The sequence below is a fragment of the Python bivittatus genome, unplaced genomic scaffold, assembly GCF_059951505.1.
Source record: "Python bivittatus isolate LINGU-HERP-01145 unplaced genomic scaffold, Pbiv_v1 ctg000880_np1212, whole genome shotgun sequence".
In the NCBI taxonomy this organism is placed as follows: domain Eukaryota; kingdom Metazoa; phylum Chordata; class Lepidosauria; order Squamata; family Pythonidae; genus Python; species Python bivittatus.
In genome coordinates this window covers 18,957-91,045 of record NW_028277117.1, presented here as the reverse complement: position 1 = coordinate 91,045, position 72,089 = coordinate 18,957, and the positions used below count along the sequence as shown (strand labels likewise).

General features: G+C 42.3%; 2 long non-coding RNA genes across 2 annotated transcripts; both read left to right on the top strand.

Annotated features, from left to right (window-relative positions):
- Window positions 1-24,995: 24,995 nt before the first annotated feature.
- LOC148213674 (uncharacterized) lies at window positions 24,996-63,526 on the top strand. The gene is made up of 3 exons (XR_015794162.1): window positions 24,996-25,223; window positions 26,006-26,103; window positions 63,001-63,526. It is a non-coding gene; the product is annotated as an uncharacterized LOC148213674 (long non-coding RNA).
- On the top strand, window positions 27,708-35,513 carry LOC148213675 (uncharacterized). Its single transcript, XR_015794163.1, has 5 exons — window positions 27,708-27,949; window positions 30,036-30,126; window positions 31,728-31,791; window positions 31,894-31,919; window positions 34,834-35,513. It is a non-coding gene; the product is annotated as an uncharacterized LOC148213675 (long non-coding RNA).
- Window positions 63,527-72,089: the final 8,563 nt, after the last annotated feature.

The following is a 72,089-nucleotide window of genomic DNA, read 5'->3' as shown; positions in this document are numbered from 1 at the left end:
GTGTATTTTGAGACAGAGGCGTCCTCAGTATGGGGAACGAAGAAAGCCAAAATGGTGGGCTCAACCGCAGTTCAAAGCGATGCTTTCTTGTGTACATGCATACAGCATGAACAGATGTGGAACGGAGCAGGGCTTCAATCCACAGCCATGCCTGCCCTTTTGGCCCCCTTAGCACTGTCCCTTGCAGGTGGCCCTGATTTGAATTGGTTTTCTAATAGATTCTATATCTGGGAAAAATATATCTCCAACTCTGTCTCTATCTCTACATGATCACTGGCCGTTGAAAACAACTTGATGGTACATAATCAATCAATCAATCAATCAATCAATCAATCAGTCAGTCAGTCAGTCAGTCAGTCAGTCAATCAATATCTGTGGAATTAAGTAGACAGTCCCCAGTCCTCATAATTTCAGTATTGGGGCTCTTTCATTGTATATGTGCCATTTCATCTGAAATGAATCATTTAGTTTCAATAACTCTTCAAGTTAAAAGAAATAGAAAAGCGGACTGAATATTAGGAAGTGGCTGCGGATTTCACAGAAAATGGTTCAATAGTGCAACAGTTTGCCCAGAAGAGTGAGGAATCAGAAATAGCACTTTTTGAGATTGACTCTTTTAGGTGAACGCATATGCTTTCATGAGCAACAGCTCACTGCATCAGGCACATAAAGTGGCCTGACTGAGGTGGGAAGAAAATAGGTAGGGATCAGGCTGGGGTAAGGGGACGGCAGAGTAGTAATGCAGATGAAGATCAATCACATCTTCCTTTATTATGGTCAAATTATTACTTCTTTGCAGTTAGTGAAACTAAACATGAATATAATTACAGGCGCCATATGTCTACAGGCAGGACACTGACCATCCTTCTGAACAGAAACTTCATCCTCCAGAAGGTAAGCTTGCCACAGGAGGCGAGATCAAGCGCAGATATTCTTTATCTTTAAAAATTATAAGAGAATTTATATAAGTAAAGCTAACCTTGTGGTCTTTTGCAGGTGTGGCTACATGCAGACTGCCCAAGGTAAGAGCAAAATATTAAGTCCTTTCATAATTTTCATAGCAGCCTGTGCTCAATTGCCACTGTTCTTCTTTCAAGAGAAGTACTGCATACATTATTCAGGTGTGAGCTGACTTCACTTCAGTGTAACTCTGAAATCGTTCTATCTTGTTTTTCCACTCCAACCACCAAATGGAGCTTTGTCTGACTACCACTGCTGAAAATTACTGGCAGTTTCACACCATTCTTAGTCAAGGAACACACAATACGAGTGTAAGCCTAAAACAGGTTTAACACAGTTTTTTAAAAAAGGAATTTCCCCAAACTTAAATCCAAAACTGGGAAAACACACAGAACCTCCTTGCCCCACTTATGTTTGTGTCATGGCCCCAACCACACACTTGACTGTGATGCCAAGAGTGGCCCTTACCCCTGCAACGCGGATTAGGGCGGCCTCTGCCAAACTTGGCCCGCCTCTTCTTTATAGATTTCTAGCATTTCACATCACATTAAGAAATCAGTGCAGAAAAAGCAATTCAATCGTTCAAATGTTAAAAGAACGATGAGATAAAAGCAACAGGTTTCTTTGTCAAAGGCCCACCAAAAACAGAAGACCTTCACCACCTTCTGCCACAATATTTCAGAGAAACTGGGATGAGATCCCTGGACAGTCATCCTTCCTCTTTGATTCTTACGTGTGTCTCCTTTCGGATATAATCTGCCTCAAGTCTTGCCACAAAGGTTATTTAACATGTGGAACTGCGTGTAGCTTTGAGGTCAAACACGGAGCTCCAGATAGTGGCTGAATTTTATAGTGCATCTCTTGCTTCAGAAATATTACAGGGGCTCGGCTCTCTTACAGGGCCGCTGTACATCTGCAGTGGAACAGCTGGCAGAGGTTAACATGCCAACAACCTCTAGGCCAGCACAGGTAGTCTAACCCTTTGCCAAACCCTTTTTCTTTTACAATTTAGTTATGCGTGAATTTCCGTGATTTTTCCAAGCTGCATATCAGTAGTATTTTGGTTAAAACTGTTTTGCATCTTTCAGGTCAATTCAAATACCAGCAAACCAGGGCAATTCCATTCTTCAATCTATCCACGTAGTCAAGGCAGTAATCCTGTCAGCAGGTAAAGAAATTTATTGGGGTTTTTTGAAAAAAGGAAATTAAACAGAAGAAGAGCCCAAGCCAGCCACTGGCACCTCTCAGTGTCTTCATTAGTAAAAATGAAGTGACCAGAACCAACTTAGGGTAACACTGTTCTCTCCCGGCACTGTTGCACTTCTTGCTTGTCAGCTTCTTTGCAGTTCTTTGCACTTTCTCTGGGCATGAAAGAAATGCATTTCCTGCTTTGCTTGGTTAAAAGCATTGAGCTCATTTAAAACACCCTTTGGAAAGTATCTTGCTCGGTGCACTGGCACGTGCAGAAGTGCAAAGCACCAACATATAAGTCGGTGTTTAAAAAAACATTTGAAAAACTAATTGTGGAAGAGGAAAAGTATTGGAGACATTGAGATGCGTCTGCTTGCCGAGGAAAATATCTGTGGAAATGGCTTCATATGTAGTTTTTTATACAGAGTCGCTGATGCCTTTTCCTAAGAGGTACAATGTCCTGATCGCAATTTACAATTTTAGCTTCTTTCATTTTCTTTTCAGAGACTTCAGGAAAGGTAGTGCAGCAAGACCCTCTGGCTCAAGCAAAGTTCCTGGAAACCCACCACTTAATGCTTCGCTTGACAACCTAGTCCCTCGTCTCGTGGAGATGGAAAGGCTACAGCAGCTAGCCATCTTAAGAGTACGGACGAGGGCGGCTGTTTCTTCCACTCTGTCTGCTACCGATCGCATTACACCTAGCAAAGATCGGCAGCAGACAAAACAGCCGAGGCCACTCGATCGCTCAGCGTGTTGTCAAGCGAAGATCACTGCAGAGTTCCGCAATTCAAGACGTGGTGGGGAAGAAACGAATTCGAAATCTGCGAAATCTCCAGGAATGTTAAGCTTGAGCGAGATACGTGCACTACCATCTCTGCCATACCCATCCGTACCCAAAATACGTGGAATTTTGAAGAATGAAGAAAAAAGGGGGGAGAAGAACATCCCAAAAAAAAAGGTTACTTTTAAAGAGTAACCTCCCTCCAAAAATTGAAGGAAGGAATAGTTAAGATAAGGACACATAGTGATAAGATAGGAGTCAGAAGAAAGAAAGAGAACCTAGAGATAGAAATGGATAATTTAAATAAGGATAGAAACAGAATAGTAGTAAACCTAGAGGAATAAGAAGATAGCAGTATAAGATAGAAGTCGAAATTTGTCCAATAAAACAGTTTTATATGTCATTTTAATTGCACTAGCGCTCAGTGAACTACTTGTACAGAATTACATCTTAACGTCAGTGTTCTTGTTCCGTCTCCTTTCCCAAACGGGCTTTTACATTTAAAAATGTTGCATGTCCTCCAGCCCAGATGCTCTCAGTGCTCCCACGGCAGGGGGCTTCGAGTCTCTCCTTCCAATTTTTATTCCGGAGCAGCAAATGTCTGCCAATCGTCCATGAACATATTTTATTTCAAAATTAGGTGCATTTGTATCATGACTCAGAATCTCGCACTCAGATTCTTAACCATCTGGTTTATGTCTTCCAGAAACTAAGCCATAAGTCACTTTGTCATATGGTTGGGTTCTTGGTGTTCTCTGACCTTGGCTCTTTTCCTGCAGATGTTTCATGAGCAGGCTAGTAATATCACCAGGGCATGGGAGAGTGAGGTTTGCTGGTGGCTTACATATAACAGCTGGCCCTGCCAGTCTTGGGTCCTTCTTCATAGTCCCTTCATTAGTTCATTGGTTCTTTCCTCACTGTTTCCCTGCCTACCCATGTTAGATGAAACCCCTAATCAGTCGTTCAGCTGGATGGAAAATAACGGAGTGGCCAAAACATTGGAAAGTCTGAGGATAATGGATGCTCACCTTAGGCTGCATAAAGAGCAGCATGCCAGCAATGGCTTTGAGGAGAAATTATGACCCCAGAACACATCAAAATACTCACAAAGTCCATCAAGGCCACCTCACAAAGACAGGCTGAAAAAATAAAATCAAAACAACACACCAAACTACTAAAGCTCAATCGTATAGGAAAAGATGAATCTGGACCTGAATAAGTGGTGAGGATTTCTGTCCACTATCCACCCCAGAACATAGTATTCTCAGAAAGGACTTGACCTCAACACAGAGAACGCGGACCAAATTAAAATCCTCTCCAGCCTTAGAAGCATCATTCAGAACAACCTGACTGACGTGTGAGACCGAGAAAACATGAGGAACCATCACACCTCAGACAAAAGGATACAGAACCTCCTGAGAGCAGGACAAAAGGCAGCCCTCGAAGCTTTAAAGAAAGAGAAGAAGAACCATTGCTATCTTCCGAGCAGACAAAAGCCAAACCACAGTTATCATGGGGAGAACACAATACCTACCGAAAGCTAAGGAACCCCTGACGGACAAAGGAACCTACAACCCCATAGACACCAACCCTATACAGAAATTGAACGAATCAAGAAAACCCACAATGATCTAGCCAAGAAACAACAAAGCATAAGAGAAGGACAATGGTGGCCACCAAGCTGTGGACCTCTCTTCTCACGCTTCTCTGGATGCCCCAAAATACACAAGCCCACCATAGAACTCTGCCCAGATCTCTCACCGCAAAACCTGGAACCTCATTGATAGGAATGGACGCTCTATCAATCCCTCCCTACAATGCCTTTCGAAAATCGAAAACTTTACTTCAGGTTTCATTGGATCTTCCAGCACCCAACACAACACAAGCATCCCACCTTCTGAAACACGTAATTGTCCCATCCATCAAAACGATCCCTGAGACAATCCACAGATTACCACCACTTCTTGGGATCGTTGCAGTGTGCAGACTAATAAAACCCCTCCAAAACGTCTCCAGCGGCACCTGCGGCACTCCGCATAGTAGGGGCCCAGCACAGGATCTCTGTCCGGTGAAGCCCAACGTCTCAACAGCAGGTGCAGAATCTGCAGCACGCGCCAAACGCAGTACGCGGGCAGTTCTCTGCACTCCTGGCTGAGGAGGGTCTTTCAGAGCATGTTAAGGCACAGAATCAAGACAGAGAAAAAGGGCCACTGAGGCTGAAGAGACTATCATATAGCAGATGCTACTGAGCCCACAAATAATGATTATATATCTTACCTTGCCGTTCTACTTGCTAATGGAATGTCTCGTCTGTACCGTCCCAAAGCTCTGCACTCACTGGCAGCCTTGCTAGAAACCCGTCTTTTGGTTAGGGGCAGGTGATCCGGCCGTGGGGAACACGATGCCTCTTTGGGTGCCAGATTCAGCGAGAACTTGTCAAAGTAGGAAACCTTATAACCTGAAGAGAAGGTGCTTTGCCAGTTCTCTAGGCAGTGATCTGGTGCCCGGGCAAGGGGTTCTTTTAGTTCTTTCAGATGCAGAGACCCCGAACACACCAGCAGGTCAGGAGGTGTTAAGCTTTATTGTTAACTCCAGTGAACAGATTTCAACAGGAATCCATGAGTGTTTGGGCTGTTCCCACAGCCACAGGTTGTAAAAAAAACCAAAACCAAAAACATTCAGATAGACTATACCGGTCCTGGCAGGTTCTATCAAACATTGTTCTAAATCATGTTTTTCTCTTATATGCTTTTCTTGTTCATCATGTGCCATGTTGAGGAACAAATGAAATTCAATCCCCTTTCCTTTATAATTTAATTTTAATTTTAATTTAATTTTAATTGTCTCCCCAGGGGGACTTTGGCCACCCCTTCCTTCCGTCTGTAGGACAGGGATGTTTCCATGTCCTCAGAGACAGGGACATGTCGCTACCCTCATCCTAAGCTGGTGGAGCAGTTGAGGTTTGCTACTTCACAACTCCGATTTTGAGGACTGCGGCTTTCCCACTTCTTACGCAACTGTGTTGCTTTGTTTGTCAATTGTTTCTTTGGGAGCATTTACAGCTAACAAGTCCTGCCACGTTTATAAAGGGCTTACTTTCACGGGTTCTTGCCTGTATCCTTGTGCAGTCGGCACTCTCTCAGACTTTCTCTGCCGCTCAGGAAACGAAAGCCTCCAAAGTCATAAGAAGGGGAGGGGGGAGCCTTCTGAGGCCTTTTTCTGTCCTTGAAAGACTGGGGGAAATCCCCTAATCTCGCCTGTGTTTTTGAGTCCGTCTTGACTCTTGGCACCTCTTTCGGAAGCTGCTTGCCGGTGCCTCCTTCCTGGGGCTAAGGGACAATAACTGGCGCAAAGTCACCCAGCTGGATGCCGCGCAAGAAAGGCAGGACTGCTGCTTTAACCACGACACCAAACTGGCTCTCCACAGAAAATGCTTTGCCCTTCCTCTCCTTGCCTTCAAAAGAAAAGAAAGGAAGGAAAAACACACATTTGACAACAACAACCTGCCACTCTCTTTGCAGTGGCAAGGAGTTCCAAATGCACACACTCAATTAGATCCTAAATTTTACAAAGCAAAAGCATATCAAACTTCATCGCTTTTGTTCCTTTGTTCTCAAAGGCATTCCTAAAGACAAAAAGTACAATCGTCAAGCAGATTTTTACACACAACATACACTCACGAACATCAAACCACGTGAACTGAACTCCTGAATCTCCTTTTCGGCTCCAACTCTTCCTGCAGTTTCTCACTTTCTCTCAAACTCTCTTTTTCATCACCTGCCCCTCTAAGGGCTTCCAGCAAAAGCCATCAAGGGACTCTGGATAAAACCGGCTCTGGATGAAACTACAGCAGACAAAACAGCCAAGGCCACTTGACGGCTCAGCTCGTTGTCAAACGATGATCAATGCAGATTTCTGCAATTCTAGACATGGTGGGCAAGAAAGGAACTCTAAAGCCACCAAATCTCCGGGAATTAGAAGCGTGACCGACAGACATGCACTACCATCTCTGCCAGACCCTTCCTTACCCAAAATCCGTGGAATTTTGAGGAATACAGAAAAAAGGATGGAGAAGAACGTCCTTAAAAAAAAGGTGACTTTTACAGAGTAACCTCCCTCCATCTCAAAAACTAAAATCTCTCTCCGATTTCAAAGCAGAAGTCCCAGAGTGTTGATCTCCAATGCTCTCTACAATGAAGCCATCATTTATCAGCGTTGCCTGTGCAAAACAATTGAGCAAGAACATTTTGCACAGCTCCATCTAGTTCTTAATTTGCATTTATGTGGAAGAGGGAACTCAGCACCTGGAGTGAGCAGGCAGCTCTTTTTCCTGGCATCCAGAGTTTTGGTGCTGCCTGGGAAGGAGAGTTAAAACAGCCCCCTGCTCCTTTGTTGGAAGCCCCTCCCCCTCCAACCCGGAGAGCTGGGAAAGAGAAACTCCAACCCAAAGGCAAGCACCTCAGCGGTAGCCTTCGGACAGCAAGAGAAAACATCCCTTCTTGCCCTTGCGAGACTGCTGAGAGGCAGAGCTGAGAGAGGAGGAGGAATAGGGTCCGATCAGACTCTGCAAACCCAAGCAGGCCTGCGAACCTAGCCAAGCCCGCTGCGTGCAGCAGCCCAAGTGCAGAGCTGTACAACCAACTCCAGAAACAGAGGACTGCAAGTGCTGGGGACGGGTGGGGAGAGAGAGAGAGAGATGCCATTCACAAGTCTATAAAGCAGCGAAAAGGGTCTTCACATGCAAATGGACGGAGAGCTGAAGACCTGAGGGAAAAGAAAAATTGAAAGAAGAAATCGCTCAGATAAGAAAACATAGTGATAACATAGGAGTCGGAGCATAGAAAGAGAACCTCGAGATAGAACTGGACAGATTACATAAGGATAGAAACAGAATAGCAGTAAACTTATAGTAATAAGGAGATAGCAGTATAAGATGGGAGTTTAATTTTCTACCATAAAAGAGTTTTATATATATTTTTTATTGAAAATGTTTACAGCAGTAATAATACAGACTAAAATGGAACAGGGAAAACAAACAAATGTGGTTTCTAGTCATTCGTTTTTAATATTGCAATTCAATTATTTAAATCCAAAAAGGTAATTAACAAATAAAACACTTGATCGTTACAATCTTTGGTTCTGGGGAATTATTTGATGAATGGAATAAGTCAGAAATCCTGTATATAGTATTAAACAGTACAAGAGATATGATCAATCACAGCCTACTTGGAATGATCGTAGGGTCATCTAATTCAGGGACTAGTATAAAGTTCTTATAATCCCTTTCCAGTTTTAAGAATGTTCAAAATTGGGAAGGACTCTATTGAAATACAGATTGGATAGGAATATATTGACATATATGCACCTCACTGAAAATGACTTTTACTACTTTCAGGACATTATTCTGGGGGTCCAGTATTACAAAAAAAGTTGTATAATAAGATTGCTCTTGAAATCTCATTTTTGAAAAAACATTTTAGCACAGTGCAGAAATACCAGGTGAAATAATACCAAAAGTGCAGAATCAGTTGGGTCTCTACAGACTGATAGCAGATAGAAGGATTTTACCTCTCCCACTTAGGAGAGTGGGAAGTGCTTAGATGCTGCTTGGCAAGAAGAATAGCATGAAGCTCTTGGGGATGAAATGAATGGGTGAGATATAATCCATGAAAGGTACCCATCAGGAGGTGTTGGTGTTATGAGTTCTGGCTGGCTGGGAAAGACTAATGTGCCCATGTGCTCCTCACCCATGGAAACTTTGTGCCAAGTGAGAGGGTTTCAGGGCAGGCGACAGCCGCATCTGGCCCTGGGCTACAAATGCTCCTAAGCCCTGGAGGTCCACCCATTGTTTCTGATGGCCAATGGATGGGTGGCCTCCAAGGAATAAGGAAACCCTGCTTGCCTTCTGGAAGGTTCTAAAGACATGACTGTGTCAACCGGCCTGGGGATCTGGTGATGGTGTAGAGCCTGCTAGATGGTTATACTGGTTGATCCATGACTTGCACTTGTCTGCTGTTTATATTTTTTGGTTCTAATTTTGGTTTTAATTGGGTTGTTTGTTTGATTTTAAGGGACTGTGATGTTTTTACAGTTTTCCTGTATTTTCTTTATTGGTTGTTTATTTATTTATTTTGAACGATGTGAGCTGCCCAGAGTCACAAGTGTGAGACAGGCAGCTATACAAATTGAAGAAAAGGAAGGAAGGAAGGAAGGAAGGAAGGAAGGAAGGAAGGAAGGAAGGAAGGAAGGAAGGAAGGAAGGAAGGAAGGAAGGAAGGAAGGAAGGAAGGAAGGAAGGAAGGAAGGATAACTTCAATCAGAATTCCAACTGGGAAACTCCTGACATTTAGATCCAGCAAATTCAGTAATACAAGGAATTCCTGGAAGCTAGGCATTCTAACAAATCAGCCATCAACAGACACATAAAGATAAATCCCATGTACCTACCATTTAAAAGATGTAATCAAAAGTCAAGGAAGGAAACAAACAGCCCAAACAACATTGTCCCTAAGGACTAGCAGCTAGTTAAGCTGAAAACAGTCCAGATAAACTGTGAGGAATGAAACAATGCCGTAATCAAGGAACTTTCACGGAAGAGGCTACCAGGACCGGCAGGGCAAGCTACTACTGTATGTATAAACAGCCATCAAACTTCACTTTTCCATGCACTGATGAGGTTACTTAGCCTGGTAATGAAATGCTGCGGGAAAACAACCAAGCTCGAAGAATACCCCAGACACAACAGTTCAACCCTGAGCTACACATATTCGCTACTTTTGTCATATTATTATATTTTGTAGAGGTTAGTAAATTCTCTGCCTCTAATATTGCATGGGTATTAGAAACAAAACTGGCTATGTACCAAAATAATCCAGGAATAACTTTGCTGGGATTGGGAGAGGGATGTCTTTCAAAGCATATTAAGGTGACAGAAGCAAGACAGAGACAAAGAACCACAGAGGCTGAATAGACTATTATATAGTACATGCTACTGAGGCTAAAAATAATTATTATATATCTTACCTTACAAGTATAGTTGCTAATGGAATATCTCATCTGTACAGTCCCAAAGCTCTGCAGCCACTGGCAGCCTTGCTAGAAACCCTTCTTTTGGTTAGGGGCAGGTGATCCGGCCGTGGTGAACAAGATGCCTCTTTGGGTACCAGATTCAGTGAGAACTTGTCAAAGTAGGAAACCGTATAACCTGAAGAGAAGGTGTTTTGCCACTTGTCTAGGCAGTGATCGGGTGCCCAGGCAATGAGTTCTTTCACTTCTTTCAGATGCAGAGACAATGAACACACCAGCAGGTGAGGAGATGTTAAGCTTTATTGTTAACTCTAGCAAACAGTTTTAAACAGGAAGACAAGAGCACAGTTTGAAAGCATCACAGACCAAAGAAGATGATAAAACTCTTCCCCCACCGTCGGGAGCTACTATAATGCAACAGTGGAGAGACCCCACGATGGCTAAGATAACACAGCGCCAAGTCCCAAGCCCTGAGTCCACGCTCCAAGTTCCAGGGGCAATGCCAGGGTTTTTCCCCAAAGCCTGGCACTGCAATCCCATGCCTCTGTTTTGGAGTGAGGGGCTTTGAAAGTGTCCTTGACCAGATGTTAAATCTGCTCCTCAAAGGATTCCAGAGCCTGAGAATTGTAGAGATAAGCTAGTGCTTGATTGAAACAATCCTGAGGGTTTTGCTCCCTGCCCCCATTTCTAAGTAAAAGTGAAAAAGAAGCCAGCTAAACATTATTATGATTCAAAGTGTGTTTTCTTAATGTGTGCAAGAGAAATCAAACGATGTCACCTAAACTCCTCGAAATAACAATGGTCTTCCGCATTGCCTCTACACTCCACCCGTTGACATATTTTGATTTCCCTTCACACTCATGGTTCATAAACCCCAAATCTCCAAGTAATAAATTCCACATTTGCATACAATCGTTTGACTTCAATCTACAAAATACTTATCAGTATTAACAAAGTAAGAATGCCTATTACAAAAATAACAACTGGGTGCCATGCTCAATTTGAAATGTTGGTCATAGCTGCTTTAATAGCCATCCTGAAAAAATATCCTACCCATGATGAGTGGTTAAACCCCCAGTATCTTGAATAAGTCTAACTAATCCAGCATGTTCATGCCTAATTTTTAATAAGATCCCGTTATCATTGTTAGATAGGGCTTGCCACTGGGATTGAACGTGATTACTTTTCCATATTAATTGAGCTATTGAGCTGATATTAAATCTCACGGGAAGTGTAAAGGTCCATTCTTCAGTTTCCCAACCAAACGTTTTTGTTTCATATTCAACTGCTATATAATATCCAGTGGGGGTGCAAATTTGGGATACATTACATCAACATTCTCTAACAGGTGGGTGAGAGAAACCTCCATCCTTCCAATTAACTTCTCCATTAGACCAACCTTGAGTGTCATGTTCTACTTTCATAATGTTCCCTAACTGCAATAAAGATGATTTTGTCGTCATGGAAAACATATGTTGTATGTATATGTTTGCTTACTACAGAATTGAGTACAAAAAAATATATGCACATACATAATAAAGGTGAATATATAATAATCATACAAACAGACACCAAAACTTTTTCTATCACACTCCCCATCCTGGAAACACTTTATTAAGCTCCCCCAGCAACTTCTAGGGGTGCGATGGCATTCCTCTGCTTTCTTACGCTGTGGATGCACATGAACGCGTAGCATTCTTGTTTAATGGCACCTGTCCTTCCCTGAGCAGCCCTTAGCAGAACAAGGGCCCCAATTTACTGCTACTAGGACATCAGTGGTAGCGTTCAAGGACTCCAAAATCAATTTAAGAATTCATTAGCTAATATGTCCCCCTCTAACAAAGGGTGTGAAACATAGCCCGTAGTTCCAGTTTCCAAAAACACTGCTTTTTTGCCATCTATTCTTTCGGTCATAAAAATCCTTATGGCTATCGCAAAAAACTTATCATTGGTTAAATAAGATAAACTCTTTTCTCAAAAAGTCTAACTGATGATCATCTTTAATGAAATTTTAAAGATACATATTTAAAAGTTAGAAATAGAAAAGAAATTTTGAAATACAAAATATAAAGAAAAGGAAAAGGTGAAGTAAAGTAAAAGGAAAAATGTTTGAAAAATAGATAACTTCCAATCTATCTCTGGTCTTAGAAATAATAAGGCTATCGTAAGTGCTAGTTTTTAATACATTAAATAAGAATAATTCTTTGTCTAATATATCCCATTACATTTGTAATCTAATCTTCAAATCCCCATGTGAGCTTCACCCCACCTGCAATTTGCAAATAGTCCATCAATGGTTTCCATTCTTTAACGTAATAATTGTTTGAGTTTTCTTTTCATAAGCAAGTCAGTTTATCATTTTCTGCCACATCCATCAGTTTTCACAACCATTCTTGTATTGTTGGTAGTGTCTGGGTTTTCCAAAATTGTGCATAAAGAAGTCTTGCTGCGGTAATCATGTATTGAGTAATTCTAATAAGATGTTTTCCTATTTGAAAGTGCATTATCCCCAACAGGAATAATTCTGGTTTAAACGGAATCTGTATTTCTAGTATGCTCTGCATCAACATTTGTATTTGAATCCAACATTTCTTTGCAAGTTTGCATGTCCACCACATATGGTAGAATGACCCCTCTTGTTGATTACATTTCCAAGAAATGTTGGAAATTGTCCCATCCATCTTTGATAGTCTTTGGGGCCACAGTAGATAAAGAGAGAGCAAACCTCATCCCATTTTAGCACTGAAGATGTTACCTAGCCAGGTAATGAAATGTTTGCAAGAAAAGAACCAGCTCAGAGAACCCAAGAACTCCACATACATCATTTTATAGAAATTGATAGAAAAAGTCTAACTGATGATAATCATACCTTAATAAAGACTCTATATGCAATAGAAATCCACCACGCCCATCTACTGGTAAAGCAGAACAAATCCAACAATTATAAGGATCATCTATTGAGGCATACTTATCTTAGATGACTTTGTAACCCCGACAATCTACTGCAACTGAAATACATGGTAGGCTCAAAAAAGATGCTTATCTAGGAAATGAAAAACAGAAACAATAACAGGTTTACTGCTAGCACTTCTGCCTTTGCTAGCTTGCCATCTGCTTTTCTGTACCAGACTCTCCTTCCTGTGGATGTAAAGGCACCCTGAGCCTTCACGGTATTATCTTCTGGCTCATCTCTCTCTTTTACTGGGAAATCATCCTTCTTTCCAGAATTAGCTGGGCAATCCAGTCCCTTCTCTCAATAGACACACTGTTGTCCCATCTACTACACAGGACAGCTTGAAGTTCTCCTCTGGAATCTGAGTCTCTTACACACTGCTTAACACCAGGATTCCCTGCACAGCCAAACGAGACCTGGGGGCAATCCGGCCATCAACATTTGGTGCAGCTATGACCACAAATCTGCAAGTACAGAGATCTGATCCAGCTGCTTTTTGAGTGCCCCAATTTGCACACTGAGTGCACATTAAGGCCAAAGTGGGGGCTTCAGGGGACATTTAAATCATTTGCAAAGAGGAGGGCAAACATCCCCCAATGCGGTGACTTAGTTTACCAACTGCCTCCCCCAACCAGTTCATGTTTTCCAGAGGGGCTGTTGGAACAATGAGCTCCTTATTAACTTCTTCCAGGAGCATGACCAGTCCCCAAATTACCATTTGTTCAGTACTTAATGGCAATACATTTGGGTCACTTCTCTGTTGTAAACAAACTTTCCGTTTTGCTTTGGAGTTATTTATCCACCCCTTTATTGGGTGGCTGTTTTACCTGTGACTGGGTTGATTCCCTCCACGTGTTGTGGTGTGGAGCAACCTGCCGGCAACTGCTTCAGCCAGTTTGCCACGGACCACACGTGCATCCGTCCTCTGTGACTCCCCCTGCCAATTCCAAAGGATTCTCTCAATCTGGAACTCAAAGAACCAACTTGTGGAACTCAAAGCTTCTCTGGACTGAAAGCACCTTCCTTCCAATCCCATGCCACCCCTTTATTTATGAGCTTGTAGAAGGGGTGAAGTGTTTGTGCCCAGTGTGGGAGGACCCTGGCATTCCGCAAAATTGCTGCAACTCCTTCACCGTCCAGGGAAGGGGAAACGCTGCATCTTGTCAACCATGGTATGAGGCAAAACCTGTGTCCTTCCTGACCATAGGACTCCTAAAAGCTTTTCATCAGTGTCTGGTCCTTGGGTTTCATTAGGACTAACTGCCCACCCTCAGGTGTGCAACGGTGTTTGCAGGTCAGCTGAATACTTCTGCAGTAAAAATAAATCATCAAAGATTAACATAAGCACAACAGTGCATGCCCTCATACCCTGACAGAGAGGGCTGAATGCAAACAACCTTGAAGCAAAACTTGAATGGCCCGTTGCATTTTCTGTTTAGGTAAAAACAGTGAGGGGGGGGTGCCTTTGCAGCCACGCTAGGAAAACACCATTAGCTCAAAGCGAGACGGACACGTACGCAGGATATCTTGAGGGTATTCAGGAAAGGGTCTACAGCCACCCTGAGGGTATCCAGGAAACCTTCAGGGTCTCCAGGAAATGGTCTACAGCCAAACCAGTTCAAACTGCAGTTCAAACTGCCTTGTCCCTGTAAACTATAAAAACTGAGCTTGTATTTCCGGTGGTGTGGCAAAACCCTGGCATATTTGCTGCCTGTGCTTTGGGTTATTGACCGCCCAGCTTCCTTTACTCGGGCGAATAAAAAGCTGTTTCTTTCTAAGAGCCTCCTCCTGAATTCTTGGCATTGGATTTCTCTGGGATTCGGGGTTGCAGACCTTACATTTTCTGGTGCCCAATGTGGGGCATGAAGGCGTCGTTTCTTCGCGTAGCTAACTCTGGGCTCCCCAGGAGCGAGCTCCCTTGCGGCTCGACGACCTTCGACGCGGCTTCCAGGAGAAACTGGCGCGGACCAGTGATGACGTCAAAGAGCGCTCCTGGATATTTTTTTCCAGTGACCTCGCACTGATCTGCGGCCAGCAGACCCTGCTGTAAGACAGACCCGAACGTCTATTTCGGAGGCTCTCTTCTAGTACTGGGGACTAATCAAGTCGGGGAAAAACGTAAGTAGGAAAATTGGGGTTCTGGAATGGGCAGTTTGGGAAGTGCCGTGTGCGAGTTTGTGTGTGTGTGAGACGCGGAAAATTCTCATTAGGAATTTGTCTGCGAAGCGAGTGAGACGGCTAGAGACGACCGAAGCGAAAGGGAGCGAGTGATAAGAGGCACGGAAAACCAGTAGGTTCTTCCAAAAAGGAGAGGGTGCCTGCTCAGACCCCAAACCGAAGGAAAGGTCCGAGAAATCTCCTAGGAAGTCAGACCTGTGGATTCCGGTGTCCTGTCCCCTGTCCCTCGAACGATCCCTTAAACGGCCAGCGTCGGCTGGTGGGAGGCGAGGGTTGATCCCACCACCTTTAAATTCTCTGAGGCCAGCGATTGCTGGGTGGTGGCACTGGGTGGGTGGGTGGATGGGGCCGCTGAGACCGGGAATCCAGGGTCAAAAAGGGAAAGATACCACAAGGAAAGGTATAAAAAGGAAAAGGTACCACAAGGAAAGGTATAAAAAAAGGGAGGGGGGAACCAAAAAAGTAGTTTGCCCATGGCAAATGAAAAACAAGATGGGAAGGCAGCTGATCTAAAAGAAAAAGGGGGGGGGGGAAAGGGAAGGAAAAAAAAAAAGCAGCTATACCAGAAAAGCTACCAAGAATTGGCCCACCAAGAAATGAAGGAGTGCATGTTCTTCTGTGTTTTGTTTTGTTTTGTTTTTCCTGATCCAGGAAAACATTTGGCCAGAAGTGAAGGTAGGAGTAAAAGTCTGAAGGCTCAAATGCTACTGTAATGGCTAACATCTTTGCAACGTGCTCCAGTATTTTGTAGTCAGAGAAGGGGCAGGGGGGTACATTTTTTGCCCTATTGCTTAATTGCTGTGCTGCATCTGAGAGTGCTTTGCATTTCAACTTTTATCAGCAATCTCATTTTCTGCTTTGCAACAAGAATCCAACACTGGCCCTAAAGGGGGCCTTCCTATGTTTTACTTTTAAACTAAATGGGTTATGAGGAGAGGTTTACTAGGTTTCATCTTTGACCCTCAATATGGATATGATGAACAAAAGGGAAATAATGTTTAGGACAATATTTGGTAGAGGTTCCATGAACTGGTATGGTCTATCTGAAAAAAATTTTTTTAACAACTTTTGGCTCTGGAAGCAATCAAGGCACTCTATAAATTCGTATGTCAATGTAGATTCCTTCTTTCCATCTTTCCAAGTTCTCCTTCTAGGAAATTATTAAGAATGAGAAGGTATTACAGTTCTTAGCAGTTGAAGTATATAATGATGTCTTCATCTAAGTAGAAATGTGATAAACAGTCCAAGTTTTGTCTCAGGGTTGCTTGCAGTCCCCCATACCCTTTCACAGTATGAAGGCCTACTATCTGGGTATGCATTTCTACAATTATGCTAGCCTCTCATGATTTGTCTTCCCTATGGTAGTAAGAATCAGCCTAGCAGCTTCATCCTACACTGCATGATCAGGTAATTAATCCTAACAAGGCTCAAGGATCCCTATAGAGGTGATCAACTGGATCTGGGACTCAGCCACTCTGCACTATGAGGCAAAGCCAATCTTTTGGAGATCTCTTGGGATATTGGCACTGGGTTTTCACAGGTAAGGCTTCCCAAAGCAGCAATTCCACGTCCTATCTGGCCACAAATCATTGAAGGGGTGGAGACCACCATTGGATCAAGCCATCCTGAAGTTCGATCAATGATTTGTTGGCCTCCACCTAGTCTATGCCCAATATCAAAACCTCCCCCAGGAGAGAAGGTTTGCACGCTCCATGTGTGGAAGTTAGAATCTGATGCTTTCCTGCTGGCGGTTGCAACTGAGGAAGCTGCAGGAGCAGACTCAAGAGTGCCCAGTGACATCAATGTCAATAAAAAAAAAAAACTGACTTGGCACTACTGGGCATAGATGTACGGGGGAGGATGTAATAGACCCTGGCTACCAAGGAATGCTTCTCCACCTAGACCCAGAGAGCCCTGAAATGATCCTCACAGCAGGAGAGAGAGTGGTGCAACTGATCCTGCACAAAATCACCTTCCCTCTGTGACAAAAGGGAACCCCCCTGTACAGAGTATATCGCCAGAGACAGGCTGGTAGTCAGTGTCCACGGGCTGCTCCGACTCTAAGCTCCTACTAGTGTTGGTCACACACGATGATGGATGATCAACAGCAAGTGGGGTGTCTTCTTGCTGGATAAAGTCAATATTAGAGTCCATATTATGGTGCACTTGCAGGAGTGTTTCCAGAGCTTGCCTAGGGTGCCTCTCGGGGGGCCACGGTTTTAAATCACCCCCTAAGGGTCCGTTCCCAGAATAGTTATTTAGGTGTTGTATTACATTGACGGGTTGGTTAGCCTTTTCTGTTTTACAACCCTGCCCTGAGCTGTTACGACTTCTTTTGTTTTTTTGTTGTTGGAAATTTTATACTCTCGGGGCTAGGCCTTAACAGCGTTTCTACAGAGGTGCAGGTAGTGGGGAATAAGGAGCCTAGGGTCTCAGTTGCCTCCATGGCCGATAGGAGCATTGCTTTAACTATTTCCAGTTTATTCAGAATCGATTGCTGTTCCTCAGAGGTGAGGGTGGCAAACAATTGGATCATCTCTTCCTCATCTTTCATTAAATTATCCAGCACCTGAGGTTTTGAGGTTGATTCTTCCCTTTGTGTGTCATGTTCTGGCCTAGGTGGAGGAGGAGTTTTTCTCTCTGCAGATAAGGGCTCGCTATCATTAGTGACTCCAAGGCTTATGCTTGCCTTCCTCTCATACTTGGTTCTCCTCCTGGTGTTTAACAGAGGCTGAATACAGTTATTATGGAACACACATACCGGGAAGATATGATATTGCCATAGCTGCTTCTTGAGCCTGAAGAGCATTGCTGGTAAAGTGGGTTGCACGAAAGTTAGAAGTATTTTTTTTACTCTATATCTACTAGGCAGCCAAGAAATTTCCGTAAGCTCATTTGAATATACCCTGCAATGGATTAATTGAGCAAGTGACTTTAATATTGCTCCTCTATTGTGCCACCTATCTCTGTTCAGAGGCGTGTCAGTAGCCTGCAGCAAGATTTTATACCTCTGCAGAACCAGCCTGTTCTTTGCCTCATCTTCGCCAGAGTTTCTCTGCTCCATCTGCAGCTGCCTAGACTGCATGTCAGGGATAAACTTTAAGGTATCCAATTCCTTAACTGGTTTGGAGATAAGGTTTTCCATTAAGCTTTTTAGTTCATCTATTTTTTGTTAGCATCTAGGAGGTGGTCAAATATTGCGACTACTGTTTGTGCTGTTAGGAGGCAGTTCTTAGCAGCCAAATCAAAATCACCGTTAAAGTTTGTTCTAGTATGGACAATATCCTCCCCTCTGTCACTTTTGACTGCCTTGTTTTCGGAATTAGAGCACTCTTCCACATCCCAATCTAATGAAGAGGAGAGGTTGTTATCAGGGGATACAGGAGTCGAAGGTGAAGGAAAATAGGACTTACGTTTAGCACCCTTAAGCTGTAATAAATCACTTATCTTTGGCTGTCTGGTGGTCATCTCTGCTTTGCCTTGCTTGTGATGTTTTCCTAGATGAGTGTCTTGTGAGTACCATGTTTTGATTTTTTTTCTCAAGGTCCTTTTCATTTCTAATTTATGTTTCCGTTTAATGATCCTTGTTTATCATTAAAATTATGCTGATACCCCCGAGAAGTAGAATAAACTGTGAGAGAGCTGTTCACAGCAGCTGCTACTCTAATGCCATCTTGGACTGCCCTCTCCCCTGTACAGAGTAAGAAAAGGGGAAAAGAATTTGGGGCCACAAGAGCAAGTGTGGGTGAAGGGGGGCACTGAGTAATTGAAAACAGGCAAAGTATTCTGTCCTGGGGGGGGGGCAGAAAGATGCTTGACATCTCCAAATAGAAAAAGACTCCCTATAAGAGTGGTTAATGGTTGTCTTTTTGTTCAGTAGACTTCAGTAGGAACTCACGAGTATGGCAGTCATCTCAGGAGGAGTTTTCCAAGCTCTTGAGTTGGGGCATGAATCTGTTTAAATCATGGATGCCTACGCTTACTGAAAATGCTTGCCTCTTCCTCTCGCTGACCGCTGCATATACTGACATTTCAACTACCAGATTGACATCGCTGAACAGCAGTATAACCATTGGGTCTACACATCTATGCCTCATCACTGGCAAGGAAGATTCCCTGTCTACATAAAGCCACTGGGTGACTCTTGTGACTATCTTGACTTTGTGAGAGAGTGGGCATGCAATCAGCACTCTCTAATTCTCATCTAAAACTCTAAATGTACTTTTTATTGTTGATATACCATGTGTCTACAGTACGTACAATGGGCAAGCAAAACCCCTCAAGTGAAACTCAGGGCATCCTGCGGAAGACTGGGCATGTAGATTGTAAGAGATAGCTTGCAGGGGTGGATTGCCCTGTATTCAACCGCCTAAGCCATTTTCTTTCTCCATCCTGAAGGCATGGGATCTTTCTAATACCTTCCTTGAGCTGAACTGTGCAAGTTAAGGACCAATTCTAAGCCTCTCCCGAATTGAATTGAATTGAATTGAATTGCTTGTCAGAACTATGTCAAATATTTCTCATATGCAACTGGGGGGGCTGGGGATTGGATTTCAGCACAAGAAAGTGTTCAGGCTCTCCTGTCTACATTTTGGGCTCTCTTGTATTCAGAGATATTCGGGCAATTGTGAATTCCTCTGACCCATGCGACCCCAACTTCACATACCCCCTTACATTTTCTTTTCTCCCCTGCCCTCGGCACACTTAATCAGAATGGTTTGCACAATATTTCAGTTCCTACAACAACTGGATCTAGAAGGTGAGGGTATATTTACAGCAGGAGAGTAATTTTTCTAGGTAACAGAAAGCATTCTGTTACAAAACTAAAAGGAGGAATGAATGGGGGGGGGGGTTGCCTTTGCAGCCGCGCTAGGAAAACACCATTAGCTCAAAGCGAGACGGACACGTACGCAGGATACCTTGAGGGTATTCGGGAAAGGGTCTACAGCCACCCTGAGGGTATACAGGAAACCTTGAGGGTCTCGAGGAAAGGGTCTGCAGCCAAACCAGTTCAAACTGCAGTTCAAACTGCCTTGTCCCTGTAAACTATAAAAACTGAGCTTGTATTTCCAGTGGTATGGCAAGCCCTGGCATATGCTTTGGGTTATTGACCACCCAGCTTCCTTACTCGGCCGAATAAAAAGCTGTTTCTTTCTAAGAGCCTCCTCCTGAATTCTTGGCATTGGATTTCTCTGGGATTCGGGGTTGCAAACCTTACAAACATCATTATACAATTTAACTGCAAAGAACTTTAATACCCTTTAATTTCCCAATAACTTCCCAAAAATAAAACTTGCAAGGCTGGGAAGGAAAAATCTATGGGTTGGCATAGGAGTTAATTCAGTCTCATAGGCAAAAGTCGGAAAAACAAAAAAACCCCAAAAACATTCAGATAGACCATACCAGTCCATGGAGGTTATATCAAACACTGTTTTAAATATTTTTTCTCTTATTTTGTTTTCTTACTAATGTGCCATGTTGAAGAACAAATGAAACTCAGTCCACTTTCCTTTATAATGCCTGTAGAGTTTAAAAGCTAGAACACATGAAGCCACCCCTCCCCCCCCTTTTTCCTTTCTCTCCTCATAGAGCTAATGTTGGACTCCTGTTGCAAGACAGGGTGAGGCTGCTGGCAGAAACCGAAATGCAAAGCGCTCTTGGGGCACCCCAACAAATATGCAATAAAGCCCAAAGGATTGCTTCTCCAAAACTGCCTAGATCTCCTCAAGAAGAGCAATCACTTTTTCCTGTTGATAACAGCTGTACAGAAAGACATTTACGAAAAAACCTTAAAATTCAAATCATTATTTGGATAAGGGGCTTGAAAGTCCATTCCGCCAACTGCCATCACTTTTACACTAGAGGAAGGAGCAAGCCTCTCCCCACCCCTCCATGTTGAACACATTGAAAAAGATGATCTTCAGGGCTCCCCCAGGGCCATCAATCTAAGCTGTGTGTCCCTGAAAGTTTACTGGATCTTGATGCAGAAGGTTATTCTCAGCTTCTGTGTCTACTAAAGCCATTATCATTATTATGATGATCTGTTTCTTTGTCCAATAAATGTCTAATTTAATATACAGCCTCTGGCCCCCTGGGGTAATAGCCCTAATTTTAATTGTCTCCCCAGGGGGACTTTGGCCACCCCTTCCATCTGTAGGAGAGGGATCTTTCCATGTTCTCAGAGACAGGGACACGTTGCTATCCTCATCCTAAGCTGGTGGAGCAGCTGAGGTTTGCTGCTTCACAACTCCGATTTTGAGGACTGTTCCTTTCCCAATTTTTACAAAAGTGTGTTGCTTTGTTTGCCAATTTTTTCTTTGGGAGCGTTTACAGCTAACAAGTCCTGCCACGTTTATAAACAGCTTACTTTCACGGGTTCTTGCCTTTATCCTTGTGCAGTCGGCACTCTCTCAGACTTTCTCTGCTGCTCAGGAAACGAAAGCCTCCAAAGTCATAAGAAGGGGGGGGGAGCCTTTTAAGGCTTTTTTCTGTCTTTGAAAGACTGGGGGAAATCCCCTAATCTCTCTTGTGTTTTTGAGTCAGTCTTGACTCTTGGCACCTCTTTCGGAAGCCGCTTGCCGGTGCCTCCTTCCTGGGGCTAAGGGACAATAACTGGGGCAAAGTCACCCAGATGGATGCTGCGCAAGAAAGGCAGGACTGGTGCTTTAACTACGACACCAAACTGGCTCTCCACAAAAAATACTTTGCCCTTCCTCTCCTTGCCTTCAAAAGAAAAGAAAGGAAGGAAAAACACACATTTGACAACAACAACCTGCCACTCTCTTTGCAGTGGCAAGGAGTTCCAAATGCACACACTCAATTAGATCCTAAATTTTACAAAGCAAAAGCATATCAAACTTCATCGCTTTTGTTCCTTTGTTCTCAAAGGCATTCCTAAAGACAAAAAGTACAATCATCAAGCAGATTTTTACACACAACATACACTCATGCACATGAAACCTAAGGAACTGAACTCCTGAACCTCCTTTTCTGCTCCAACTCCTCCTGCAGTTTCTCACTTTCTCTCAAACTCTCTTTTTCATCACCTGCCCCTCTAAGGGCTTCCAGCAAAAGCCATCCGGTCAGAGCAGCTAGCATTCAGCCACCAGCTTTTGCTGCTGACAGTTTTACAGCGTCCAGGCAATGGGCATTCAGGTATTTACACCAACCAACCAGTCACCCCTTCTTCCCAAAAGACACTCCGTCTCCTTGCTTTCCTTGCCACCAGTTAAGTTCAGTCAGGATTCTCTCTCTCTGCCTGAAATGCTTTCACTTTTTAAAAAAAATCTTTATTGTCATTGTACAACTTGTAGAATGAAATTAATGCCACCCCAGTGCAGCTTTAAAAATATAAAAACCATAGAACACACATAACACACATAAAACACATATAACACAACCTTCACATTCCATATTGCACAACCCCTGATGCTCCATTAATACTGCACTATACGATAGAATTCAGTATAGTTGCAGCTCTAAGATAGAAGGTATTCTTCAGCCTATTGGTCCTTGTTTTCATTATCCTGTACTGTCTGCCAGATGGTAATAGTTCAAAAAAAGAATGTCCTGGGTGGGATGGATCCTTAAGAATATTTTGAACCTTCTTAAGGCAGCGGGAACTATAAAGTTCTTCTAAAGAGGGGAGAGGGCAACCAGTGATCCTCTGGGCAGTGGTGGTAACCCTCTGGAGTGCTTTCCTATGTGCCACTGTGCAGTTAGCAAACCATACACAGGTGCAGTAGGTTAAAATGCTCTCAGTGCTACAGCGGTAGAAGGCCACCAGCAGTTTTTCATTCAATTGGTGTTTCCTGAGAAGTCTCAGGTAGTATAATCTCTGCTGGGCCCTCTTAACCAAGGCTGCAATATGAGCGCCCCAGGTCAAGTCCTCCTTTATAATAACACCCAGAAACTTAAAGCTGGCCACCCGCTCCACTTGGTCTCCATGCTCGGTCTTCCTGCCAACACTCCCTGTCCCCAACTCTTCTGATGACTGCCACAGGGAAAAATGCCTGCAACGTCACTTTCTTTCTTTGCCTATAATCCTTTCTTTACCCCACTTGAGACATTATTGTAAGCTTCTGCCAACTAGCATTAAAACAGTAGCTGTCCTTTGTGATAACCAATATTTTAAAACAGATACAAATTTTCAGGTTCTACTTAATAAGAAGTTATGACTCAAGGCACTCATTATCGCAGAATTCAAAGGAGCCAAATAAAAACTACAACAGTGTAATATGGAAATAGTATTGTTTTGCATTAGGCACATTACAGTAGGTATCAACTCTTGACTCACACCTGCATCTGCTCTATCCCCAAACTCAGCAAGAGTACCAATCTTCATGTTCCATTTACAAGTTCTCTCACACCCGGGTCACTGCCCACTTAGGCTACTGGGACAAGTTTCCAGTTGTGTGTGCTGAGCCAAGGTTGTTTCTCGATCACGGGCATTGCAGAAACACTGCAGTGGTCAGGAGGGGGCTGCTTCCCCACTCTGATTGTGGGCAAATGCCTTGCCCCTGCTGCCTCCTTTCGGCGCTTATTTCAGGGAAATTGGGGAGCACATAGCAATTCTTTAAATAAAAACAAATCAAATAAATATGGCCACGGGAAACACCCATGTTTTGTAGGACTGGTAGATGGAGGCTACATGGATCTTTTCTTTTCTGGTCCTTAGGTTAGAGCACTCCCACATGGGAAGGGACGTCATTTCCTTCTGGCTGAAACAAACACTTGCCCTGGGCAACTCCTATATAAGGAGTGATTTGATTATCTCATGTTTCTTGTTAGTCAAATGGAGCCACGGCCCTCTCTCAAAATTAGCCTGACTTATTTTCATGTATTTTCTGATCACGCAATTATTTGTTTTACACTTACAGCACTAAATATTACCATCAGCAGTAGAGTTAAAATTTTCTATAACTGGTAAACATTCAGTCACAACAGTATAGTTTCCAAGTCACAAAAATTACTAATTTCACTTTAGTCTGCTTTGCTCAGCCCACATCTCAAGTACTATGTCCAGTTCTGAACAACAGATTTGAAGAATAATTCAGAGAAATTGGAATACATTCACAGAAGGGTAATGAGGATGACTGATGGACTAGGAACCAAGGTCTAAGAAAACAGATTGAGGAGAATGGCATGTTTAGGTTTGAGGAGAAAAGATGCAGGGAGATGCAATAACCCTCTTCAAATACCTGAAGGAATGTCACATAGGAGACTGGCAGGTTCTCTTTCATTCTAGAATTCAGGACACAAAAGAATTGATTTAAGTTACAGGAAGGCTGATTCTGATTAAAAGTTAGAAAAAACTTTAGCAGTAAGAGCAACTCAGCATTGGAATCCGTTACCCAGACTACTGATCTCTCCTTCACTAGGCGGGTTCAAGCAGAAGTCAGAAAGGCATCCACTCAGGATGCTTTAATTTCATTTCTTGCACTGAACCCTTTATACTTTTATGGTCTGTGAATGGAAATATTATTATAACAATAACAACAATAATAAAGCCCTTTACTTAAACATGAATGTTAAAAAACTAAAGCCCTTCATGGCGTGGGGCCGGGTTATCTGAGCGGCCGTCCCACCCGGTCTGGCACAGAAGGCATGCTGTGGGTGCCGTCTGCCAGGGAATTACATTTGGTGGGTCCCAGGAGATGGGCCTTCTCTGCTGTGGGGCCCACCTGGTGGAATCTTTTCCCTCTAGAAGTGGGATTAGCTCCATCTGTATCTTACTAAAAATCTCCTGTCTGTAAGTGTTAACTGGGCAAAACAGTGTGTGTCCCAACAAAGGTATCTGAAATGGGCTAGCTTACAGAATATAGCGACCCATGACTCCTTTGGGATTGAAATTTGGGGGATTTGTGGCTGATTCAGCGCTGCACTGCAGCAGTCGGTCCAGGTCACGTGGTTGTCCTGGGCGTATTCCTGACCTCTTTCCCGCCTCCCTCTGTCCCCTGCGCCCAATCGGCTGGCAGCAAGGCCTGACGGGCGAGCGGCAATTGGCTGCTCTGGAACCAAGGCAGAAATCTGAAATCTTTTAGCGGCAGTTGGTGGTGAGGGAAACACAAGGGAGCAACTTGGATGACTCCCGGTGAAGTGGGGCTGGCTGGGGCTTGCCGTTGGTGGTCGATGGGTGAGCCCTCTTCTTCCCTCGAGGGAGGGGACACACCAGAATGTGGAGCGGGGGTGCAGTTTTCCTCATTGACTGCGGCTCCCTCTGTTCCCCCTCCCCTCAGCAAAGTGGCAGGCTGAGGAGGAGGGGGAGGCAGAGGAGGAAGAGGAGGCAGCTTCACCGGGGCTCTCCTGAGGGTTATGAGGGAGGGCAAATGGCAGAAGTGTATATTATATGTGGAAATGAAAGAAGGGAGGAAGGATGGATAGAAGGCAGGCAGGCAGGAAGGAAGGAAGCAAGGAGGAAAGGAAGCAAGGAAGTTAGAGGGAGGCAGGGAGGCAGGCAGGCAGGCAGGCAGGCAGGCAGGCTGGCTTCCTTCCTTCTGCCAGCTTTCCACTTACAAAATCAACGGGGAAGCCAGCAGCAAGTTGCAAGTTGCTCACACTTCCCCCCAGGCAGGAAGTGGGGGGGGGGGGAAAGGAGTGAGAAAAGGAGGGAGGGAGGAAGGAAGGAAGGGAGAAGAGGGGAGGGGAGGGAGTGAGGGGAGGGAGTGAAGGGAGGGATGGAGGAAAGGAAGGGAGGGGAGGGAAGAAAGGAAGGAAGTGAGAGGAGGGAGGGAAGGGAGAGGGAGGAGAGAATAAAGGAAGGAAGGAAATTAGAAGAGGGAGGGAGGAAGGAAGGAAAGAAGCCTTCCTTCTTCCAGCTTTCCACTAGCAAAATCAATGGGGAAGCCAGCAGCAAGTTGCAAGTTGCTCACACTCCCACTGCTTTTCTATTGTTGATCATTTTGTTTCTCTCCTTAGGTAAAGAAATATCTGCGAAATGATGACCCAACAGGTCACTCGTTGTCTAGTCCCTCTTAACATTCCGCAAGTCCCTCAAGACCTGGCTCCAAGCCTAAGTACAAACTTTTTACTTTATAAAGAATATGATAATATTATGACATATAAAAACAATTTTACATTCAAGGTTGCATGACAATTGGACTTAATCAAATGCCAGTCTTTCTGAATTCATTGCTACATGAATATTCACGTAAAGCAAATACACTTTTAAGCCTCACTCTACAATCCATTTAGAAAAAGGCCCACAATTTCAAACAAAATAGGTAATACAAATACAAGGATACTGTGAAATCAATATTAGATTGTACATACAGTAAAACCTTGGTCTAGGGGGCCCCCATTTAACATATTTTGGATGCCACAGACAAAATTTCTGTCCAGACATTCCTCCCAAAATCAGCAAGTTTACTGCATCCAAAGTAGTCCAGATGAGACTCCTAAGTTCACATTAAATTATGGTATATTTATTGGGCCAATTTATGTCATTTACAACAACAGCATGACACAAGTGGTGCACTAAATCAAATTATGCAATTCATGTGATTTGCATAATGATATGAGTACAAACGACATACTTTCTTATTGAGCAGATATTTGGAAACAATGGACAAGTTTACCCTCCATTCTACCTGTTAAATTCAGGTTTACTGAATATGCCTTTGCAATACCATATGGGTTCTTGAGATGGAAATGCTAGTTTACTCTACTGATGGCAATAGGTAGTCCTGATACCTGTACAACTGAGAAGTCTATCAACTGAAGGCAGGTTGAAATATGGCTCATGTGAAGAACAGGGAATGTGCACTGAGAGTCAGTGCAATGTAGTGGGGAAAGGGTGGGACTCAGACTGGGGAGCTTGTGACCTCCCTTCACATCACCATGAGGTCCAGGGAAAAGATGGGATAAATACAGCAATAAATATCTACTTTCAAAAGGCTAAGTTTAGGAATTTGCTTCCAAAAACAGTCCGGTACAAAAAATCCTGCCCTCCTCCAAGTCTTTCATTTATCTTTATCTCAAGAGTTTATTTTAGAAGGTGGGCAGAGTCTTTCCACTGTTACTGATTTAAAGCAATTGGAAGTCCAAAACTGTTGCGCATTGCTCAAAAATGGAATGAGGGTCCTGCTACTTTCCATCCAGCTGAGTTATTAGTGACTATATTCCAGTATGATCAGTTTGATTTTTCTAATCTTTAAGGAACAGCATAGGCACAAGCCTATGCAATGTATCTTCCTGGTACACTGACGTATGTATCTATTTTATACTGGCTCAGCACCTAACCCTTTAATCAGATCATACCTACAGAACCAGTCTTCTATACAGACGTTTAATAGGCAACACTTTTCACGTTTCAGAAACACATTTTGGAAGTGATAGAAACATTTTCACTCAATGTTTCATTGGATTTGTATGCCATCATATCAAGCTGAATCATATAAGCTTTTGGGTAGGTGGAGAGAGTCTAAAAAAAAGTGTTCAGCTATATATTATAAATGCAAAGCTCTTACAGATACTCAGTGGGCTGAGTATCACACTCAGTTCATTGAACTAGGCTGAGGAGGCAGGGCAGTGTATGTGTATGCAGGTGGTTTCTCAGTACTGATCATTTTCCCTGTTTCCTTTTTTTTTTTTTTTTGCTGCTTTTTTCCAGGCTTTTTCCAAATATCAGCTTCTTAGAGATATTACAAAAGATTACTACAATGCCAGCAAAGCAGAAACCTCTTTCTCTAGCAACTCTGGTATTTTTTCCACAAACTGACAAATGTGCGGGTAATAAGTTCAACTGGACCGCAGATGAAAGAGACCAGAAGAAGAATGAATGTGGACTACCCTTGGCTCCTGCTTTCAGGACAGCCTATTATACTGAAGAGAAAGCTAGTGAGCAAACGTCATGCTAAAAAGGTTCAGCTATGTTGTACCAGCACTATTTTGTACATTTTAAATATGCTGAATAGTAACACTATTACGTAAGTTTTAAATGTACTGCATAGTAACACTAGTATGTAAGTTAAATATGGTGAAAAAAACTTTTAAGAGCGATGTATTAAAATTAACTGGCATAGGAATTTTGTGGCAAGATTTCATTGACCAGACGCTGAACATCCAGTTAATTTAGACACTATTTATGGCTAAATTCCACATATTACTGGATCTGCTGTAACTTATATAGGGCCCTCCCTCATGGTTCATGTGCATTTCTTCTGGATATAAATTGGTAGAAAAGTATACCAGCATACACTGCCCTGCCTTTAGTGTTTTGCACGGGTGCATGGAACAACTCTGTTGCTCCCTCTGCCACCTCTCTTGCCACACCGTGTCCAGCTCTGGCCATCTTGTGATCAACTCTAAATGCTGGATAAGGCAGTCAGAGAAGTTGGGGGTGGCATAAACTGCCAGGTCTCCGGAGAAGCTCTGTGTGATCTGAGATCTAGTGAGGAATCAGCTCCACCATTGCTTCTCTTCTCACCTTGCCTAACACTTGCAGCATGGAGATTTGTTAGCAGAAATAGCAGGATTGGCCAGAAAGTGGGGAGAGATGTCTCTTTGGTAAAGTCCAGTTCAGGAAAAAACAACAACCCACAAGTCCATTCCGAAAAGAATAATGGCCATACAAAACAGTGCCGAAGGAGCTGGGGTCAGTGGGGGTGGGTATTACCCATAGTCTCCTAAAATGGCCAACTGGAGCTTGGCAAATTATCAATAAAGCAGCATGGATCACTTAAATTATCGATGAAGTGTATTGGGAGAAGAGAGAAAATTAAAACTGTAAGAGGTACAGCTGCATATAAGTTGCATCCCTGTAATGTTATGAGAATATGTCTTTATGGTTAGTGGGGATGGGCCTTTAGACCTCAAAATCTAACCTCAGAGTAAGCTCCACTGAACAAAATAGTGCTTATTTCTGAGTAGATAAGTGTGCTACTAATCTTAAAAATAAAAGCTTGTGGCTCTAGGATACCTCAGAATTGCCACTAATCCCCTGAAGAGGATAGGAATACAAGTACAATATATTCTTGTATATCTACAGACAGCTCATATATTTGCTGTCTGAAGTATTTATGTTATATCATGCTGTGTCTTTGTTACACAAGCAGAACTGAAAGCGAAATATTAGCAGCAGTGGAGGATAACATTCAAATCAAGCTGCATTCACAATGTCTATTTTGGCCTACGTAGACATGACAAGCAGCGATCTGAAATTTTGCCCTTTTTGTCTTAACAAGTATTAAGAGCTCTCCTGGTGTCAGCCCCTCCCTTCTCCTGAGCTGGAATGGGATACAGAAAAGAGTACAGGCACCCAGTCCAAACTGCTTTGGGACACATCCTTGGATGACTATTTCATTTGTAAAATAAAAATAAACAGGAAGCACCTTTAAGGACAAACATGAAGATCTAGGCTTCTTTGTCTCCCCAAAATGACCTCAACTATTTGACAACCATTTAAAAATGCCCTCTTCCCTCTGGAATGATGACTTTCTCCTCTGTTGTGTTGAAGCACAGAATCTGCCAGGTTTTTCTGCACATTTTGAAGAAACGTGAGCTATGCCTGTGGAGATTATGTCCCTTTCTTAGGGCTAAAGTAAGGAGTCTCTTAATTTTAGAAAAAACAAATCCTTCAATTCTGTCTTTTTTCCCTATGGTCTTCCTTTAACATCTGCTCTAAGGGATTCTTTGTCATCCTGTCCCTCCTTTATTTTGAGAACAGAAGCCAACGTAGGTGAATATTGTAATATGTTCCGGAGAGTTAGCTGATAACTATACTTCAAGCATGGACAATTAGATAGATCTTTCTTTTTAACCTAGTGCCATCTCCATGGTGATGTTTAAATATCCATCTTGGGCACCCTAAGCCTAGTGGAAGATGATTTGGCAGAGCTCTGTCCTTTGTTTCTATATGAACTCTCTATTATCATCTCATATATTGTCATTTCTTGCTCATCCTGATCTACATCCTTTTTGTGTCTTCCTAATTCTTATCTGCACACAGGCTCGGTGACGAAAACAAGAACAACCCTGCCAATTTAAAGGAGAAAAAAGAAGCTATCCTTGGTGTTTATGGGACTAGCTTCTCTCACCAGGTACGCCAATCTTTTATCCAATGAATCCAGTCTTATGTACAGTGCCCATTCATTCTGTACTATATTCGTGGTTTCGTGATAAACTGGATAGTCTGTCATATTGATTAGTGCTATAGTGCTTCGGGGTTTCTCAGAGCACACGGGAGCAGGAACATGCCACCGGTTTCCAAGTCCTCAAAGCAATTGTGCCTTTTCCTAGGATCATGCAGTGCCCACCACAACTGCCACACGATCCCAGGAAACAACATCGTAACATTGTGTTTTATTTCTTTCATACAACGTTAAGGGTAGGAATGTTTGTGTATTTTGAGACGGAGGCATCCTTAGTATGGGGAACGAAGAAAGCCAAAATGGTGGGCTCAACTGCAGTTCACAGCGATGCTTCCTTCTGTACGTGCGTACAACATGAACAGATGTGGAACGGAGCAGGGCTTCAATCCACAGCCATGCCTGCCATTTTGGCCCCCTTACCACTGTCCCTCACAGGTGGCCCTGATTTGAGTTGATTTTCTAATAGATTCTATATCTGGAAAAAATATATCTCGAACTCTGTCTCTATCACTGGCCGTTGAATACACTTAATGGCACATAATCAATCAATCAATCAATCAGTCAATGAATATCTGCAAAATTACGTAGACAGTCCCCAGGCCTCATAAGATCATCACTGGCCATTGAATACAACTTAATGGCACATAATCAATCAATCAATCAGCCAGTCAATGAATATCTGAAATTACGTAGAGAGTCCCCAGGCCTCATAATTTCAATCATTGGGCTATTTCATTGTGTATCTGTCATTCAAAGAAGTCTAAGGCTGGAAAAAACACAGACCCAGTGCAGCTGGTGTGTTTTCTTTTCTTTCTTGTACCCAATTTGACACAAAAGAATAATAGCCATATTTATCATGAGCAAACAATCCAGATACAGCATCTTTATTAGGTCGACAGGTTTCAACACCTTTTCATCTGAAATGAATCATTTAGTTTCAATAACTCTTCAAGTTAAAAGAAATAAAAAAGAGGACTGAATATTAGGAATTTACTGTGGATTTGACAAAAAATGGTTCAATAGTGGAACAGAGTGCCCAGAACAGCGAGGAATCAGAACTAGCACTTTTTGAGATTGACTCTTTTAGGTGAAGGCATATGCTTTCATGAGCAACAGCTCACTGCATCAGGCATATAAAGTGGCCTGACTGAGGTGGGATGAAAATAGGTAGGGATCAGGCTGGGGTAAGGGGATGGCAGAGTAGTAATGCAGATGAAGATCAATCACATCTTCCTTTATTATGGTCAAAGAGCAGCATGAGGATTCAGTGCAAGAAGAGTAGTGAATTTCCCCTCCCGGGATGTTCCAAAAAGGGTGGATGGCCGCATGTCAGTCTGGAATGAGTGGGTGAATTCTTGCACTCAATAGGAAGGTGGACTAGATGACCTCTAAAGAGCCTTCCAACTCCTACAGGCTATGACAGGCGTCCTGAACTCCATGACAGCTCTGGATGGCGTTCAGGAATAAAAATATTACTAAAAGGATTCAAGTAAAATTGTTCAGTTTTATTTCTTTGCAGTTAGTGAAACTAAACATTAATATAATCACAGGTGCCATATGTCTACAGGCAGGACACTGACCATCCTTCTGAACAGAAACTTCATCCACCAGAAGGTAAGCTTGCCACAGGAGGCGAGATCAAGCACAGATATTCTTTATGTTTAGAAATTATACAACAATTTATATAAGTAAAGCTAACCTTGTGGTCTTTTGCAGGTGTGGCTACACATACACTGTACAAGGTAAGAAGAAAATATAACTCCTTTCATAATTTTCATAGCAGCCTATGCTAAATGGTCATTGTTCCTATTTCAAAAGAAGTATTGCGTACTTTATTAAGGTGTGAGCTGACATCACTTCAGTGTCTTTCTGTCTTGTTTTTCCAGTCCAACCACAACATGGATTAGACTTTTACTTCTCCACCATACAGTATAGTCCCATGCAGGTTTATTTGGAAGCCGACGTCTTCTTCTTGGGTCCCAGGAGCCATGGAGTGTCTCAGTTCCCCCTTTGAAGGACTCCCATATTATATGGCCCCTTTGGCCTGTGTGCCAGCCTTTGAGGCCAACTCTTGGAAAGGCTGGAAAACTCCCAAGAGGCAGGGTGAGGGTGGCGGTAGGCAGGAGGAAGTCCGAGTTCAATGTAATCTAAGCCTTTGCATGCCCCCCAGTCCTGTTTGGAATTTAGAGCAAAGGGCAGCTTTGGAAGAGGATGGAAGGACTCACCCTTCTTTTTATCCTAATACTGGCCAGCTGGCTAGAAACCATACTTGGGAACAATCAAAACATTCTTTGGTTGGAACCTACTGCTTCACGGATAGGATTACTTTAGTATTTGGTAGTAAGGTTCTGCTAAGCTCTTCTAGATCTTATATTGCACTTCAATATTCTAGTAAGAAACTTCTGTTGGGACAGCAGTTAGGGTGACTGGTATGTTGATTTAGGACCAGCATCTACAAGACTATACAGGACTATGTGGTCCCCTGTAGTTTTAGTGGTAAATAGGTAATTATTGTAATTTGCACCGCTAGCAAACTCCAACAATTTCAGCAACAATTCTTATGCTAAGCCCACTATAGTATTTTCTTTTTCTTCATTTCTGCTTTTTTTTATTGAAATACAGCACAGCTTAACCATCATTAGAGTGTTCTCTGAATGCCACCCAATGATTACACTTAGGACTTTTCACTGAGTATTTCTCTTAGGCCAAACTGGTTAAATGAGATCTGTAGTCATGGGATGCTAATGTGTGCCTGAAGGACATAAAGCTGAAAACTACAGATATCAAGAGTGATTTAGCAAATGGGGTCAGCGATATGTACCTAAGCTCACTGTCCCCAGGGAATTTCATACATAACCTATTAAAGTCAATCTTCTCCATAGATGTTCTAGAAGAGGAATTTCAAAAGTTAGTAGCCAGTGAACACCACATATATTAGTAATTAGTCTTGAGTCTTAGCTAAATGGATCACTAGTTGCATTCAACTTCTGTACTCTATCAGATTTAATTCTGGCTTGATTTTAGCAAGATGCTTTGGTTCAAAGTTTAATAGGGTTCATGAAGACTTCAGGAGGCTCAAAATAATGTAACCTTTTTAGAATAAATAGTTTAAACACTAAATGATTTAGCAATATTCGATCCTGTTGAGCCTGAGGAAGTGGAGAGGGTTCTTGCAGCTGTTTAGATCGGCTGCTGCCATATTAGATGCATTTCCCTCCTGGTTGATCGAGGCTGTCCGGGAGGGGGTGTGCAATTGGGTTCAGGTGGTGATTAATTCTTCCTGAAGGAAGAGGGTGGTCCTGCCAGTATCTTGGAAAGTATCTTGCTCGCTGGACTGGCATATGCAGAAGTGCAAAGCACCAACATATAAGTTGGTGTTTAAAAAAATACATTTGAAAAACTAATTGTGGAAGAGGAAAGTATTGTAGACACTGAGATACATCTGCTTGCCAAGGAAACTATCTGTGGGAATGGCTTCATATGGATTTTTATAAGCTCTGTTTATTAATGTGAATTCACTATGAATAGCAAGAGTTCATAATTAATAGCAACCTTCAAAGTCCCCATGTGGAGTGATTTAAAATTCTATGCTCTCAGGGCCACTTTAAGCAGAATTTGAGAGTTCAGGGTCTCCTTTGGTGACAGTGGACACAACCCACATTTTGGCCTAATTCTAGTTGCAGGGCACCTAGGTGGGTAGTGAGCTGAATATGGGGGGCCTTTCTATATGCTCTTTGCTGAGGTCAGATCACTTCCTAGTCCCAATGAAATTGGCCCCCCAAGATCTCCACAGGGAAAATAGCCTGATTAGGATGATGCAGCCCAGGTGGTTTCTGTATCTAGGTGGTTTCCTATGGGCCCTTAGGATTTTCTGGGCAAAGTTGCAGCGATTCCCTTTGTGCTGGTGACATGCTCTCACCAGGAAGTGACCCGGGTGTTTCATGCAATTCCTCCCAAGTGGTCTCCGCCTCTTAGTTGATCCCAGTTGGCTCAATGCTTTACCAAAGACCTGCAGGAGATGAAGTGGTAGAAAAGATGCTAGAGCACTGGCGGAGGAAGAGAAAAGGTATATCTAACTGAGAGTTTTTCTGACCTGTGAACTCCGATAAAGGAGATGAGGTGCTCTGCATTTGCTGTCAGTTACTTGTGTGCTTGATTCTCACCCCTCCTGGCCGAGGACCTGGGGAAAGTGTTCCTGATTGAATCTAGCTGATCAATTTCTGACTTGGGAAGAATAGTGGCAGCAGTTGTGAAACAGGCCATGCCAACTGCCTCCTAAAGAGGCCCTTCCCGAATTTGTCTATATTGAATAACCATACAACCTGTCTCTAACGTCCCCTTTTTAGGGAAGGTTATTGAAACGTGGTTGAGACACACCCTGGTCCTTCTTCAGATCAGGGCATGGGCCAGAGACTGCCTTGGTTATCCTTGCTGAAGGATGCTTGCTATAATCTGGATGGGGGCAATGCATCGCCATCCTTGCAATATTTGCATCAAGCATTAATTTGATGGAAATATAACTCTTATTTCAGAGTATTTCACATGGACCTCACTTGCAAATGTAGTTTTTTATACAGAGTTGCTGATGCCTTTTCTTAAGAGGTACAATGTAATGATCACAAATTACAATTTTAGCTTCTTTCATTTTCTTTTCAGAGACTTCAGGAAAGGTGGTGCAGAAAGATCCTCTGGCTCAAGCAAAGTTCCTGGAAACCCACTACTTAATGCTTCGCTTGACAACCTAGTCCCTCGTCTCATGGAGATGGAAAGGCTATAGCAGCTAGCCATCCTAAGCGTATAGACGAGGGCTGTTTCTTCCACTCTGTCTGCTAACGATCGCATTACGCCTAAAACAGATCGACAGCAGACAAAACAGCCGAGGCCACTTGATCGCTCAGCTCATTGTCAAGCGAAGATCAATGCAGATTTTCACAATTCCAGATGTGGTGGGCAAGAAAGGAATTCTAAATCCAGCAAATCTCCGGGAATGTTAAGCTTGAGCAATATATTTCCACTACCATATCTGCCATACCCTTCCTTACCGTCGGTGGTATATTGAATGCAGAAAAAAGGATGAAGAAGAACGTCCCTACAAAAAAGGTTACTTTTAAAAGTAACCTCCCTCCAAAAATTGAAAGAAGGAATAGTTAAAATAAGAAAACATACTGATAAAATAGGAGTCGGAGCATAGAAAGAGAACCTAGAGATAGAAACGGATAGATTAAATAAGGATAGAAACAGAATCGTTTTAAACCTACAGGAATAAGGAGATAGCAGTATAAGATAGGAGTTGAAATTGTCCAATAAAACAGTTTTATATATCATTTTAATTTCACTAGCGCTCAATGAAATACTTGTACAGAATTACATCCTAATTTCAGTGTTCTTGTTTCCTCTCCTTTCCCAAACGGGCTTATATATTTAAAAATTTTGCATATCCTCCAGCCCAGATGCTCTCGGGATCCAATGGTAGTGGGCTATGAGTTTTTACTTCCAATTTTTATATTGGAGCAGAAAATGTCTACCAAACCTCCATTAATACGTTTTATTTCAAAAATTATGTGCATTTGTATCATGACTCAGAATCTCGCACTCATATTCTTAACCATCTGGTTTATGTCTTCCAGAAACTAAGCCATAAGTCACTTTTGCCATATGGTTGGGTTCTTGGTGTTCTCTGACCTTGGCTCTTTTCCTGCAGATGTTTCATGAGCAGGCTAGTAATATCACCAGGGCATGGGAAAGTGAGGTTTGCTGGTGGCTTACATATAACAGCTGGCCCTGCCAGTCTTGGGTCCTTCTTCATAGTCCCTTCATTAGTTCATTGGTTCTTTCCTCACTGTTTCCCTGCCTACCAATGTAAGATTGTTTGACTGGATGGAAAACAACGGAGTGGCCAAAACATTGGAAAGTCTGAGGATAATGGATGCTCACCTTAGACTGCATAAATAGCAGTATGCCAGCAATGGCTTTAAGGAGAAATTATGACCCCAGAACACATCAAAATACTCACAAAGTCCATCAAGGCCACCTCACAAAGACAGGCTGAAAAAATAAAATCGAAACAACACACCAAACTACTAAAGCTCAATCTTATAGGAAAAGATGAATCTGAACCTGAATAAGTGGTAAGCATTTCTGTCCACTATCCACCCCAGAACATAGTATTCTCAGAAAGGACTTGACCTCAACACAGAGAACGCGGACCAAATTAAAATCCTTTCCAGCCGTAGAAACATCATTCAGAACAACCTGACTGATGCGTGAGACCGAGAAAACATGAGGCACCATCACACCTCAGACAAAAGGATACAGAACCACCTGACAGCAGAACAAAAGGCAGCCCTCGAAGCTTTAAAGAAAGAGAAGAACCATTGCTATCTTCCGAGCAGACAAAAGCCAAACCACAGTTATCATGGGGAGAACACAATACCTACCGAAAGCTAAGGAACCCCTGACGGACAAAGGAACCTACAACCCCATAGACACCAACCCTAAACAGAAATTGAACGAATCAAGAAAACACACAATGATCTAGCCAAGAAACAACAAAGCATAAGAGAAGGACAATGGTGGCCGCCAAGCTGTGGACCTCTCTTCTCACGCTTCTATGGATGCCCCGAAATATACAAACCCACCATAGAACTCTGTCCAGATCTCTCACCGCAAAACCTGGAACCTCATTGATAGGAATGGACGCTCTATCAATCCCTCCCTACAATGCCTTTCGAAAATCGAAAACTTTACTTCAGGTTTCATAGGATCTTCCAGCACCCAACACAACACAAGCATCCCACCTTCTGAAACACATAATTGTCCCATCCATCAAAACGATCCCTGAGACAATCCACAGATTACCACCACTTCTTGGGATCGTTGCAGCGTGCAGACTAATAAAACCCCTCCAAAACGTCTCCAGCGGCACCTGCGGCACTCCGCATAGTAGGGGCCCAGCACAGGATCTCTGGGTCCAGCCCAACTTCTCAACAGCAGGTGCAGAATCTGCAGCACGCGCCAAATGCAGTACGCGGGCAGTTCTCTGCGCTCCTGGCTGAGGAGGGTCTTTCAGAGCATGTTAAGGCACAGAAGCTACACAGAAAAAGGGCCACTGAGGCTGAAGAGACTATCATATAGCAGATGCTACTGAGCCCACAAATAATGATTATATATCTTACCTTGCCATTCTACTTGCTAATCGAATGTCTCGTCTGTACCGTCCCAAAGCTCTGCACTCACTGGCAGCCTTGCTAGAAACCCGTCTTTTGGTTAGGGGCAGGTGATCTGGCCGTGGGGAACACGATGACTCTTTGGGTGCCAGATTCAGCGAGAACTTGTCAAAGTAGGAAACCTTATAACCTGAAGAGAAGGTGCTTTGCCAGTTCTCTAGGCAGTGATCTGGTGCCCGGGCAAGGGGTTCTTTTAGTTCTTTCAGATGCAGAGACACCGAACACACCAGCAGGTCAGGAGATGTTAAGCTTTATTGTTAACTCTAGCAAACAGATTTCAACAGGAATCCATGAGTGTTTGGGCTGTTCCCACAGCCAAAGTGGAAAAAACCAAAAACATTCAGATAGACCATACCAGTCCTGGCAGGTTCTATCAAACATTGTTCTAAATAATGTTCTTCCCTTATTTGCTTTCTTTATTCATCATGTGCCATGTTGAGGAACAAATGAAATTCAATCCACTTTCCTTTATAATGCATGTACAGTTTAAATGCTAAAGCACATGAACCCACCCCTCCTTCCCCTTTTTCCTTTCTCTCCTCATAGAGCTAATGCAGGACTCCTGTTGCAAGATAGGGGGTGAGACTGCTAGCAGAAACTGAAATGCAAAGCGCTCTTCGGGCACCGCAACAAATCAGCAATAGAGCCCAAACAATTGCTTCTCCAAAACTGCCTAGATCTCCTCAAGAAGAGCAATCACTTTTTTCTAACAATAACAGCTGAACAAAAAGACATTTACAAAAAAACCTTAACATTCAAATCATTATTCTACTAAAGGGCTTGAAAGTCCAGTCCACGTACTGCCATCACTTTTACACTAGAGGAAGGAGCGAGCCTCTCCCCACCCCTCCACGCTGAACACATTCAAAAAGATAATCTTCAGGGCTCCCCCAGAACCATCGATCTAAGCCGTGCGTCCCTGAAAGTTTGCTGGATCTTGATGCAGAAGGTTGTTCTCAGCTTCTGCGTCTACTAAAGCTATTATCATTATGATGATGATCTGTTTGTACAGTAAATGTCTAATTTAATATACAGCCTCTGGCCCCCTGGGGTAAAAGCCCTCATTTTGATTGTCTCCCCAGGGGGACTTTGGCCACCCCTTCCGTCTGGAGGAGAGGGATGTTTCCATGTCCTCAGAGACAGAGACATGTCGCTATCCTCATCCTCATCCTAAAACTATTTTGAGGACTGTTCCTTTCCCAATTTTTACAAAAGTGTGTTGCTTTGTTTTTCATTTGTTTGGGAGCGTTTACAGCTAACAAGTCTTGCCACATTTATAAAGGGCTTATTTTCACGGGTTCTTGCCTGTATCCTTGTGCAGTCGGCACTCTCTCAGACTTTCTCTGCCGCTCAGGAAACGAAAGCCTCCAAAGTCATAAGAAGGGGAGGGGGGAGCCTTCTGAGGCTTTTTTCTGTCCTTGAAAGACCTTAGACAGGAGGAAATCCCCTAATCTCTCTTGTGTTTTTGAGTCAGTCTTGACTCTTGGCACCTCTTTCGGAAGCCGCTTGCCGGTGCCTCCTTCCTGGGGCTAAGGGAGAATAACGGGCAAAGTTACCCAGTTGGATGCCGTGCAAGAAAGGCAGGACTGGTGCTTTAACCACGATACCAAACTAGCTCTCCACAAAAAAGTAGTTTGCCCTTCCTCTCCTTGCCTTCAAAAGAAAAGAAAGGAAGGAAAAACACACATTTGACAACAATAACCTGCCGCTCTCTTTGCAGTGGCAAGGAGTTCCAAATGCACACACGCGAATTAGATCCTAAATTTTACAAAGCAAAAGCAAATCAAACTTCATCGCTTTTGTTCCTTTGTTCTCAAAGGCATTCCTAAAGACAAAAAGTACAATCATCAAGCAGATTTTTACACACAACATACACTCATGCACATGAAACCTAAGGAACTGAACTCCTGAACCTCCTTTTCTGCTCCAACTCCTCCTGCAGTTTCTCACTTTCTCTCAAACTCTCTTTTTCATCACCTGCCCCTCTAAGGGCTTCCAGCAAAAGCCACCCGGTCAGAGCAGCTAGCATTCAGCCGCCAGCTTTTGCTGCTGACAGTTTTACAGCGTCCAGGCAATGGGCATTCAGGTATTTGCACAAACCAACCAGTCACCTCTTCTTCCCAAAACATACTCCATCTCCTTGCTTTCCTTGCCACCAGTTAAGTTGAGTCGGGATTCTCTCTCTCTGCCTCAAACACTTTCACTTTTTCCTGACATCGCTTTCACTGTCCCCATCTCTTCTGACTGCCACATGGAAAAATTCCTGCAACGTCACTTTCTTTCTTTGCCTCTAATGTCTGGGGCGAGGAGTCTCACAAGCAACAATTTCATCACTCTTTAATTTGCAGGAAACTCAGGTCTAAGCTGTTGTAAATGTGCTCCAAAAACATCCAAAGATCTTTATCTCATAAAGCGAAACCAAAATACCAAACAGCTGTTCTAGTGAAAGGGGGGACAGCCTCTCTTAAAGGTATCATGTCTCAAGCCATTGCTTTCCTGGGTTTCGCAGGTGGGGAGACAAGAAAACCACTACAAACTGGCACCCTCCCGCAGCCTCCTAACTATCCATCAGTAACGTATGCACCCATGGGGAGGAAGATACAATTATTTATCAACTACATCAGGTGGAAAATTACACAAAATTACAATCTTCTAAAATCTCAGGCAAACCTTATTTGCCTTTCAGCTGTTATCGATGCAATCAATTGACATTTTGCATCATCTCCCTTTTTTCTCTATGCAGAGACATAAATCTTCCAACATACATGCATGCATCCCATTAACTCATACATCAACAAACAATTGCAATGGCAAAATAGTCTCACGCAGACATCAGTACCCATTGGGGTGGGTGAAAAATACCATTAAATAAAATGTAAAACATGAAGTTTGTACCTGCTGGATTTTCCACCTCACCCACTCCCCACCCCAGGAAACCAGGATGTTCATGTTCCCTGTCAGGGTGATAAGCTTCTTTAAAATTGAGAAGTTGCCATCTGTCAAAATGTTGGCAACCCTACAGTAGATCTCACAGTGGATCATGCCAACTGCTGTAAAGTGTAGAGAGCTTCAGGAATACTTCATTGATATCATCTAGCTTCTCACAGTGGTTCACTTCTGAGAGATGACCAGTGATGGCAGGCTCAGACTAGATCTTGTCACTGGCTTAATCCTGGAAGCCAAGCTTCCCTTCTTTCCTATTTGCTGATTTGTGGCTGGTGGTGGGAAGTTAAAACAAGATCTTTTCCGAGAAATCGTCATGAAAATTTCTGATTGTTTTACACAGTCGTTTTAGGAAAGCAGTTATCAGTACAGAAGACTATATCCTGCTGACTTTCTCTGCCTATCGGAAACTTTGAAATGAGGATCCTGCTACTTTCCATCCAGCTGAGTTATTACTGACCATAATCCAGTATGATGAGGTTGATTTTTCTATTACTTACGGAACAGCATAGGCACAAGCCTATGCAATGTGTCTTCCTGGTACACTGACGTATGTATCTATTTTATACTGGCTCAGCTCTTAACCCTTTGATCAGATCATACCTACAGAACCAGTCTTCTATACAGAGGTTTAATAGGCAATACATTTTCACTCACACATTTTGGAAGTGATGGAAAAGTTTTCACTCACTGACTTATTGGATGTGTACACCACTCTATGAAGGTGGATCATGCAAGCTTTTGGGGAGGTGGAGCTATAAAAAAGTGTTCACCTATTCAGAAAGAGAGCAAAGAGCCCTCTGAATTAGTTTAATCATCTGAACTCATTGCTGTGGGATCAACCTTTTTTCCTTGACATTGGCCTTCTCTCCTGACCTCCCCAGTCCCTTTACCCTCCCCTGCCAATATGGGGGAATTATATTGACCTGGAAAAGGACTATGGAAAAAGAGGTATTTTGCTGCCTTTCTCTGGTGCAACTCGCTTTGGGTTGGAAAAAATGTGGGATTAAGAATATTGTGACTACATTTTGTAGTTTGATTCATAATGTCCTGGTGGTTGATGACATGGGAACATTATAAAATGCAAAGCTCTTGCAGATACTCAGTGGGCTAGTTCACTGAACTGGGGTGAGGAAGCAGGACGGTGCATGTGTATACAGCCTTTTCCCAATTACTAACTTAACTTCTTTGAAATCGTAGAACAGATCTTTAAAATGGCAGCCAAGCAGAAACCTCTTTCCCTAGGACCTGTGGATAAAAACATCAACAGGACCACAGAAAAAGACCACAGGAAGATTGAATGTGGACTACCCGTGGCTCCTCCTTTCAGGCCAGCCTATTTGAGAAGAAGGGAGTGAGCAAACATCATGGGAAAGAGGTTCCACTGTGTCCTAGCATCATGATTATTTTACGTTTTACACGTGCTGAATAGTAACACTATCATGAAAGTTTTATGTAAGTGTCCTGTTAATCTTAAAAACAAAATGTGTGGCTCCAGGGTCCCTCAGAATTGCCACTAATCCCCTAAACAGGCTAGGAATACAAGTACAATATATGCTTGTGTATCTACAAAAAACGTGTTTATCTGCTGTCTGAAGTATTTCTGTTACATCATGCTGTGCTTTTGTTACCCAAGCAGAACTGAAAGTGAAATGGTAGCAGCGGTGAAGAATAAAATTCAAATCAAGCTGCATCCACGATGTCTATTTTGGTCTATGTAGACATGACAAGCTGCGATCTGTAATTTTGCACTTTTTAAAGAGTTCTGCTTGTCTCAGGCCCTCCTTCTCTCTCTGGAATGGGGTACTTAAAAGAGTTCAGGCACCCACTCCATATTGCTTTGGGACACATCCTCAGATCACGATTTCACTCTAAAATAAAAAGAAACAGGAAGCACCTTTAAGGACAACCATGAAGATCTAGGCTTCTTTCTCTCCCCAAAATGACCTCAACTACTTGATAACCATTTAAAAATGCCCTCTTCCTCTGGAGTGATGACTTTCTCCTGTGCGGTGCTGAAGCACAGAATCGGCCAGGTTCTTGTGTGCGTTGTGAAGAAACGTGACCTCTGCCTGTGGAGATTATGTCCCTTTCATAGGGCTAAACTAAGCAGTCTCTTAATTTTAGGAAAAATTTTTCCCTATGCTTTTACTTTAACATCTGCTCTAAGGGATTCTTTGACATCCTGTCCCTCCTTTATTTTGAGAACAGAAGCCAACGTAGATGAATATTGCAATGTCTTCTGGAGAGTTAGCTGATAAGTATGCCTCAAGCATGGACAATTAGATACATCTTTCTTTTTAACCTAGTGCCATCTCCATGGTGATGTTTAAATATCCATCTTTGGCACCCTAAGCCTAGTGGAAGATGATTTGGCAGAGCTCTGTCCTTTGTTTCTATATGAACTATCTATTATCATCTCATATATTTTCATTTCTTGCTCATTCTATATCCTTTTTGTGTCTTCCTAATTCTTATCTGCATACAGGCTCGGTGACGAAAACAAGAACAAGCCTGCCAATTTAAAGGAGAACAGAGAAGCTATCCTTGGTATTTATGGGACTAGCTTCTCTCACCAGGTATGCCAATCTTTTATCCAATGAATCCAGACTTATGTACAGTGCCCATTCATTCTGTACTGAAAGACTGAATATTAGGAATTTACTGTGGATTTGACAAAAAATGGTTCAATAGTGGAACAGAGTGCCCAGAACAGTGAGGAATCAGAACTTGCACTTTTTGAGATTGACTCTTTTAGGTGAACGCATATGCTTTCATGAGCAACAGCTCACTACATAAGGCACATAAAGTGGCCTAAGGTGGGATGAAAATAGGTAGGGATCAGGCTGGGATAAGGGGACGGCAGAGTAGTAATGCAGATGAAGATCAATCACATCTTCCTTTATTATGGTCAAAGAGCAGCATGAGGATTCAGTGCAAGAAGAGTAGTGAATTTCCCCTCCCGGGAGGTTCCAAAAAGGGTGGATGGCCGCATGTCAGTCTGGAATGAGTGGGTGAATTCTTGCACTCAATAGGAAGGTGGACTAGATGACCTCTAAAGAGCCTTCCAACTCCTACAGGCTATGACAGGCGTCCTGAACTCCATGACAGCTCTGGATGGCATACAGTAATAAAAGCATTACTAAAAGGATTCAAGTAAAATTGTACAGTTTTATTTCTTTGCAGTTAGGGAAACTAAACATGAATATAATTACAGGTGCCATATGTCTACAGGCAGGACACTGACCATCCTTCTGAACAGAAACTTCATCCACCAGAAGGTGAGCTTGCCACAGGAGGCAAGATCAAGCGCAGATATTCTTTATGTTTAGAAATTATACAGCAATTTATATAAGTAAAGCTAACCTTGTGGTCTTTTGCAGGTGTGGCTACATGCACAGTGTAAAGATAAGAGCAAAATATTAAATCCTTTCATAATTTTCATGGCAGCCTGTGCTAAATTGCCACTGCTCTTCTTTCAAAAGAAGTACTGCATACATTATTCAGGTGTGAGCTGACTTCACTTCAGCTCTGAAATTTTTCTATCTTGTTTTTCCAGTCCAACCACAAACTGGATTAGACTTTTACTTCTCCATCATATAGTATAGCCCCATGCAGGTTTATTTGGAAGCCGATGTCCTCTTCTTGGGTCCCAGGAGCCATGGAGTGTCTCAGTTCCCCCTTTGAAGGACTCCCATATTATATGGCCCATTTGGCCTGTGTGCCAGCCTTTGAGGCCAACTCTTGGAAAGGCTGGAAAACTCTCAAGAGGCGGGGTGAGGGTGGAGATAGGCAGGAGGAAGTCCGAGTTCAATGTAATCTAAGCGTTTGCATGTCCCCCAGTCCTGTTTGGAATTTAGAGCAAAGGGCAGCTTTGGAAGAGGATGGAAGGACTCATACTTCTTTTTATCCTAATACTGGCCAGCTGACTAGAAACCATACTTGGAAACAATCAGGACATTCTCTGGTTGGAACCTTCTGCTTTATGGATACGATTACTTTAGCATTTGGTAGTAAGGTTCTGCTAAGCTTTCTAGATCTTATATTGCACCTCAGTATTCTATTAAGAAACTTCTGTTGGGACAGCAGTTCGGATGACCGGTGTGTTGGTTCAGGACCAGCATCTTAAAGACTATACAGGACTATGTGGTCCCCTGTAGTTTTAGTGCTAAATAGGTAATGATTGTAGTTTGCACAGCTAGGGAAATGAGACAGAAAAAGTCTGTCAGATTCTTCTCAGAGGACCTCTGCTTTTTAAAGGTAAAGAATGTGGGCAAGACGCAATTTTTATTTCAACCAACTGTACAATAGTTAAGTATGAGTTGCACATTTATACATATGTATTTTAAAGATTTATATCCCCCCTACCTCCATAGGAGGGGTGGATAACTGGAAGCCTGAGCCCTTTCATAGCCCCTGGAGCTTTGTCTGACTACCACTGCTTAAAATTATTGGCAGTTTCACACCATTCTGAGTCAAGGAACACAGAATACAAGTGTAAGCCTAAAATAGATTTAACAGAGTTTTTTTTTTAAAAAAAGGATTTTCCCCAAACTTAAATCCAAAACTGGGAAAACACATGGAACATCCTTGTCCCACCTATGTTTGTGTCATGGCTCCAACCACACACTTGACTGTGATGCCAAGAGTGGCCCTTACCCCTGCAACGCAGATTAGGGCAGCCTCTGCCAAACTTGGCCCGCTTCTTCTTTATAGATTTCTAGCATTTCACAACATAAATAAAAACATAGAATTACAGAAGAAAACAGCGCAGAAAAAGCAATTCAATCATTGAAATGTTAAAAGAATGATGAGATAAAAGCAACAGGTTTCTTTCTCAAAAGCCCTCCTAAAACAGAAGATCTTCACCACCTTCTGAAACTTTTTTATTTCAGAAAAAGTGGGATGAGATCCCTGGACAGTCATCCTTCCTCTTTGATTCTTACGTGCATCTCCTTTCGGATATAATCTGCCTCAAGCCTTGCCAGAAAGGTTATTTTACTGAACTCCACAATCACATAACGTTATTTGAAACAGGATAGACTGTTCTTTCTGAAAGGAAAACTATCTTGAATTTGACCTATCGCCCGAAGGGAGATGAGACAGAAAAACATTGTCAGTTTCCTCTCAGAGGACCTCTGCTTTTTAAAGGTAAAGCATGTGGGGAAGCCCCAGTTGTTCTTTCAAGGAACTTTACAACACTTAAGTATGAGATGCACATCTGTGGAATTCCGTAGGCCAACATGTGGAACTGTGTGTAGCTTTGAGATCAAACACGGAACTCCAAATAGTGGCTGAATTTTATACTGCATCTCTTGCTTCAGAAATATTACAGGGGCTCTGCTCTCTTACAGGGCCACTGTACATCTGCAATGGAACAGCTGGCAGAAGTTAACATGCCAAAAACCTCTAGGTCAGCACAGGTAGTCTGACCCTTTGCAAAACCCTTTTTCCTTTACAATTTAGTTATGCGTGAATTTCAGTGATTTTTCCAAGCTGCATATCAATAGTATTTTGGTTAAAACTGTTTTGCATCTTTCAGCTCAATTCAAACACCGGCAACCAAGGGCAGTTCCATTCTTCAATCTATCCACGTAGTCAAGGCAGTAATCCTGTCAGAAGGCAAAGAAATGTATTGGTTTTTTTCAAAAAAAGAAATTAAACAAAAGAAGAGCCCAAGTCAGCCACTGGCACCTCTCAACATCTTCATTACTAAAAATGAAGTGACCAGAACCAACTTAGGGTAACACTGTACTCTCCTGGCACTGTTGCAATTCTTGCTTGTCAGCTTCGTTCCTTTTTCTTTCTCTGGGCATGAAAGAAATGCATTTCCTGCTTTCCTTGGTTAAAAGCATTGAGCTCATTTTAAAACACCCTTTGGAAACTATCTTGCTCGGTGCACTGGCATGTGCAGAAGTGCAAAGCACCAACATATAAGTCGGTGTTTAAAAAAACATTTGAAAAACTAATTGTGGAAGAGGAAAAGTATTGGAGACATTGAGATGCGTCTGCTTGCCGAGGAAACTATCTGTGGGAATGGCTTCATATCTAGTTTTTTATACAGAGTTGCTGATGCCTTTTCCTAAGAGGTACAGTGTCTTGATCACAATTTACAATTTTAGCTTCTTTCATTTTCTTTTCAGAGACTTCAGGAAAGGTAGTGCAGAAAGACCCTCTGGCTCAAGCAAAGTTCCTGGAAACCCACCACTTAATGCTTCGCTTGACAACCTAGTCCCTCGTCTCGTGGAGATGGAAAGGCTACAGCAGCTAGCCATCTTAAGAGTACGGACGAGGGTGGCTGTTTATTCCACTCTGTCTGCTAACAATCCCATTAGGCCTAGAACAGATCGACAGCAGACAAAACAGCCAAGGCCACTTGATGGCTCTGCTCATTCTCAAGCGAAGATTATTGCAGAGTTCCGCAATTCAAGACATGGTGGGCAAGAAAGGAACTCTAAATCCCCCAAATCTCCGGGAATTAGAAGCTTGAGCGACAGACATGCACTACCATCTCTGCCAGACCCTTCCTTACCCAAAATCCGTGGAATTTTGAGGAATACAGAAAAAAGGATGGAGAAGAACGTCCTTAAAAAAAAGGTGACTTTTACAGAGTAACCTCCCTCCATCTCAAAAACTAAAATCTCTCTCCGATTTCAAAGCGGAAGTCCCAGAGTGTTGATCTCCAATGCTCTCTACAATGAAGCCATCATTTATCAGCGTTGTCTGTGCAAAACAATTGAGCAAGAACATTTTGCACAGCTCCATCTAGTTCTTAATTTGCATTTATGTAGAAGAGGGAGTGAGCAGGCAGCTCTTTTTCCTGGCATCCAGAGTTTTGGTGCTGCCTGGGAAGGAGAGTTAAAACAGCCCCCTGCTCCTTTGTTGGAAGCCCCTCCCCCTCCAACCCGGAGAGCTGGGAAAGAGAAACTCCAACCCAAAGGCAAGCACCTCAGCGGTAGCCTTCGGACAGCAAGAGAAAACATCCCTTCTTGCCCTTGCGAGACTGCTGAGAGGCAGAGGAGGAATAGGGTCCGATCAGACTCTGCAAACCCAAGCAGGCCTGCGAACCTAGCCAAGCCCGCTGCATGCAGCAGCCCAAGTGCAGAGCTGTACAACCAACTCCAGAAACAGAGGACTGCAAGTGCTGGGGACGGGTGGGGAGAGAGAGAGATGCCATTCACAAGTCTATAAAGCAGCGAAAAGGGTCTTCACATGCAAATGGACGGAGAGCTGAAGACCTGAGGGAAAAGAAAAATTGAAAGAAGAAATCGCTCAGATAAGAAAACATAGTGATAACATAGGAGTCAGAGCATAGAAAGAGAACCTCGAGATAGAACTGGACAGATTACATAAGGATAGAAACAGAATAGCAGTAAACTTATAGTAATAAGGAGATAGCAGTATAAGATGGGAGTTTAATTTTCTACCATAAAAGAGTTTTATATATATTTTTTATTGAAAATGTTTACAGCAGTAATAATACAGACTAAAATGGAAGTGGGAAAACAAACAAATGTGGTTTCTAGTCATTCGTTTTTAATATTGCAATTCAATTATTTAAATTCAAAAAATGTAATTAACAAATAAAACACTTGATCGTTACAATCTTTGGTTCTGGGGAATTATTTGATGAATGGAATAAGACAGAAATCCTGTATATAGTATTAAACAGTACGAGAGATATGATCAATCACAGCCTACTTGGAATGATATTAGGGTCATCTAATTCAGGGACTAGTATAAAGTTCTTATAATCCCTTTCCAGTTTTAAGAATGTTCAAAATTGGGAAGGACTCTATTGAAATACACATTGAATAGGAATATATTAACATATACGCACCTCACTGAAAATGACTTTTACTACTTTCAGGACATTATTCTGGGGGTCCAGTATTACAAAAAAAGTTGTATAATAAGATTGCTCTTGAAATCTCATTTTTGAAAAAACGTTTTAGCACAGTGCAGAAATACCAGGTGAAATAATACCAAAAGTGCAGAATCAGTTGGGTCTGTACAGACTGATAGCAGATAGAAGGATTTTACCTCTCCCACCTAGGAGATAGGGAAGTGCTTAGATGCTGCATGGCAAGAACAATGGCATGAAGCTCTTGGGGATGAAATGAATGGGTGAGATATAATCCATGAAAGGTACCCATCAGGAGGTGTTGGTCTTATGAGTCCTTGCTGGCTGGGAAAGACTAATGTGCCCATGTGCTCCTCACCCAAGTGAGAGGGTTTCAGAGCAAGCGACAGCCGCATCTGGCCCTGGGCTGCAAATGCTCCTAAGCCCTGGAGGTCCACCCATTGTTTCTGCTGGCCAATGGATGGATGGCCTCCAGGGAATAAGGAAACCCTGCTTGCCTTCTGAAAGGCTCTGAAGACATGACTGTGTCAACCGGCCTGGGGATCTGGTGATGCTGTAGAGCCTGCTAAATGGTTATACTGGTTGATTCATGACTTGCACTTGTCTGCTGTTTATATTTTTTAGCTCTAATTTTGGTTTTAATTGGGTTGTTCGTTTGATTTTAAGGGATTATGATGTTTTTACAGTTTTCCTGTATTTTCTTTACTGGTTGTTTTATTTATTTATTTTGAACTATGTGAGCTGCCCAGAGTCACAAGTGCAAGACGGGCAGCTATACAAATTGAAGAAAAGGAAGGAAGGAAGGAAGGAAGGAAGGAAGGAAGGAAGGAAGGAAGGAAGGAAGGAAGGAAGGAAGGAAGGAAGGATAACTTCAATCAGAATTCCAACTGGGAAACTCCTGACATTTAGATCCAGCAAATTCAGTAATACAAGGAAGTCCTGGAAGCTTGGCATTCTAACACATCAGCCGTCAACAGACACATAAAGATAAATCCCGTGTATGTACCATTTAAAAGATGTAACCAAAAGTCAAGGAAGGAAACAAACAGCCCCAACAACATTGTCCCTAAGGACTAGCAGCTAGTTAAGCTGAAAATAGTCCAGATAAACTGTGAGGAATGAAACAATGCCCTAATCAAGGAACTTTCACGGAAGAGGCTACCAGGACCGGCAGGGCAAGCTACTACTGTATGTATAAACAGCCATCAAACTTCACTTTTCCATGCACTGATGAGGTTACTTAGCCTGGTAATGAAATGCTGCGGGAAAACAACCAAGCTCGAAGAATACCCCAGACACAACAGTTCAACCCTGAGCTACACATATTCGCTACTTTTGTCATATTATTATATTTTGTAGAGGTTAGTAAATTCTCTGCCTCTAATATTGCATGGGTATTAGAAACAAAACTGGCTATGTACCAAAATAATCCAGGAATAACTTTGCTGGGACTGGGAGAGGGATGTCTTTCAAAGCATATTAAGGTGACAGAAGCAAGACAGAGACAAAGAACCACAGAGGCTGAATAGACTATTATATAGTACATGCTACTGAGGCTAAAAATAATTATTATATATCTTACCTTGCAAGTATAGTTGCTAATGGAATATCTCGTCTGTACAGTCCCAAAGCTCTGCAGTCACTGGCAGCCTTGCTAGAAACCCTTCTTTTGGTTAGGGGCAGGTGATCCGGCCGTGGTGAACAAGATGCCTCTTTGGGTACCAGATTCAGTGAGAACTTGTCAAAGTAGGAAACTGTATAACCTGAAGAGAAGGTGTTTTGCCACTTGTCTAGGCAGTGATCGGGTGCCCAGGCAATGAGTTCTTTCACTTCTTTCAGATGCAGAGACAATGAACACACCAGCAGGTGAGGAGATGTTAAGCTTTATTGTTAACTCTAGCAAACAGTTTTAAACAGGAAGACAAGAGCAGAGTTTGAAAGCATCACAGACCAAACAAGATGATAAAACTCTTCCCCCACCGTCGGGAGCTACTATAATGCGACAGTGGAGAGACCCCACGATGGCTAAGATAACACAGCGCCAAGTCCCAAGCCCTGAGTCCACGCTCCAAGTTCCAGGGGCAATGCCAGGGCTTTTCCCCAAAGCCTGGCACTGCAATCCCATGCCTCTGTTTTGGAGTGAGGGGCTTTGAAAGTGACCTTGAGCAGATGTCAAAACTGCTCCTCAAAGGATTCCAGAGCCTGAGAACTGTAGAGATAAGCTAGTGCTTGACTGAAACAATCCTGAGGGTTTTGCTCCCCACCCCCATTTCTAAGTAAAAGTGAAAAAGAAGCCAGCTAAACATTATTATGATTCAAAGTGTGCTTTCTTAATGTGTACAGGAGAAATCAAACGATGTCACCCAAACTCCTCGAAATAACAATGGTCTTCCGCATTGCCGCTACACTCCACCCCTTGACATATTTTGATTTCCCTTCACACTCATGGTTCATAAACCCCAAATCTCCAAGTAATAAATTCCACATTTGCATACAATCGTTTGACTTCAATCTACAGAATACTTATTGGTATTAACAAAGTAAGAATGCCTATTACAAAAATAACAACTGGGTGCCATGCTCAATTTGAAATGTTGGTCATAGCTGCTTTGATAGCCTTCCTGAAAAAATATCCTACTAATGATGAGTGGTTAAACCACCAGTATCTTGAATAAGTCTAACTAATCCAGCATGTTCATGCCTAATTTTTAATAAGATTCCGTTATCATTGTTAGATAGGGCTTGCCATTTGGATGGAACCTGATTACTTTTCCATATTAATTGAGCTATTGATCTGATATTAAAGCCCATGGGAAGTGTAAAGGTCCATTCTTCAGTTTCCCAACCAAACGTTTTTGTTTCATATTCAACTGCTATATAATATCCAGTGGGGGTGCAAATTTGGGATACATTACATCAACATTCTCTAACAGGTGGGCGAGAGAAACCTCCATCCTTCCAATTAACTTCTCCATTAGACCAACCTTGAGTGTCATGTTCTACTTTCATAATGTTCCCTAATTGCAATAAAGGTGACTTTGTCGTCATGGAAAACATATGTTGTACGTATATGTCTGCTTACTACAGAATTGAGTACAAAAAAATATATGCACATACATAATAAAGGTGAATATATAATAATCATACAAACAGACACCAAAACCTTTTCTATCACACTCCCCATCCTGGAAACACTTTATTCAGCTCCCCCAGCAACTTCCAGGGGTGCAATGGCATTCCTCTGCTTTCTTACGCTGTGGATGCAGATGAACGCGTAGCATTCTTGCTTAAGGGCACCTGTTCTTCCTTGAGCAGCCCTTAGCACAACAAGGGCCCTAATTTACTGCTACTAGGACATCAGTGGTAGCGTTCAAGGACTCCAAAATCAATTTAAGAATTCATTAGCTAATATGTCCCCCTCTAACAAAGGGTGTGAAACATAGCCCGTAGTTCCAGTTTCCAAAAACACTGCTTTTTTGCCATCTATTCTTTCGGTCATAAAAATCCTTATGGCTATCGCAAAAAACTTATCATTGGTTAAATAAGATAAACTCTTTTCTCAAAAAGTCTAACTGATGATCATCTTTAATGAAATTTTAAAGATACATATTTAAAAGTTAGAAATAGAAAAGAAATTTTGAAATACAAAATATAAAGAAAAGGAAAAGGTGAAGTAAAGTAAAAGGAAAAATGTTTGAAAAATAGATAACTTCCAATCTATCTCTGGTCTTAGAAATAATAAGGCTATCGTAAGTGCTAGTTTTTAATACATTAAATAAGAATAATTCTTTGTCTAATATATCCCATTACATTTATAATCTAATCTTCAAATCCCCATGTAAGCTTCACCCCACCTGCATTTTGCAAATAGTCCATCAATGGTTTCCATTCTTTAAGGTAATAGTTATGTGAGTTTTCTTTTCATAAGCAAGTCAGTTTATCATTTTCTGCCATTTCCATCAGTTTTCACAACCATTCTTGTATTGTTGGTAGTGTCTGGGTTTTCCAAAATTGTGCATAAAGAAGTCTTGCTGCGGTAATCATGTACTGAGTAATTCTAATAAGATGTTTTCCTATTTGAAAGTCCATTATCCCCAACAGGAATAATTCTGGTTTAAACGGAATCTGTATTTCTAGTATGCTCTGCATCAACATTTGTATTTGAATCCAACATTTCTTTGCAATTTTGCATGTCCACCACATATGGTAGAGTGACCCCTCTTGTTGATTACATTTCCAAGAAATGTTGGAAATTGTCCCATCCATCTTTGATAGTCTTTGGGGCCACAGCAGATAAATAGAGAGCAAACCTCATCCCATTTTAGCACTGAAGATGTTACCTAGCCGGGTAATGAAACGTTTGCAAGAAAAGAACCACGCTCAGAGAACCCCAAGGACTCCACATACATCATTTTATAGAAATTGATAGAAAAGGTCTAACTGATGATAATCATACCTTAATAAAGACTCTATATGCAATAGAAATCCACCACGCCCATCTACTGGTAAAGCAGAACAAATCCAACAATTATAAGGATCATCTATTGAGGCATACTTATCTTAGATGTCTTTGTAACCCCGACAATCTACTGCAGCCGAAATACATGGCAGGCTCAAAAAAGATGCTTATCTAGGAAATAAAAAACAGTTAGAAACAATAACAGGTTTACTGCTAGCACTTCTGCCTTTGCTAGCTTGCCATCTGCTTTTCTGTACCAGACTCTCCTTCCTGTGGATGTAAAGGCACCCTGAGCCTTCACGGTATTATCTTCTGGCTCATCTCTCTCTTTTACTGGGAAATCATCCTTCTTTCCAGAATTAGCTGGGCAATCCAGTCCCTTCTCTCAATAGACACACTGTTGTCCCATCTACTACACAGGACAGCTTGAAGTTCTCCTCTGGAATCTGAGTCTCTTACACACTGCTTAACACCAGGATTCCCTGCACAGCCAAATGAGACCTGGGGGCAATCCGGCCATCAACGTTTGGTGCAGCTATGACCACAAATCTGCAAGTACAGAGATCTGACCCAACTGCTTTCTGAGTGCCCCGATTTGCACACTGAGTGCACATTAAGGCCAAAGTGGGGGCTTCAGGGGACATTTAAATGATTTGCAAAGAGTAGGGCAATAATCCCCCAATGTGGTGACTTAGTTTACCAACTGCCTCCCCAACCAGTTCATGTTTTCCAGAGGGGCTGTTGGAACAATGGGCTCCTTATTAACCTCTTCCAGGAGCGTGACCAGTCCCCAAATTACCATTTGTTCAGTGCTTAATGGCAATACATTTGGGACACTTCTCTGTTGTAAACAAGCCTTCCGTTTTGCTTTGGAGTTATTTATCCACCCCTTTATTGGGTGGCTGTTTTACCTGTGACTGGGTTGATTCCCTCCACGTGTTGTGGTGTGGAGCAACCTGCTGGCAACTGCTTCAGTCAGTTTGCCACGGACCACACGTGCATCCGTCCTCTGTGACTCCCCCTGCCAATTCCAAAGGATTCTCTCAATCTGGAACTCAAAGAACCCACTTGTGGAACTCAAAGCTTCTCTGGACTGAAAGCACCTTCCTTCCAATCCCATGCCACCCCTTTATTTATGAGCTTGTAGAAGGGGTGAAGTGTTTGTGCCCAGTGTGGGAGAACCCGGGCATTCCCCAAAATTGCTGCAACTCCTTCACCGTCCAGGGAAGGGGAAACGCTGCACCTCGTCAACCATGGTATGAGGCAAAACCTGCGTCCTTCCTGACCATAGGACTCCTAAAAGCTTTTCATCAGTGTCTGGTCCTTGGGTTTCATTAGGATTAACTGCCCACCCTCAGGTGTGCAACTGTGTTGGCAGGTCAGCTAAATACTTCTGCAGTAAAAATAAATCATCAAAGATTAACCTAATCACAACAGTGCATGCCTCCGTACCCTGACAGAGAGGGCTGAATGCAAACAACCTTGAAGCAAAACTTGAACGGTCCGTTACATTTCCTGTTTAGGTAAAAACACCATTATACAATTGAACTGCAAAGAACTTTAATACCATTTAATTTCCCAATAACTTCCCAAAAATAAAACTTGCAAGGCTGGGAAAGAAAAATCTATGCATTAGCATAAGAGCTAATTCAGTGTTTGGGCTGTTCTCATAGCCAAAAGTCGTAAAAACAAAAAACACCAAAAACATTCAGATAGACCATACCAATCCACGGAGGGTAGCAAATACTGTTTTAAATATTTTTTTTTCTCTTATTTTCTTTTCTTATTCATCATGTGCCATGTTGAAAAAGAAATGAAATTCAATCCCTTTCCTTTATAATGCATGTGGAGTTTAAAAGCTAGAACACATGAAGCCACCCCACCCCACCCTTTTTCCTTTCTCTCCTCATAGCTAATGCCGGACTCCTGTTGCAAGACGGGGTGAGACTGCGGGCAAAAACCGAAACGCAAATTGGGGCACCACAACAAAGCAGCAATAAAGCCCAAACGATTGCTTCTCCAAAACTGCCTAGATCTCCTCAAGAAGAGCAATCAGTTTTTCCTAACGATAGCTGTACGAAAAGACGTTTACCAAAAAACCTTAAAATTCAAATCATTATTTGGATAAAGGGTTTGAAAGTCCATTCCGCCAACTGTCATCACTTTTACACTAGAGGAAGGAGCGAGCCTCTCCCCACACCTCCATGTTGAACACATTGAAAAAGATGATCTTCAGGGCTCCCCCAGGGCCATCAATCTAAGCTGTGCGTCCCTGAAAGTTTGCTGGATCTTGATGTAAAAGGTTGTTCTCAGCTTCTGTGTCTGCTAAAGCTATTATCATTATGATGATGATCTGTTTGTTTGTCCAGTAAATGTCTAATTTAATATACAGCCTCTGGCCCCCTGGGGTAAAAGCCCTCATTTTGATTGTCTCCCCAGGGGGACTTTGGCCACCCCTTCCGTCTGGAGGAGAGGGATGTTTCCATGTCCTCAGAGACAGGGACATGTCGCTATCCTCATCCTAAGCTGGTGGAGCAGTTGAGGTTTGCTGCTTCAGAACTCTGATTTTGAGGGCTGCGGCTTTCCCAATTTTTATACAACTGTGTTGCTTTTTTTTGTCAATTGTTTCTTTGGGAGTGTTTACAGCTAACAAGTTCTGCCACGTTTATAAAGGGCTTCCTTTCACGGGTTCTTGCCTGTATCCTTGTGCAGTCGGCACTCTCTCAGACTTTCTCTGCTGCTCAGGAAACGAAAGCCTCCAAAGTCATAAGAAGGGGGGGAGGAGCCTTTTAAGGCTTTTTTCTGTCTTTGAAAGACTGGGGGAAATCCCCTAATCTCTCTTGTGTTTTTGAGTCAGTCTTGACTCTTGGCACCTCTTTCGGAAGCCGCTTGCCGGTGCCTCCTTCCTGGGGCTAAGGGACAATAACTGGGGCAAAGTCACCCAGATGGATGCTGCGCAAGAAAGGCAGGACTGGTGCTTTAACCACGACACCAAACTGGCTCTCCACAAAAAATACTTTGCCCTTCCTCTCCTTGCCTTCAAAAGAAAAGAAAGGAAGGAAAAACACACATTTGACAACAACAACCTGCCGCTCTCTTTGCGGTGGCAAGGAGTTCCAAATGCACACACTCAATTAGATCCTAAATTTTACAAAGCGAAAGCGTATCAGACTTCATCGCTTTTGTTCCTTTGTTCTCAAAGGCATTCCTAAAGACAAAAAGTACAATCATCAAGCAGATTTTTACACACAACATACACTCATGCACATGAAACCAAAGGAACTGAACTCGTGAACCTCCTTTTCTGCTCCAACTCCTCCTGCAGTTTCTCACTTTCTCTCAAACTCTCTTTTTCATCACCTGCCCCTCTAAGGGCTTCCAGCAAAAGCCATCCGGTCAGAGCAACTAGCATTCAGCCGCCAGCTTTTGCTGCTGACAGTTTTACAGCGTCCAGGTAATGGGCATTCAGGTATTTGCACAATCCACCAGTCACCTCTTCTTCCCAAAACACAATCAGTCTACTTCCGTTCCTTGCTACCTATTAACTTCAGTTGGGATTCTCTCTCTCTGCCTGAAACACTTTCACTTTTTCCTGCCAACACTTTCCCTGTCCCCATCTCTCCTGATGACTGCCACAGGGAAAAATGCCTGCAACGTCACTTTCTTTCTTTGCCTATAATCCTTTCTTTACCCCACTGGAGACATTATTGTAAGCTTCTGCCACTAGCATTAAAACAGTAGCTGTCCTTTGTTTTTTGTTTTTTAATAAATTTTTTATTTTTTACAACAAACATAAACAAACAATAGCATAAAAAACATAAAAAACCATCTTCCATTTTAAACCGTGTGTCAGCCAGTTACCAATCATTTGTGCCATCCTTTCATAGTCTTCACTCATCATTTATATAGAGTCTTATGTCATCTATCCAACACATATTTATATATTTATCAATTATCAATTATTATTCATTTGTTACTAGTCTATAACACCAGCTTTCATAATAAGATTTATATCATTTTTATCCATTGATTATATATATATATATAGTAATTTATATCAGTTTGTCAAGTTTCTATTATATAATTTACTGATCTATTACATTACTATATCTTTTCATCCAACCATTGATAAAACAAATCCCATATCATATAAAATTGTTTGTCTTCTTGCTCTCTAATTTCAAATGTTAATTTACTCATCTCTGCACATTCCATAATTTTCTTAATAACTTCCTCCTGCATAGGTACTTTTTCATTCTTCCAATTTTTAGCAAATACAATTCTAGCCTCTGTCAGAACATTTACAATCAAATATTTCAGTTCTTTACTATATGTTTCAGGTATAATTCCTAATAAAAATGTCTCTGGTTTAAAGTCTATATGTTGTTTTGTCATTTTTTCCAACCATGTGTGGATTTTAATCCAATATCTTTTAGCTTCTGAGCATGTCCACCACATATGGTAATATGTGCCGGGCTTCTGATGACACTTCCAACATTTATCAGACTTGTTCTTGTACATTCTCACAATCCTTGCTGGAGGTAAATGCCACCTGTAAAACATCTTATACAAGTTATCTTTATATGCAGTTGGCATTGTCATTTTATAGTTTTGAGACCATAGTTTTTGCCACTTCTCTAAATCAATTCCATATCCAAAATTTTTCCCCCATGCAATCATTGTATCTTTAACCTGTTCTTCCTCCATCTTAAATTCTAGTAAATGTCCATAAAGTTTTTTGATCACCTTTTCATCAGTACCCATCAAAATTTTATCTAAAACAGTCAGCTCATCATAAATACCTTCTGCTTTAAAATCTTTATCAAATCTAGATTGTATTTGCAAATATGAAAACCAATTCATTTTTATACCTTGTTCTTCCAACGCTTGCATAGTTTTAAGTTCACCCTTTTCATTCAATATCTCAGTATATCTAACTGTTTGTTCCTTTTTATATGTTATTGGATAAGAAAAGGCTTCAATAGTGGATATCCATCGTGGAACTTTTAAATAATATTGTCTTCTTGTCTTCTCCCAGTTTAAAAACAATGCCCCTCGAATATAGTGCCTTCTAAAATAGCCCTGTGTTTTCGTTCCCTTATACCATAAGAAAGCATGCCAGCCCAACAACAGGTCATGTCCCTCTAAGGTCAATAATCTATTATTTCTTAAAGTTATTCAGTCCTTTACCCACATCAGATTTTTCGCCTGGTAGTATAATTCCCAGTTAGGCAAGGCAAACCCACCTCTTACTCTTGCATCTTGTAGTAATTTAAGCTTTATTCTTGCTTTTTTACCCTGCCAGATGTATTTCAATACAATTTTATTTAAATCATCAAAGAACTCTTTCCCTAGACGAATTGGAATTGTCTGGAATAGATATAATATCCTAGGCAATATATTCATCTTAATAGTGGATATTCTCCCAGTCATTGATAATTGTAAATTCTCCCATTTTGTCAGATCTATTGCAATCTGTCGTTTAAGTTTAACATAATTATCCTCCTTCAATGTACTACATCTTGGTGTAATATATATCCCTAGGTATTTAACCCTGTTTGTGACCTGTATTTCTAAGACTTCTTCCAATTCTTTCTTTCGCCTTGCTAGCATATTCTTTGTTAATATCTTTGTTTTATCTTTATTTATTTTTAAACCTGCTACTTTTCCATATTCTTCTATCTTTTCAATTAATTTAGATGCTGTTTCCAATGGGTCCTCTAGTATAAATACTAGGTCATCTGCGAAGGCTTGCAATTTGTACTCTTCCTTTTTGATCTTCCTTCCTTTTATTTCTTTCTCTTCTCTTATATTCCTATTCAACATTTTTAATGTTAAGACAAACAACAAGGGCGATAGTGGACAGCCTTGTCTCGTCCCTTTTGTTATGTCTATCTGTTCTGTTAAATCTCCGTTTATCATGATTTTTGCAGTCTGCTTATAATATATTGTTTCAATGGCTTGGGTAAATTTTTTACCAAAGCCCATTTGTTCCAATTGCAGTAACATAAATCGCCAATTCATGTTGTCAAAGGCTTTTTGTGCGTCTAAGAATATCAAGGCCATTTGCTTTTCAGGGTGTAAAACAGTAGCTGTCCTTTGTGATAGCCAATATTTTAAAACAGATACAAATTTTCAGGTTCTACTTAATAAGAAGTTATGACTCAAGGCACTCATTATCGCAGAATTCAAAGGAGCCAAATAAAAACTACAACAGTGTAATATGGAAATAGTATTGTTTTGCTTTAGGCACATTACAGTAGGTATCAACTCTTGACTCACACCTGCATCTGCTCTATCCCCAAACTCAGCAAGAGTACCAATCTTCATGTTCCATTTACAAGTTCTCTCACACCCGGGTCACTGCCCACTTAGGCTACTGGGACAAGTTTCTAGTTGTGTGTGCTGAGCCAAGGTTGTTTCTCGATCACGGGCATTGCAGAAACACTGCAGTGGTCAGGAGGGGGCTGCTTCCCCACTCTGATTGTGGGCAAATGCCTTGCCCCTGCTGCCTCCTTTCGGCGCTTATTTCAGGGAAATTGGGGAGCACATAGCAATTCTTTAAATAAAAACAAATCAAATAAATATGGCCACGGGAAACACCCATGTTTTGTAGGACTGGTAGATGGAGGCTACATGGATCTTTTCTTTTCTGGTCCTTAGGTTAGAGCACTCCCACATGGGAAGGGACGTCATTTCCTTCTGGCTGAAACAAACACTTGCCCTGGGCAACTCCTATATAAGGAGTGATTTGATTATCTCATGTTTCTTGTTAGTCAAATGGAGCCACGGCCCTCTCTCAAAATTAGCCTGACTTATTTTCATGTATTTTCTGATCACGCAATTATTTGTTTTACACTTACAGCACTAAATATTACCATCAGCAGTAGAGTTAAAATTTTCTATAACTGGTAAACATTCAGTCACAACAGTATAGTTTCCAAGTCACAAAAATTACTAATTTCACTTTAGTCTGCTTTGCTCAGCCCACATCTCAAGTACTATGTCCAGTTCTGAACAACAGATTTGAAGAATAATTCAGAGAAATTGGAATACATTCACAGAAGGGTAATGAGGATGACTGATGGACTAGGAACCAAGGTCTAAGAAAACAGATTGAGGAGAATGGCATGTTTAGGTTTGAGGAGAAAAGATGCAGGGAGATGCAATAACCCTCTTCAAATACCTGAAGGAATGTCACATAGGAGACTGGCAGGTTCTCTTTCATTCTGGAATTCAGGACACAAAAGAATTGATTTAAGTTACAGGAAGGCTGATTCTGATTAAAAGTTAGAAAAAACTTTAGCAGTAAGAGCAACTCAGCATTGGAATCCGTTACCCAGACTACTGATCTCTCCTTCACTAGGCGGGTTCAAGCAGAAGTCAGAAAGGCATCCACTTAGGATGCTTTAATTTCATTTCTTGCACTGAACCCTTTATACTTTTATGGTCTGTGAATGGAAATATTATTATAACAATAACAACAATAATAAAGCCCTTTACTTAAACATGAATGTTAAAAAGCTAAAGCCCTTCATGGCGTGGGGCCGGGTTATCTGAGCGGCCGTCCCACCCGGTCTGGCACAGAAGGCATGCTGTGGGTGCCGTCTGCCAGGGAATTACATTTGGTGGGTCCCAGGAGATGGGCCTTCTCTGCTGTGGGGCCCACCTGGTGGAATCTTTTCCCTCTAGAAGTGGGATTAGCTCCATCTGTATCTTACTAAAAATCTCCTGTCTGTAAGTGTTAACTGGGCAAAACAGTGTGTGTCCCAACAAAGGTATCTGAAATGGGCTAGCTTACAGAATATAGCGACCCATGACTCCTTTGGGATTGAAATTTGGGGGATTTGTGGCTGATTCAGCGCTGCACTGCAGCAGTCGGTCCAGGTCACGTGGTTGTCCTGGGCGTATTCCTGACCTCTTTCCCGCCTCCCTCTGTCCCCTGCGCCCAATCGGCTGGCAGCAAGGCCTGACGGGCGAGCGGCAATTGGCTGCTCTGGAACCAAGGCAGAAATCTGAAATCTTTTAGCGGCAGTTGGTGGTGAGGGAAACACAAGGGAGCAACTTGGATGACTCCCGGTGAAGTGGGGCTGGCTGGGGCTTGCCGTTGGTGGTCGATGGGTGAGCCCTCTTCTTCCCTCGAGGGAGGGGACACACCAGAATGTGGAGCGGGGGTGCAGTTTTCCTCATTGACTGCGGCTCCCTCTGTTCCCCCTCCCCTCAGCAAAGTGGCAGGCTGAGGAGGAGGGGGAGGCAGAGGAGGAAGAGGAGGCAGCTTCACCGGGGCTCTCCTGAGGGTTATGAGGGAGGGCAAATGGCAGAAGTGTATATTATATGTGGAAATGAAAGAAGGGAGGAAGGATGGATAGAAAGCAGGAAGGAGGAGGGAGGGAGGGAGGGAGGGAGGGAAGGAAGGAAGGAAGGAAGGAAGGAAGGAAGGAAGGAAGGAAGGAAGGAAGGAAGGAAGGAAGGCAGGCAGGCAGGCAGGCAGGCAGGCAGGCAGGCAGGCAGGCAGGCAGGCTTCCTTCCTTCTGCCAGCTTTCCACTTACAAAATCAACGGGGAAGCCAGCAGCAAGTTGCAAGTTGCTCACACTCCCACTGCTTTTTTATCGTTGATAATTTTGTTTCTCCCTTTAGATAAAGAAATATCTGCGAAATGATGACCCAACAGGTCACTCGTTATCTAGTCCCTCTTAACATTCTGCAAGTCCCTCAAAACCTGGCTCCAAGCCTAAGTACAAACTTTTTACTTTATAAAGAATATGATAATATTATGACATATAAAAACAATTTTACATTCAAGGTTGCATGACAATTGGACTTAATCAAATGTCAGTGTTTCTGAATTCATTGTTACATGAATATTCACGTAAAGCAAATACACTTTTAAGCCTCACTCTACAATCCATTTAGAAAAAGGCCCACAATTTGCAACAAAATAGGTAATACGAATAAAAGGATAGTGTGAAATCAATATTACATTGTACATAGAGTAAAACCTTGGCCTAGTGGGCCCCCATTTAACATATTTTGGATGCCATAGACAAAATTTCTGTCCAGACATTCCTCCCAAAATCAGCAGGCTTACTGCATCCAAAGTAGTCCAGATGAGACACCTAAGTTTACATTAAATTATGGTATATTTATTGGGCCAATTTATGTCATTTACAACAACAGCATGAGACAAGTGGTACACTAAATCAAATTATGCAATTCATGTGATTTGCATAATGATATCAGTACAAATGACATACTTTCCTATTGAGCAGATATTTGGAAACAATGGACAGGTTTACCCTCCATTCTACCTGTTAAGTTAAGGTTTACTGAACATGCCTTTGCAATAACATATGGGCTCTTGAAATGGAAATGCTAGTTTACTCTACTGATGGCAATAGGTAGTCCTGATACCTGTATAACTGAGAAGTCTATCAACTGAAGGCAGGTTGAAATATGGCTCATGTGAAGAACAGGGAATGTGCACTGAGAGTCAGTGCAATGTAGTGGGGAAAGGGTGGGACTCAGACTGGGGAGCTTGTGACCTCCCTTCACATCACCATGAGGTCCAGGGAAAAGATGGGATAAATACAGCAATAAATATCTACTTTCAAAAGGCTAAGTTTAGGAATTTGCTTCCAAAAACAGTCCGGTACAAAAAATCCTGCCCTCCTCCAAGTCTTTCATTTATCTTTATCTCAAGAGTTTATTTTAGAAGGTGGGCAGAGTCTTTCCACTGTTACTGATTTAAAGCAATTGGAAGTCCAAAACTGTTGCGCATTGCTCAAAAATGGAATGAGGGTCCTGCTACTTTCCATCCAGCTGAGTTATTAGTGACTATATTCCAGTATGATCAGTTTGATTTTTCTAATCTTTAAGGAACAGCATAGGCACAAGCCTATGCAATGTATCTTCCTGGTACACTGACGTATGTATCTATTTTATACTGGCTCAGCACCTAACCCTTTAATCAGATCATACCTACAGAACCAGTCTTCTATACAGACGTTTAATAGGCAACACTTTTCACGTTTCAGAAACACATTTTGGAAGTGATAGAAACATTTTCACTCAATGTTTCATTGGATTTGTATGCCATCATATCAAGCTGAATCATATAAGCTTTTGGGTAGGTGGAGAGAGTCTAAAAAAAAGTGTTCAGCTATATATTATAAATGCAAAGCTCTTACAGATACTCAGTGGGCTGAGTATCACACTCAGTTCATTGAACTAGGCTGAGGAGGCAGGGCAGTGTATGTGTATGCAGGTGGTTTCTCAGTACTGATCATTTTCCCTGTTTCCTTTTTTTTTTTTTTTTGCTGCTTTTTTCCAGGCTTTTTTCCAAATATCAGCTTCTTAGAGATATTACAAAAGATTACTACAATGCCAGCAAAGCAGAAACCTCTTTCTCTAGCAACTCTGGTATTTTTTCCACAAACTGACAAATGTGCGGGTAATAAGTTCAACTGGACCGCAGATGAAAGAGACCAGAAGAAGAATGAATGTGGACTACCCTTGGCTCCTGCTTTCAGGACAGCCTATTATACTGAAGAGAAAGCTAGTGAGCAAACGTCATGCTAAAAAGGTTCAGCTATGTTGTACCAGCACTATTTTGTACATTTTAAATATGCTGAATAGTAACACTATTACGTAAGTTTTAAATGTACTGCATAGTAACACTAGTATGTAAGTTAAATATGGTGAAAAAAACTTTTAAGAGCGATGTATTAAAATTAACTGGCATAGGAATTTTGTGGCAAGATTTCATTGACCAGACGCTGAACATCCAGTTAATTTAGACACTATTTATGGCTAAATTCCACATATTACTGGATCTGCTGTAACTTATATAGGGCCCTCCCTCATGGTTCATGTGCATTTCTTCTGGATATAAATTGGTAGAAAAGTATACCAGCATACACTGCCCTGCCTTTAGTGCTTTGCACGGGTGCATGGAACAACTCTGTTGCTCCCTCTGCCACCTCTCTTGCCACACCGTGTCCAGCTCTGGCCATCTTGTGATCAACTCTAAATGCTGGATAAGGCAGTCAGAGAAGTTGGGGGTGGCATAAACTGCCAGGTCTCCGGAGAAGCTCTGTGTGATCTGAGATCTAGTGAGGAATCAGCTCCACCATTGCTTCTCTTCTCACCTTGCCTAACACTTGCAGCATGGAGATTTGTTAGCAGAAATAGCAGGATTGGCCAGAAAGTGGGGAGAGATGTCTCTTTGGTAAAGTCCAGTTCAGGAAAAAACAACAACCCACAAGTCCATTCCGAAAAGAATGGCCATACAAAACAGTGCCGAAGGAGCTGGGGTCAGTGGGGGTGGGTATTACCCATAGTCTCCTAAAATGGCTAACTGGAGTTTGCAAATTATCAATAAAGCAGCATGGATCACTTAAATTATCAATGAAGTGTATTGGGAGAGGAGAGTGAATTAAAACTGTTATGTCTTTATAGTTATTGGGGATGGGCCTTTAGACCTCAGACTCTAACCTCAGAGTAAGCTCTACTGAACATAATAGTGCTTATTTCTGAGTAGAAAAGTGTGCTAATAATCTTAAAAATTAAAACTTGTGGCTCCAGGATACCTCAGAATTGCCACTAATCCCCTGAAGAGGATAGGAATACAAGTACAATATATGCTTGTATACCTACAAACAGCTTGTATATTTGCTGTCTGAAGTATTTATGTTACATCATGCTGTGCCTTTGTTACTCAAGCAGAACTGAAAGCAAAATATTAGCAGCAGTGAAGGATAAAATTCAAATCAAGCTGCATCCATGATGTCTAATTTGGCCTCCGTAGACATGACAAGCAGTGTTCTGCAATTTTGCACTTTATTTCTTAACAAGTATTAAGAGCTCTCCTGGTTTCAGGCCCTCCCTTCTCCTCAGCTGGAATGGGGTACAGAAAAGAGCACAGGCACCTAGTCCACATTGCTTTGGGACACATCCTCAAATCACTATTTCACTCTAAAATAAAAATAAACAGGAAGCACCATGAAGGACAACCATGAAGATCTAGGCTTCCTTCTCTCCCCAAAATGAGCTCAACTACTTGATAACGTTTTAAAAATGCCCTCTTGCCACAGGAGTGATGACTTTCTCCTGTGTTGTGCTGAAGCACAGAATCGGCCAGGTTCTTGTACGCGTTGTGAAGAAATGTGACCTCTGCCTGTGGAGATTATGTCCCTTTCATAGGGCTAAACTAAGCAGTCTCTTAATTTTAGGAAAAAGAAATCCTTCAATTTTGTCTTTTTTCCCTACGCTCTTACTTTAACATCTGCTCTAAGGGATTCTTTGTCATCCTGTCTCTCCTTTATTTTGAGAACAGAAGCCAACGTAGATGAATATTGCAATGTCTTCTGGAGAGTTAGCTGATAAGTATGCCTCAAGCATGGACAATTAGATACATCTTTCTTTTTAACCTAGTGCCATGTCCACGGTGATGTTTAAATATCCATCTTGGGCACCCTAAGCCCCGTGGAAGATGATTTGGCAGAGCTCTGTCCTTTGCTTCTATATGAATTATCTATTATCATCTCATATATTGTCATTTCTTGCTCATCCTGATCTACATCCTTTTTGTGTCTTCCTAATTCTTACCTGCACACAGGCTTGGTGACGAAAACAAGAACAAGCCTGCCAATTTAAAGGAGAAAAAAGAAGCTATCCTTGGTGTTTAGGGGACTAGCTTCTCTCACCAGGTATGCCAATCTTTTATCCAATGAATCCAGTCTTATGTACAGTGCCCATTCATTCTGTACTATATTCGTGGTTTCATGATAAACTGGATAGTCTGTCATATTGATTAGTGCTATAGTGCTTCGGAGTTCCTCAGAGCACACAGGAGCAGGAACATGCCACCAGTTTCCAAGTGCTCAAAGCAATTGTACCTTTTCCTAGGATCGTGCAGTGCCTGCCACAACTGCCACACAATCCCAGGAAACAACATCGTAACATTGTGTTTAATTTCTTTCATACCACGTTAAGGGTAGGAATGTTTGTGTATTTTGAGACGGAGGCATCCTCAGTATGGGGAACGAAGAAAGCCAAAATGGTGGGCTCAACCACAGTTCACAGCGATGCTTCCTTCTGTACGTGCGTAAAACATGAACAGATGTGGAATGGAGCAGGGCTTCAATCCACAGCCATGCCTGCCATTTTGGCCCCCTTAGCACTGTCCCTCGCAGTTGGCCCTGATTTGAGTTGATTTTCTAATAGATTCTATATCTGGAAAAAATATATCTCGAACTCTGTCTCTATCAGTAGATCATCACTGGCCGTTGAATAGAACTTAATGGCACATAATCAATCAATCAATCAATTAATCAATCAGTCAATGAATATCTGTGAAATTTCGTAGACAGTCCCCAGTCTTCATAATTTCAATATTTGGGCTATTTCATTGTATATCTGTCATTCAAGGAAGTCTAGGGCTGGAAAAAACACAGACCCAGTGCAGCTGGTGTGTTTCCTTTTCTTTCTTTGCTATAGCCTCTTGTACCCAATTTGACACAAAAGAATAATAGCTATATTAATCATGAGTAAACAATCAATAGATATAGCATCTTTATTAGGTCGACAGGTTTTAACACCTTTTCATCTGAAATGAATCATTTAGTTTCAATAACTCTTCAAGTTAAAAGAAATAAAAAAGAGGACTGAATATTAGGAATTTGCTGCGGATTTCACAAAAAATGATTCAGTAGTGCAACAGTATACCCAGAACAGTGAGGAATCAGAAATAGCACTTTTTGAGATTGACTCTTTTAGGTGAAGGCATATGCTTTCATGAGCAACAGCTCACTGCATCGGGCACATAAAGTGGCCTGACTGAGGTGGGATGAAAATAGGTAGGGATCAGGCTGGGGTAAGGGGATGGCAGAGTAGTAATGCAGATGAAGATCAATCACATCTTCCTTTATTATGGTCAAAGAGCAGCATGAGGATTCAGTGCAAGAAGAGTAGTGAACTTCCCCTCCCGGGAGGTTCCAAACAGGGTGGATGGCCGTATGTCAGTCTGGAATGAGTGGGTGAATTCTTGCACTCAATAGGAAGGTGGACTAGATGACCTCTAAAGAGCCTTCCAACTCCTACAGGTTATGACAGGCGTCCTGAACTCCATGACAGCTCTGGATGGCGTTCAGGAATAAAAGCATTACTAAAAGGATTCAAGTAAAATTGTACAGTTTTATTTCTTTGCAGTTAGTGAAACTAAACATGAATATAATTACAGGTGCCATATGTCTACAGGCAGGACTCTGACCATCCTTCTGAACAGAAACTTCATCCACCAGAAGGTAAGCTTGCCACAGGAGGCAAGATCAAGCGCAGATATTCTTTATGTTTAGAAATTATCAAACAATTTCTATAAGTAAAGCTAACCTTGTGGTCTTTTGCAGGTGTGGCTACACGCACAGTGTACAAGGTAAGAGCAAAATATAACTCCTTTCATAATTTTTATAGCAGCCTGTGCTAAATGGTCATTGTTCTTCTTTCAAAAGAAGTATTGCGTACTTTATTCAGGTGTGAGCTGACTTCACTTCAGTGTAACTCTGAAATCTTTCTATCTTGTTTTTCCACTCCACAAAATGGATTAGACTTTTACTTCTCCACCATATAGTATAGTCCCATGCAGGTCTATTTGGAAGCCGACGTCCTCTTCTTGGGTCCCAGGAGCCATGGAGTGTCTCAGTTCCCCCTTTGAAGGACTCCCATATTATATGGCCCCTTTGGCCTGTGTGCCAGCCTTTGAGGCCAACTCTTGGAAAGGCTGGAAAACTCCCAAGAGGCGGGGTGAGGGTGGCGGTAGGCAGGAGCAAATCCAAGTTCAATGTAATCTAAGCCTTTGCATGCCCCCAGTCCTGTCTGGAAATTAGAGCAAAGGGCAGTTTTGGAAGAGGATGGAAGGACTCACCCTTCTTTTTATCCTAATTTCTGGCCAGCTAGCTAGAAACCATACTTAGGAATAGTCAAAATATTCTCTGGTTGGAACCTTCTGCTTTATAGATAGGATTACTTTAGTATTTGGTAGTAAGGTTCTGTTAAGCAATCCTAGATCTTATATTGCACTTCAATATTCTAGTAAGAAACTTCTGTTGGACAGCAGTTAGGGTGACTGGTGTCTTGATTCAGGGCCAGCATCTACAAACTATACAAGACCATGTGGTTCCCTGTAGTTTTAGTGGTAAATAGGTAATGATTGTAGTTTGCACTGCTAGCAAAGTCCAACAATTTCAGCAACTATTCTTATGCTAAACCCACAAAAGTATTTTCTTTTTCTTCATTTCTGCTTTCTTTTATTGAAGTACATCACAGCTTAACCATCATTAGAGTGTTCTCTGAATGCCACCCAATGATTACACTTAGGACTTTTCACTGAGTATTTCTCTTAGGCCAAACTGGTTAAATGAAATCTGTACTCATGGGATGCTAATAAAATATGTGTGCCAGAAGGACATAAAGCTGAAAACTGCAGATATCAAGAGTGATTTAGCAAATGGGGTCAGCAATATGTACCTAAGCTCACTGTCCCCCTTGAATTTCATGGATAACCCATTAATGGAATCTTCTCCATAGGTGTTCTAGAAGAGGAATTTCAAAAGTTGGTAGCCTGTGAACACCAGATATAGTAGTAATTAGTTTTGAGTCTTAGTTAAATGGATCACTAGTTGCATTCAACTTCTGTACTCTTGTCAGATTTAATTCTCGCTTGATTTTAGCAAGATGCTTTGGTTCAAAGTTGAATAGGGTTCATGAAGACTTCAGGAGGTTAAAAATAATGTAACTTTTTTAGCATAAATAGTTGAAACACTAAATGATTTAGCAATATTCGATCCTGTTGAGCCTGAGGAAGTGGAGAGGGTTCTTGCAGCTGTTTAGATCGGCTGCCTCCATATTAGATCCATTTCCCTCCTGGTTGATCAAGGCTGTCTGGGAGGGGCCATGCAATTGGGTTCAGGTGGTGATTAATTCCTCCTGAAGGGAGAGGGAGGTCCTGCCAGCTCTTAATGAGGTAGTGGTGTGACCCCCTTCTCAAGGGGCCATAGCTCGACCCAACTAGGCTGGGCAGTTTTCATCCAGTTTCCAACCTTACCTTTTTAGGGAAGGTTGTGGAGCAGATGGTTATGCTACAACATCAAAGGACTCTGGATGAAACGGATTCTCTGGACCCCTTTCAGTTGGAATTCAGGCCAGGGTATGGGATTGAGAGATAATTGATCACAGTCTTGGATGCCTCTGGCGGGAGTGGGATGAGGGTAGTACATCCATCCTTGCTCTTCTTGACCTCTCAGTGGCTTTCAGTACCATTGATCATGGTATTCTACTGACGGGCTCTGTGTTGTGCTAGTTCTCCTCCTTCCTACCCAGTTCCAGTTGCTATTGATAGGAGGGAAGAGGTCCAGATCACGGCCCTTAGTTTGTGGGGTGCTATAGGACTCGGTCTTCTCCCCCCATTTAAAAACTACATGAGGCCACTGGGTGAGGCCACCTGATGGTTTGGGGTGAGGGATCATCAATATGCTGATGATAACCCAGTTTTACCTGTCTACCCAGCTGCCTGAGTGATGCCCTCTGAGTGCCTGGAGGCTGTGGGGGCCGGGATGGGGTGTTTGAAGCTTCTGGTGCTAGGGATCTTTCATCTTTGGTTCTGAATGGGATGGCACCACCTCAGACAGACCTGGTGCATGATCTGGGGGTCCTTCTAACCTCATGGCTCCCTCCTCCTAGTGGTGGGTAGGAGGGCCTTTGCATACCTTTGGGTTTTGCAGCAGTTGGGTCCATTCCTGGACCGGGAAGCCCTGCTCACTGGCACTCATCCCTTTGTGAACTTCCATCTGGACTACTGCAATGCGCTCTACATGGGACTGCCCTTGAAGCGCATTTGGAAGCTTCAGTTGATGCAGAATGCAGCTGGACGGATAGCAAATGGCACTGGTTACTTGGTGCATGTAACTTCACTATTTTGTGAGCTGTGTTGGTTGCCAGTGTGCTTCCTGGTGAACTTCAAGGTGCTGGTTTTCATCTTGAAAGCCCTTCATGATTTGGGACCTGCTTCCGTGAGGAACCATCTCTTCCCGGTTGCTTCTACCCATCTAATCTGGTCCGGCAGGTCTGGGCATACTCTGGGTCCCATCATCTAAGGAATGCCGATTAGCAAAACCCTGAAGGCATACCTTTTCTGCCGTAGCGCCTGCCCTAAGACAAAGTGGGATGAAATCCCTGGACAGTCATCCTTCCTCTTTGATTCTTACGTGTCTCCTTTCGGATATAATCTGCCTCAAATCTTGCCAGAAAGGTTATTTTACTGAATTCCACAATCACATACCGTCATTTGAAACAGGATAGACTGTCCTTTCTGAAAGGAAAACTATCTTGAATTTGACCTATTACCCTAAGGGAGATGAGACAGAAAAACAGTGTCAGTTTCCTCTCAGAGGACCTCTGCTTTTTAAAGGTAAAGGGTGTGGGGAAGCCCCAATTTTTCTTTCAAGGAATTCTACAATAGTTAAGTATGAGTTGCAGATCTGTGGAATTCCTTAGGCCAACATGTGGAACTGCGCGTAGCTTTGAGATCAAACACGGAGCTCCAAATAGTGACTGAATTTTATAGTGCGTGTCTTGCTTCAGAAATATTACAGTGGCTCTGCTCTTTTACAGGCCCGCTGTACATCTGCAGCAGAACAGTTGGCAGATGTCAACATGCCAAAAACCTCTAGGCCAGCACAGGTAGTCTAACCCTTTGCAAAACCCTTTTTCTTTTACAATTTAGTTATGTGTGAATTTCAGTGATTTTTCCAAGCTGCATATCAATAGTATTTTGGTTAAAACTGTTTTGCATCTTTCAGCTCAATTCAAATAGCGGCAAACAAGGGCAGTTCCATTCTTCAAACCATCCACGTAGTCAAGGCAGTAATCCTGTCAGCAGGTAAAGAAATATATTGGGTTTTTAAAAAAAAAAGAAATTAAACCGAATAAGAGCACAAGCCAGCCACTGGCACCTCTCAATGCCTTCATTAATAAAAATAAAGTGACCAGTACCAACTTAGGGTAACACTGTACTCTCCCTGCACTGTTGCGGTTCTTGCTTGTCAGCTTTGTTCTTTGCTCTTTGTCTAGGCATGAGAGAAATCTATTTCTTGCTTTGCTTGGTTAAAAGCATTGAGCTCATTTTAAAACACCCTTTGGAATGTATCTTGCTCGGTGGACTGACATGTGCAGAAGTGCAAAGCACCTACATATAAGTCAGTGTTTACAAAAATACATTTGAAAAACTAATTGTGGAAGAGGAAAAGTATTGTAGACATTGAGATACGTCTGCTTGCCGAGGAAACTATCTGTGGGAATGGCTTCATATGGATTTTTATAAGCTCTGTTTATTAATGTGAATTCACTATGAATAGCAAGAGTTCATAATTAATAGCAACCTTCAAAGTCCCCATGCGGAGTGATTTAAAATTCTATGCTCTCAGGGCCACTTTAAGCAGAATTTGAGAGTTCAAGGTCTCCATTGGTGACAGTGGACATAACCCACATTTTGGACCTAATTCTAGTCGCAGGGCAGGAGGGTAGTGAGCTGAATATGGGGGGCCTTTCTATATGCCCTTTGCTGAGGGCAGATCACTTCCTAGTCCCAATGAAATTGGCCCCCCAAGATCTCCACAGGGCAAATAGCCTGATTAGGAAGGGGCAGCCCAGGTGGTTTCTGTATCTAGGTGGTTTCCTATGGGATCTTCTGGGCAAACCTGCAGTGATTCCCTTCGTGCTGGTGACATGCTGTTACCAGGAAGTAACCTGGGTGCTTCATGCAATTCCTCCCAAGTGGTCTCCACCTCTCAGTTGATCCCAGTTGGCTCAATGCTTTACCCAAGACCTACGGGAGGTGAAGCGGTAGAAAAGATGCTAGAGCCCTGGCGAAGGAAGAGAAAAGGTGAATCTAACCGAGAGTTCTTCTGACCTGTGAACTCCGATAAAGTAGATGAGGTGCTCTGCATGTGCTGTCAGTCACTTGTGCGCTTGGTTCTCGCCTCTCCTGGCCGAGGACCTGGGGAAAGTGTTCCCGATTGAATCTAGCTGATCAGTGCCTGACTTGGGAAGAATAGCGCCAGCAGTTTTGAAACAGGCCGTGCTAACCGCCTCCTAAAGAGGCCCTTCCTGAATTTGTCTGTACCATACAACCTGTCTCTAACGTCCCCTTTTTAGGGAAGGTTATTGAAACGTGGTTGAGACACACCCTGGTCCTTCTTTGCTCAGGATTCAGATCAGGGCATGGGCCAGAGACTGCCTTGGTTATCCTTGCTGGAGAACGCTTGCTATAATCTGGATGGGGGCAATGCATTGCCATCCTGGCAATATTTGCATCAAGCATTAATTTGATGGAAATACAACTCTTATTTCAGAGTATTTCTCACGGAC